The sequence below is a fragment of the Gavia stellata genome, chromosome 19, assembly GCF_030936135.1.
Source record: "Gavia stellata isolate bGavSte3 chromosome 19, bGavSte3.hap2, whole genome shotgun sequence".
Lineage (NCBI taxonomy): Eukaryota > Metazoa > Chordata > Aves > Gaviiformes > Gaviidae > Gavia > Gavia stellata.
In genome coordinates, this window is record NC_082612.1 from 1,203,519 (window position 1) to 1,275,607 (window position 72,089).

The 72,089-nt window shown below is 40.7% G+C and overlaps 1 protein-coding gene across 2 annotated transcripts; it reads right to left on the reverse strand.

The window, feature by feature from the left end:
* Nucleotides 1-6,556: 6,556 nt before the first annotated feature.
* Nucleotides 6,557-56,152, reverse strand: LOC104264846 (methylenetetrahydrofolate dehydrogenase (NADP+ dependent) 2 like). 2 transcript variants are annotated; one of them, XM_059826762.1, is made up of 11 exons: nucleotides 56,004-56,152; nucleotides 47,240-47,424; nucleotides 45,770-45,892; nucleotides 40,535-40,687; nucleotides 39,649-39,756; nucleotides 33,877-33,969; nucleotides 26,695-26,820; nucleotides 13,862-13,951; nucleotides 8,083-8,203; nucleotides 7,160-7,312; nucleotides 6,557-6,848 (listed from the first exon to the last, which is right to left on the reverse strand). In XM_059826762.1, exons 1-11 carry the CDS (start codon nucleotides 56,150-56,152, stop codon nucleotides 6,794-6,796), a joined length of 1,356 nt encoding a protein of 451 aa, XP_059682745.1. In that variant the 3' UTR covers nucleotides 6,557-6,793. The 2 variants fall into 2 exon arrangements, with proteins under 2 accessions (XP_059682745.1, XP_059682746.1); XM_059826763.1 differs by lacking the exons at nucleotides 13,862-13,951; nucleotides 26,695-26,820.
* Nucleotides 56,153-72,089: the final 15,937 nt, after the last annotated feature.

Genomic DNA, 72,089 nt, shown 5'->3' on the forward strand with positions numbered 1-72,089 from the left:
TTAGATGCTAAGAGTTTCTAAAAATCACCAACACACATAAGGCCACTTGGGGGACCTCCTTGTGTTTCTCTTCCTGGACAGCATCCCTCCAATAAACACACATGAACATGTGATGCTGTAGCCTTGAAAAGAGGGGAAAAGGCACAAAACTATTAGCCAAATACTGCATGTTCTGGCTATGTGGCATGGCCTGTAACTCAAGGTTCCCCCTCGGTGTCCCTGCCTGCCACTGACTCATCTCAGCCTGCTTCACCCACCCAATGGGTGGCTGCTGGGCTGCCTGGCTCGCAAAGCAAGGATGCGCCAAAGTGCCCAGGCCCTCCCTGTTACATAAAGCTGTCACAGCTACCTGTGAGGCCGATCTGTTGCCCCGCAACCTTTAAATTCTGAATTAGTATCTATTAAGACAGCTTCCTGGAACAGTGCTCATATTCAAATCTGCTGCTGGGCTCTGTCAAACGGCCGGCAGAAGTCAATAAAATGCAGTTCATCATGGGATTTGCCATAACAATGGGACACAAACAGACTTAGTCTTACGTATAGAAATGATGTCAAACAAATTAGCTTTGCCCAAGTTAGTCAGACGCTCTTGCGAAGCACGGCCCTGTCCTCTCATGTCTCAACCCTGGTTGTGCTATTTGTCAGATGGAGCTATGGAGAGGCATCTTTTCACATCAGTCTTGAACATGGAAGACAGAGGAAGGGTTCTTGCATTCCGTGCCCACCACCCCCCCCCCCAAACAAAAAAAACCCAAATAACAATCCTAAAAAAGCAAAGAGCATAACATGTTTCATGGAGTTACAAAGTTCTAACACTCCTGTCCCTGGATCTTAACTGGCTCCTTGCCTTGGGAAGCTGAAGGTGATGGCAGATCAACTTGCAAACAGCAACAGCTACTCCAATGACTGGGCTCCTGGGAGCAATTCAGGTCTGAGACAGCAGGTACGGGCACTCAGCTCTGGGCTCACAGACGTACCCTGCCTAGGAAGCTTTCCCACATTGGCCACCTCAGGCTGGCTCTCCATCAGCCTGTCTCTAATCCGCCAACGGCAATGCCAACGTGCTGCATTTTGGTCAGACATGACTAGGAAACACAGCTTGACATTTGAGTAACATGCATTCCAAGTACCGCAAACTGTATTTTTGCTTATTAAAGGACACAATACTGTTAAAAAGAAACGTCACTAGGTAATCTTTAGAAGGCAAGTTGTTTGCCAACACTCACCAGATAAATTCAACATGAAGTTTTCATTTAAAATTAGTGTTTAAGTGACTCGATGTTAGACATGGAATCAAAACCTCGCATTTGGATACCTCTGACCTTTTTATGAGTTGGAAAACTGTTCCCAGAGCTACAGCTCAGTTTTACAGGTGGCCTTATTTCCACAATAAGGCAACCCCTCCCCAAACCATCAGATGGAAAACTCCCCCAAAACAGCTATGCAAGACACACCTCAACTCTCAAGTTCAGCTCATCTTGAACTGCTCCAGAAAATGAGCATTTAAAAGCTTTTACCCTAATTTGTCTGTGCTGCTCACTGGTACCTTTGGGCCACCAAAGTGACACCTTGAAATGCAAGCAATAACCAGTGCATTTTTCCCATTCCTCGTTTTTCATGCTTCTTTTTCTAGGGCCTGGATCCAGCTGCCCCGCTGCCATGAAGTTGTTTGGTTCCATGCCCGGAGCTACTGAAACAAGCAGGGCTATTGAAGACTCTACCTATGATGGCTGGAGTTGACTGAATACAGCCTTCAGATTATTTGTCTGCATCATGCAAATTGTCTTATTTCAAACACTTATGTTTTGTCACGATATTTCTCTGAAGAGCTCCAAAAGTTAAAACACAAACAAACAAAAAAATCACACTCATGTCATACAAGATATAGAGTTGAAATGAATAATCAAAAATATACTCTTGCTGTTTGCCATCAAACTTTCATTTTACCAAGACTGACCTCTCTCTTTCCCCTCTCTCAATACTGCTAGTGTGTTATTGATCTACTAGAGAACCATTTCTTAAAAGAACTGCAAGGAGCAGAAGAATGATCTATCAGCTACAGCATTATGAGCAGGTTTGAAAAGTTTGATGTCTCTCCTTCACGTGACTTTCATCCCTTGCTGTCACAGTTCTTCACAGCACATCATCCCCAAAGCACTGCCTTGCTCCATAGGGATGCTCTCAAGACAAATCCATTAAGGACTGCAAGCCTCACGGGTCATGGGAGCTATTCTGAACTTAATTATTAAATCTAGTATTTTGCTCAGTTAGCTTTCTCTCTGTGAGAGGCTTTTCCAACTACAGTGTATTTCACAGACCAGAAATTAAATAAAACACATAATGGGTGTAAAGAATGACAAAGCTATAAAATTTTGCTGAGAGCCATATGATTTTTTGGGGTTTTTTTTTTGTTTGTTTTGTTTTTGTTTGGGTTTTTTTGCATGAAGTCCAGAGTCACTAGCAACTAACCAGTTTCACAGCTAGTTCTTAAGACACAACCCAGTACTTACACTCAGACCATACACTAGTTAGTCTTGTGCTAGCCACATGAGCACAAATTAGTTTTTTACTTTTAATATGCACTAGAAGAAGTTTGGTTGCCATAGTAAGTGGGAAGGACCAGAAACCCTGCTGTGTTATTATGTAAAACATACTCTTGGTTACTGGGAATAAGAGAAAATCTTCTCTAAAGGAAAACTGTCTCCTACCTACCTACCTGCCACCAGACCTCTAAGACCTTCTTCAGGAGCCTCTGGCACTGTCTGCAGTAGCTGGCTGGCTACTGGACTAGACGGGCCAGCAGTGTGGCTGCTCCTGTGCCCCTGCAGCTCAGATTGCTGAATCAGCCCTGTGCAATCACGGTCACTGCTGTTAATCAACAGTGCACCCTATCAGGCAGGCAGGACAAGGACACTCCGTACTCCGAACATTAGCCATCAACACACTTCCTTACACTTCTTTCCAAGATTAAAAGCAGTATTTTGAAAGGACAGTAATCTTTTGTACAGACTTGCATGTCGCCATTTTAAATAGACCTTGCTGGGATCAGGTAAACTGCAGGCCACCCACACACTTCAATAGAAAATGGGTGTTGAATTCAGGGGAGGTATTCAAGTCACAGCCAAGCATTAGCAACAAAGTACACCTGCGTGGCGACTGCAGATGCCAGTGAAGCAGGTAGAGGGCTTCGTGGCTTAAAGGCAACTATGCTTGAGAGATGCGCTGCAGAAAAAGCCCGTGTGGTTCCACCAGCCAGGATCATACACAGGGCAAGTGCTCTGTCCTTCAGAAAGGCAGGTCACAGTCTTCAACATCTCTCTCTTGGCCCTGCTCAGCTGGTGCCCCAACAAAGGTGATGCAGGACTACCTAAAAGCCACACAAACACAGGGTCTCCTCTTGAAATGACAGTTTTTGGCACGTGCAGCTAATAGGAAGCAGAAGCTTACGACTCTGTTAATTAGGCCATTACAGAAGGAATCTGAGCCTAATAAATGAGCCAGGAAAGATGATCCTGATCCTTTGACGGGCCAGTTCTGCAGGAAATTCAGCACCGTAAGCAGCCCACACTAGCCCAGTAGCATCTGTCACTTATCAAGGCAGGGCTCAGCACGGCTGACTCCACGAAGCAATCTGAGGCAACGCAGACTTCCTCAGCGGGTCACTGCATCAAACAGCAGAGTGATTCATTCATGCAGCGATGCCTCAGACACGGCTTGGGCCTGATGAAATCCCTTAAAACTGCAATGACAACTCTCTCCTCCCACACGGGCTACAGCCTGTAAACACTGCAGACTGATGGAGAAAGCTGTCATCTGTGATGGTGCCACCAGCCTTGGATGTCTAAGAAGCTGGTAGCCTGCTTCGAGGTTGTGCTTCAGCACGAAGGGCGTACGACACCCAGGTGGTGAGGAACCCATTTCTGGAAGCCTCGATAACCACTTGGAAAAAGAAAACTGAAATAGAGCAAAGACCTCCTTTTACTTCCTCCTTCCCATCCTCATCTTTCCATTGTATTCTCAATCTGCCCTTACACAAAGTCTCATTTTGCATGGCACAGACTCATCTGGTGTTTCACTCTGGAGCTTTTCTTCCACTAGCAGAAAAATCTCGGCAAACTTTCTCTGGCAGCCCTTCCAAAGCTGCCTTGGACCAGAAAGCAACTAGAAAAAACTATTTCACTATTTAGTCTCCTGCTAAATTGCGGCCTTGAAATAAACCTTTCTTCCCAGTTATGTTTAACCAAACATTAGAAAAAGGAAGTCAGTGTGTTTTTTCTATAGGTACAGAGTGTCTCACTGAAATGAGTAAATACTTTTGAAGAAGCACTTGCATATCCTGCGAGGCACCTGCCTGGCCACTGGTATGCAAAGGGAGTCAAAAAACTCAGTAAAAGAACATGCAAATGGTTAAAACCAAACAAAATCCTTCTCTCCTGACAGCTTTCTTTGAACAAGTGAAAGTCCCGCTGTTCAAACTCCTGCCCTTAGAAGTGCTTTAACAACTGCACGTACACCCTGAGCTAGTTGTGTTACTGCGCGTGTCTGCCTCAAGACACAGCCTCTGTGACGCAGAAGGGTTGGTCCTCTAGAAGTGAATGCAACACTCGCAATGGGCATGCAGGAAGGGACAACTCACTGCTGAGAACAAGATTCACTCAAATGACAAAAGCTTTGAGGCTTTTCATCCTTTGGCCTATCTAGCTCTAAAATTTTCACCAAGATCGATGAGAAAGATCTCTCATCTGTGTTTTCCTGATGACGTACGTGTTTCTAATAGGTATTTCCATTCAGTCTGTCCAGTGTGTGTGAGGGGTAAAAGGGTGTTTTTTGTGTGTCTGTGTACGGATGCACAGATTGTAACTCACATCTAATTCCACTCTCACTACATAAATGTGACACAGAAAATGTTAGGGCAACTACCGAAAGCTGAGTTGAAAAATCACGAAGCTGTCTCTCAGTAGATACTAAGAAAAGGTCAGAAGAACGAAAAGTAGCAAACAATACAGTAATCTGAAGATATTAACTTGAGATGAAGAAAACAAAATGGCTGAGGCTTGGAAGATAGCTCAGTGCCTCTTACAAAACACTCATGTCAATGCGTAGAGGAAAGGACTGGTGCCTGTCTCCATACAGCTCCTCACCAACAATCCTTTCTGTGTACGCACACGTCGCTTGCTCCAGTCTGTTGCGCGGGGACTCCAACCAAAGAGTGTGTGACGTGCTTTTTTATTTATTGGTAACAAATGGAGAGCCAACATGACTCAGCTACTGACCAGGATCCCCCTGTGTGAGAAGCCCACTGAACTTCAGAGCACTCAAGTGCCAAATGTACATTTGCCCTTTCAAAACCCAGTCTTTCATACACATTTCATCATTATCATTGTAGTCTCACAAATACACAGGGTTTTTTCAACAAATGACATGCATCCTGTTGTGAAAATTAACTCACATGACAAAGAAATCAAGATTTCCAACAGGGCACCTAAATTTAGGAGCCTATATCATCCCATAAAATCGCAAAGAACCTAACTGCCTTTTTCTCGTAGATGACTAAGCATAGCAGATGCGTCTACAACGTGCAACAGTTGAAATGAAAATCTCTTAGAGCCATCTCCAGTCTCATCAGCACTGGCAAACACTCCGTCAGTGAGAAGTCACAGTTAGCGCCACCATCTTCGGAACCAATTTTCTTCCCTCTTCCTTGAACAAAATCTTTTTACTTCTGCGATTCTTCGTAGACAACATGAAGAAAACAAGCATCTGATATGTAATCTGTTTGTCCAGAGTGGAACAAAATCCCTACGCTGATTTCTTATTTGAGTGGTCACATGGTGCACATAATGTGAGAACGGAAGAAAGAGAGTCTGTTTCCAGAGCAAAGCTATACTGAAGTTCCATAACAAAATTCCAGCTTCTCTAGCAACTGAAGTCTGGTGCTGAAATCACAGTGCAGCAAGGTAATGTTCTGCCTGAAGTTCCATGAATTTGATGAGCTGCTATATAAAGTTAGGGAAGAGTAGAGTTCTTTGTCATGAGCACACTCAATAATCCATTTTGAGAAAGATGTCCAACTTCTTTGCTTATGAAAATAGTAAAAACTTGCCATGTCCAGAGGCGTCATGATTTAGTTTTCCGGGAATTGCTTACTCTCTATTCCTAAGTTTAAGTAACCTTTTGAGAACCATCCATTTTCCTCAGTCCAAAGCATTTTATGATTTTGTCCTTTACGGCAACAGAATCCTATACTTTGCTTAGCACACTGAAGATAACTGCTGTGTTGGAAGAGGGCTGTTTATGCACACACACAGGCAGCACACACTGAAATCAGAACCCAAACGGTTTCTTGTCAGCACATGATGTTCAGACTACAACTCCATTGTGAGACAGGTTGTGCTTTTCCTCCAGAGGAGAAAAAAGAAAAGAAAAGAAAAAAAAAAAGACAGAAAAGACCAGAGCAGAACACTGTATTAGGGCTTGAAATGACTGAAAACAGCTAAAATCAACCAGTCCTCCCGTCAGCAAATACCAACCACAGGAGAGCGTTGAGAGGGCCGCAAGTATCCTTAGCTGTTCGCATCTGCTCATCTAGCAACCAAAAAGAGGAAGTCTTTCTTCAAAAGTGAATGGAGCCCATCAGTTCTGCAGGAGTTCCTTTTATGTACTTGCGCTGTCATTCCCTTTATTTCATCTCATCAGCGAGTCTGGGGTACCTGCCAGATGGCGCGGGGTGGCCTTCCCAGCAGAACTTCCTCTCGTTTACAGGCAAATTGGTAAGTGTCCCAACGCCAGATCTTCACAACGCTGTCTCACCCATGCAGACTTTGTAAGGTGATTTCAACTTCCTGCATCTAGAATGGACAACATTATGTGATTTTAATTAGACAAATCTAAAACCACAGCAGTCTGAACAGAACCTAAATCTAATTGCTTAACTCATTTAGGCAGTGCCAATGAAACCCATGTTTTGGACAATCACACCATTTGACCTGACTGGCACACTGAAAAGCAGAAGTATAGAGTGTCAGCTCCTTTAAGATCACACTGCAGATCAATAACAGGCAAGAACACGCTCCCAGTGCCCTCAAAGCTCTGTACACTGTTTCTTCCTGCCCACTGTAATTCAGATGAATGTAATCAGAAAGTTACATATCTCCCGTACCTCTTTCTTACGTAGCAGTAGATGATAGCAAGTATCCCACTTGTCAGTATTCCTACACCAATTCCCACAGCAATGTAGCGTTCGTAAGAATTATGTGCATATGAATTTAGTGTTAAATGTTCACACCTCTCTCCATTATAACCTGCAAGGCACCTACAAAATAAATATACACCATGCAAAAGTTATTCAGAATGTTTTATGCTTTGTATTTCAGAAACACGTTAGTTTTCATCAGTTTTTAACAATTTAGAACAAGTCTAAACGAGGACGGGCTGAATGTGGTGCTCAGTCAGAACCTCTTCACTCCACCAAGACTACCAGTTGCCCCAGTCTATCTAGTTTAAAGCTAGCTCAAGTACTGCAGTCACAGCAGCAAATGCAGTCTAAACATACCCTCATCACGGAGGGTGTGGACAGACAGCACTGTGCTCTGCTGATCCTTAGCTGCTATAATGTCTCCAAAGGCCAAAGCTGCCCAGTATGGACCCTACAAAATTTTAAGGACACCGTAGTCCTCATGGGTGTGTAAGCCGTTGTGGAATAACGGAGTTGCAGCTGACATCTTGGAAGATCCTGCCCCCTTCATTGTGCCCGCTGTGAAAATCTGCTTAATCCTCTACTACTTACTCTAGCACAAGTTGTGATTTGAGATGCCTTCATGGCAGTGACCCACAAAGCTGTGAATTTTCCCTCTCCCTTCCTTTCTATTACACTAGCACAGCACTACTGCCTCGTTAAGAGTCCTGAGCCACCATAGCACTCAAGCCTGCGCCAAACTTAAAGCCTGCAAATACTTGACTGGCACTTGAAAGCTGCGCTCTGCTGAAAACTAGTCACATTACACTAGCAACACGTAGCAGACAAAGAAACAATGCTACTGTTGTTATTTTCTAAGAAGGATACTTATAAGCAGTATTCTTTACTTGCATATGGGTTTCCTCAATTCGCTGTGGAAAGCACAGAGCCCATTGATACAATAGCTGTGGTGTTCTTCAAGACAGGTCTGCATAAGCTTCAAGAGCTTTGGCTGCTCTGTGTAGTCTACTGTGAAATGGGAAAAAGTCATGTTATATTTAGGGGGAAAAAAAAATCATTTGAATGTATTTTCACAACTCAAGTTGAACAGACATTGCCTGCAGAAGACCCTTAATAGACAGATTTACTGTGATATGTCTTGTAAGCAGATTCAAACACCACTAAGCGGAACAAGCTTCTAAGGCATTCCAGCATCGCTTTAGAAAAAGAACAAACCCTAAATAAATTATTTGCTCTTGAGAAGAATGTATAGAAATGATTACTGGAGATTCATCCAGGGTAACATCAGCACTATCCAACCTGCAATCCAATCAGAAAAACCATCCCAGGAATATCAGGGGTTTAGGATGCAATGAGAGGATTGAATTATTCTCAGTATGCTTCCCAGTCTGAATTCCAATTAATTAATTCCTGTTTTCTTTTCCCCATCACAAGACAAACTGTTGCATTTCTAACGCTCCTGCCTGCCAGCTCTGCAACTAAGCGAGAGTGATGAATGGTGGGATTGCTCTCTCCACCAATTCTCCATGGACTAATGTTTGCAGAGTGTCCAATTATACTTTTAAGCACCCAAGACCACCCGGATGGTCTTCCCGTGCAAAAGCATGATTTGTGACTATTAAGTTTCCGAACTTGCACAAAATTATATGCATCCAGGTCAGCAAGCATGCTTCTGCTTTCAAAGCACAGAAAATGACTACCTTATTCCCAACCATGGCCGCTCAAATAGGTATAAAGGAGAAGTGAAAACTTATCTTGGGGATCTTATATCAATGTTACATCTCGATAGAAGAGTGCCTGAGCCCAGGAGCGAGGCACCCTGCTGCGTAGAAGGAGTGCAGAGGCCGGCATGAATCTGTAACACGGGAACAAGGGTGCGGCAAGTGAAGAGAAAGCTCAAAAGCTTCACCATCAAAGCAAGTATCTGTTTGAACTGGTCTCTCTACCCAGTTACAGGGATCGCTGGTGGGGTGGGGTGTCCAAGCAATGTCTTACTATTTCAGGGGACTGTTTTAGTGATGGCTGAAGGTGATTTCCTAACCAAGCCTATGTCAACACCAGCTTTCAGGTATGACCACCAGACAAATAACATCATGCAGGAAGGTGACAAGGTCTGCTCCGAGTGACTAAACAATGGTACAGCAAGCAGAAACCTTTCTTCCTGACTAAGTGCTGAATCAAGGCCTGGAGATATTACACTGATGGAACCATTGTCATAGACGTAAGCCGCTAGCCATCCTGCGGGCAACTCAAGATCCCACAACACATTTTTCAGGAGTAGCACCACCAACCCCCTAAATTCCCAATCAAATTCCACTTTGAGTCATTTAATGGCAGGAATCCCCCCCATGCACTCAACTAAGCAATTTTTTTCTTCATCCTTTTTGCAGCTTCATCACAGAGATGACAAGCAATGGTAAACAGCTGCTCTACTCTACACCCGCACGTTAGAGCGATTCATAACCTCAGTTGTGAATCATGTGGTTTGGACACCTAAGAGGCATGATACTACCACCACTGTTACTCAGATCAAACAACAGTACTTTGAAAATAGTGCCCTTTAAAACCTGACAGAGTAACCAGACTTCCAGCTTGTCAAGAGACAGAGAGTACAAGTTAACAATTCAAGTCTGCTTGAAAAAACAACGTGTTGGTTTACAACACTTTCTCAGGTAAAGCTAGAGGTGGAAAAAACATGTCTTGCTTTAAAATGAACTTCTTTGGGCTGAGAAAAGGTCATCTTTTCCATTCTTGTAGGGAAAAAAAGAATAAATCACAAGTTTCTTTTCATACTGTCGAAATGGCAGACTAAAGGTAGAAACACAATGCTAGAAACTATAAACCAAATCCACATGCACGGCCTAGCAATCAAGTGACAATACATACACACCGAAGGATGTGCAGAGACCGAAGCATTATCTCTGTTGCGCACTATGATGTGGCAGGGGAGTACCTGAAGTGGCTCACAGACCAGATTTGCGTGCGGCATCACCTAGCAGTGAGCGCCATGCTACCACAGCTAGGTTATCCCCATATACTGAAACCAGAGTGGGATTTCTGCTATAGAAGGCCCTGTATAGGGCAGACACACCCATAGCATTGAACCACATATTCTGCAGGGGAAGAAGTTGGCGCTGGCTACACACAAGCTGTAGCATCAAGCTCTGGCTCTTTTCTGGCTGGCTCTTGGAATGCTGCCGACAAGCTCCAGGGACAGGCTTGTTGGCTGAGAGCACAGGACCAGGCCGTGGAGGGACAGATTTAAGGAAGAGAAGAAGAACTTAAGAAAGGACAGATTTCAGGATGAAAAGACAGATTTTATGACAAGAGATGGGTGATACTATTTTCTGCACAGGAGGACTATACAATGCTCACTGCTGGGGAAAGCACAAGGGAAAACAAAGCACGTGGTAAACAGCTGCAGGGCTCAGCGTGCCAAGGAGATGCAGGAGACCTGCCAAAGTCCGTCCTCACTTAGGCCTAACGTACCTGCAGACCAGCAGCCAAAGCTCTGCAGGGAAGACTTTCATAAAATAGGCAACAGCACATGGACACTTCCCCTGTGCCCCTCCTCAAACACTTGAGCACCAACTGTTTTGAATCACCATTTCAGCACAAAGAGGGCTGAACAGTGCACTACGAAACCGCTAAATGTTACCAATCAACAGGACCCTTTAATGAATGTTTCCTGTCGCCCAAAGTACTACTCTTCTACCAGGCCCTGAGAAGATGTCTGCACAGGTTTAATATCTCACTTGTATCCCTGCCATACGGCAGGGAAAAAATTCCCAAAACCCAAAAACCGAGGAAGGTACAAATCCACATGCCAGAGACCTGAAATCCCCAGCCACCTCTACTCAAGCTTCCACCAGATGGATTCACGCATCCAGAACATCTCTCCTCATGTACCGCACTGCTGCCGAGAGGTGGCAGCCTTCCATCTACCAACCTCTGGAAGAAACCCGCTTCATGCAGGTTTGCGAAACCTCTTCCCCTGAGTGCTGTGAAAGTTAGTACTGTCATTAGAAACAAAGGTCACCCTAGAGTAGAAGCCTGCCTAGAAAGCGTTTGAGACAGACATCTTGGTGCGCAGGCGACAAACAAACAATACGTTCCTCCCTTGTTGTCAGGAGCAAGCGCTTTGTCCATTGTGGCTTGGAAGATCAGATGTTACATGTATACAGAGAAGTTCTAAGTACTAATTATTTTGACATTGCAAAAGTACAAATTACCTCTGAAAGAATGATGAGTCTTGAAAACAAAAAGAACGATTTTCTAACCCATCCCAGAGCATTATGCTAATTCATATCATATTATCCACCTAGATACTAAATAAGCTGTTGAATAAACACATCCATGTGCCCTTTCATGTCACGTGAGGAAAGAAAAGCATGCTGCGTAAGCACTTGACAGTTGCCTGCAACTGAGTCATTCAAACAGATACACTTGGCAAGATCTGACATGAAATCAAAACTACAGGTACTTGGAAGCCTGGGCATGCCAAAACTGACAGACCGGCAACAAAAAGAGTCAGCCACTAAGACCACGACAGCTCAGCCTTCAAGTATGGTGCGTCGGGGAGGAATGGGAGAGTCAGAAAGGGGAGGGACGGAAGGGGTCAGCCCCAGGTTCAGGGCCTCCCTTACAGGCGGCACAGAAGCAGCAGCCCATGGCAATGAAGTGATCTCATTTTTTCCCCCGTAAAACCAAGCCCTTCCATACTCCTAGCTGCCCATTTTTCTACGAAGGCTCCCCTTCAGCCCAAACAACATCAGAAGTTCTTTATCCCTGCTGTGTCAGCTACCAGCCAAGCATCCTCTCCATGACCGTTCCCCCTGCTGGCTGATCACCGAGCCTAACGTTTCCTAGCCCCAGCACTGGTGACAAGTAAAGCCTGTGTAACATAAAATAAGGAAGTAGGACATGATTTTATAAACAGAAGGCAAATGGATTGAGCAGAAATTAATGTTTTCCACAAACTGCACCTCAGTCCCCAGAGGACTTTTGCAACCCCACAAGAAACTGCCAGTTCCTCCAGTGATACTTAACCAGGAATTAAATTCTCTTACGATCCCGTATTACTGAACCTTGGTTATAAACCTTACTATCAACTTAACTTGCACAGGAACAGGAGCTACCAGAAAACTTCAAAGAGATACAGCCAGTTTCTTTGGTGATACTTTAAGCATTTGTTTCCAGTCTTCTTTCCAGAAATGCCGTTTTCTAACTTTTCAGTGGCTTTGCAAAAGGTCCACCAAAATACTCTTTTAACTACCTGTGTAAATGCGTGCTTGTATGTTTGCGAATTTACTTGTACCTTTGAGGGGAACACACTCTCAACTAAAAGCGCTGGCTTCTAGTTGACTTGCACAACCACAGCTAACATAGAGGTACATGGGACAATTACAGACATGGCTGTGTCCCTGTAAATAAGCCCCTTATTTGTTATAACATGACCCATCACTCCTGCTTTCTAGAAATAATACAAACAGGGTACTTAATGTGTCACAAAATATTTCTACTTCATTATACTCCTGTTTGCTGTATGCAGCTCTGGAAGAATCACATCACAGGCAAATCCACTAAACCAGACCGCAGGGCTGCACTGATAAGTCCAACTAGTGCAGTCAAATATCAACATCATCTTGACTTCACATACATATGTGTGTACATATATATAAAAATACAAATATTTTACATACATATCTATGAAAACCACATATATAGTATATGTACGGATGAATGTATATGTAACACTGCACTACTATGACAAATTAGACAAAAAAAAAATCAGTTTGACTTGTGATGAGAAAAACAAAAAGGTTATGGATCTACTAAAAAAAGCTTCTAAGACATCCTGTGATGACTTACCATTAACATAAGATGATTTGTATGCATGTTTGTGTTCTTTTTAAAGTACAAAGACATTAATAAGTATCACAGTTAAAACCCTTTCCTCCTTTACTGACCTGCCAAAACCTCAGTTCCAGATTGCACAGTTCTCCAAAAGTAATGACATCACTAGCACCTGAAGTAACATCAAGAATGCAGCTTGCAGGATAAACACAGCGCTCTGGTGTCAGATGTTGGCAAGTAAATAGCTTGAGTTCACATTTCAGTCAGAAAAGAAAAAGAAAGAGAAGAGAGAGCTAGCACTCTGAAGAGGGCTGTGTAAGCTGCGATAGCCGAAAGCAAAACTGCAACAAAGAAAGAAACTACTGAGTAACAGTAATGAGAGGCATCACTTGAAGTTATGCTTGCTGCATTCTCACTTGTGTGCATAAAGATTCACAACTGAAGATAGCTAGAAACCAAGCACTAGTTAAAAGTAACAGAAATGGCCATCGAAAACACAGATCATCTATCCCAATTATCCTTAAAATATCTTCTTCAAATTATAACTGACTTAGAATAAATGATCCTTCAGTTGGTCATTGCTGAGCCTACCCCAGCTGAGTGGCAGCTATTACTTCAGAGAGGTTTTTAAGTCTCCATGAAGCAAGCAGCTCGTCTCACAAATTGAACACACAAAATGCAGCAGTGTCCAAGTGACAGGAGCATTACAGCAGCTATCATCATAACAGCTTTTGTTGTTGTGGTTTTGTTTTTTTCTTTTTTCTTAAGTGACAGATTAATAGAGACAAACAGAACAAAAAAAAGAGATACCTTCAGCGTTGTTTTTTGTCCAATTATTCCATAAGTCTGTGCTGAGGGATGAAACAGTAATAGCTGACTCTTCGCTCAGTGCCCCCATTGCTGTGTAATGCAAATAGATGCTTACTGTAACAGAAAAACTCAGTATATCTATTCAAGGTTCATTTCATCCAGAAAACATGCACGCACTTAATACAATTCTGATACAATGCAGCAACATAGTAACATTTCATTTAAAACATTCTTGCCTCAAACTTCCTTTTGCCACAGCATAATTATGATTGTGGGGAAACAAACTATTGTTTGCGAATTTCCAAAATACATATCCATTCTGTTCTCCATTCTATTATCTTCTGCAATTTACGACACAGATACCTGTAATATACCACAATGTGACACCTATTTACCAGTCTAAGTAGCTTCTTTTCAAAGAGTCTAAATTATACCCTACCAGTTAAAATTGCATCCAGATTTAAAATTGCTGAAGTAATTCTGCTTCGCAATGTCTTTGCATGCTTCCCACCCCTACCGCTTATGTCAGAAAGAGCAAACTATTGTTCAACAAAGCCTTGTATCTTACGACACTGAAAAGTCTCCTCCAAACCTACCTTTCAGCAAAATATAGATTAGCATTCCAAATGCCATGGCAAGCAGCTGCTTTAACACCTCCTCAACGCTTCTTTCCAGATGGCTCACTTGCTCTGCTTATCTGTGCTCCCGTGTTTTCTCTTGCACTTATATGCCATGAAGCGTCATCTGCTGTTCTCACCAATCATAAAAAGGTGCATCTGGCAACAACCTCAACCCCCGGGGCAACCACACATTTATTTAGGAAACTGCTATTATCTAGCAATGGGATCAGGTTTTCTTTTGAAACCCTGGTTTCCTATTACCTGTGGGCATAATTGTGCATGCAAAGATACAGTTTTAAAGAGAGACCTGGTATCTGCCAGAGCACATCAACAAAATACAGCAAAACAGAGGTGAGCAAAATGAAAAACGACATGTTGTGAAAAACGTGATCTTTCTTTCCCTTAGCAATGCAGGTCTTGCGTTACTTCCAGTAGGACAGTCAGCATTCAGGATGCTGCTCTGGAGTTCAGGGTCCAGGGACCAGCCCCCGCTTTGCTTGTGTTCCTTTCTTGGTCCCTGTACCTAAGTTCCCTGCCATCCAGAAGAGGAACTGCGAAACAAGCTAGTGTCGAGATTAGGAAGCGATCAGACACAAAGATAATGGATGATGTTCTCCATCAGTGCCTGCCAGCAAGAGGCCTTTGATCACAGGTCCGGCAATCTCAAGGGGCATGCTAATCACTTTTCATTCAGCCTTCCCCTGTGCACAACACTCTGAAACAAGGCAGGCCACCAGCCCCGCACAAGGCCTGGGATTGCTGGCCGGAGCTACGCGTGGTTGTGCAGGCAGAAGTCAAAAGCTGGCAAAGCAGAGGCGCCCAGAAAACACAGACTGAAAGAGCAGGTAAGCTGTTGCCTCCTCTATTCGGCGATCCCTTCGTTACTCCTGCCACTATACTGCCATAAAGGCCCATCTCTACCTTTTCAAGGAAGGGGGTATGCATAATGAGAGCAATCATACTTTTTACATAAAGTGTTTGTAGGTCTCCGAGACATACCTGTCATGCACATTTCTTATAGTAAACCACTCTCCACAGCCCCAAATGCTGTCCAGCTTCCTTGGTCACAGGCAGCTTGGAACAAGTAGGACTGGTCTTTCTGAAGGGTACTTACGTAGACAAACATACTAGAGCGGATCATCAGAAAAGTCCAGTTCAATACCATACACACAGATCAACAACCTGACTCTCACCGAAGGAGAGCTACACACATCACCCCTGCAACAACTTTCGCTTTCTCAACTGTGAGTTCCAAGCAACAAAAACATTTCACTATTTTTCTATTTTAAAACCAAAAAATCTTCTGATAAATGCTCTAATAACTCCGGTCAGCTCAAGCTCTCCCTCTATGCTGCACTCTCCTCAGTCATCTGTTGGATTAAATCTAACCACTTCACATGTTAAGGGAAAAACACAAGCTAGTTATGCACATTTTAATTATGCGTTCTCCTGCTCATGCACTGCATTCCAGGAGGCTTTTCCCTTCCTTTGCTATCCTGAATTGCTGCATGCCTGCACACTGAGTGCAGGCTTGTGCACTCCTTGTGCACTCCCTGGATCGATGGAGGAGTGTTTATGCCTACCTGGACAACCTCTGCTATCAGTCCCGAGCAGGGCTAAGTCTCATGAGCTTGGCTTTCAACACACATCTACACAATGAGAGCTTAATCCAGCTTGAATCCGAGAGGTGGCTTTGTCATTAGGCAATACAGCTGGGCGCGGTAGGCCTGTGAGAAGGGTTCAGTGGATAAGGCCATGCCTCTGTCTGCCACAGGGCGTTCACACTTGGACTGGACTTGACCAGGTCTGGCACACGAGCATGCTTTCTGTGTTGGTTAATAGGCCCTTCCCTCTGGATGCTCCTTCTGGATGTTCTCCCAGTGGAGAATACTCTCACAGATGTGTCTGCCAGCTCTGAAAATAGCATGCCGCCGAGTGAAACCTCGGTCTCACTGGCTTTTGTGTAATGCTAACCCATCCACCATAGGTGAAAAGAGAAAAAGCTTAAGATGCACAACAGTTTGTAGGACATGAAAGAGTCAGACTCACTCAAGTGACGTAAGCGAAACACCATAAATTGTTATTCCGCCAAAAAAAATAATGCAGAGATGATTATAGTTAAATCAGAGGGAAAAAAACCCCAGGAAACTAGATCAGCAACGTAAACAGATGAAAAAAAGTAATGACTGAACATGCAAAAGACCTCCATTTGCTCCACTCTTAACACACTGACCAAAAAAAAAAGAAAACAACAAAACCATCCCCAAAACTATATTATAATTTTTCACCAAAACTAACATAAAAGTGAACAAGTTTTATTTCATCTTAGGCAATGATGGGTTGATCTGTCTAAGTATTAACTCCATAGGCACCTTGATCCTCCTAACGTTTACGCAACCACTTAAATTTCAACAGACAAGCAAGTGTCTGCACTACTGGCAGTATGTATTTAATAATGATTCTGTAAATGCTGCATTAAACAAAACTCTCAGAAAGCCCCTCACAAGAACCATCAGCACAGAAGTGATGCTCCATCTTGTTTCTTTTATTACAGTAAGGGCATTTTTTTGTTTAACGGCAGTAGCATTTAGCCACAATTTTCTTTTTCTTCCCCTTTCAAGTTATCTATAGTCTACTGGCAAACACCAAAGGCTCTTGATGAAAATAAGTCATCCCAACTGAGATAAAAATACGAAGTCCAAACTGGCTCCCACTGACTTCAGTAGGAATTGGGGTAGGCTCTTCGCATCAATACTGCACAAACTAAGTTCAACCGGCATATTAGCAGTAACTCCACTCCAACTTTTACATTGCATGAGACTATTCTAGATCTGTCTTGGAACTAAAATTTTTGGCAACAGAAACATACTGATCTTATTATCCCATATAGTCTTGTCTAAGCAGCAAAACATTGTAGCCAAGGATTCACAGGGCTGAGCCTTACATCATGGACTAAAAGAAACCCCCTTCATGCACATTCAGAAAATAAGAGAATAATTAAATGGCTTAAAATTCCAACACAAATATTTCATCAGGGATAAAATTCTGGTTTTTTCTTCCTCTTTTCCACCCCCACCCCCCCTTATACATCATGTATATACATAGTAGTTTTAACTACATTCTACCTAATTAAATTCCGATCCAGCCCAGTCATCTACTCAGGTTTTTTTGTGGGATGAGGGTATTACGCACCAAAACATTTTTTCAAACAAATCCAGACATGGAAAGAAAATAATTCTGGCCTCAATTCTAGCTACTCTCAACTCTAGCTACTTATTCATGCATACCTCTTTCATATGTTTAAGGTCAGAATTTCACCAGCATTCAAGTTTACTTGACTATTTTAAAAAACGTACTGAACATTTGCATTCATGTCAACATTACTGCTGGGCAGCTGAAACAAAACTTGGAGTCTTTCACTCTTTTCAGATTCAAGATTTCTGCTGCTGTCTCTAAACATTTTTAAAAAAATATTTCAAGACTTTGAACTACACCCAGAGTGCTTCATGACCTCAGAACCCAAACCATATTTTTTAAAAGCTGTCTAGCATGTTGAAACTTAGTTTTTATACTGTTCGATCAAAACCAAGAGTCCCAATTGCTTAAAAGATCTTGGTAATTGCACCCCATCCCCAGATACACAGGTATATTTAAAATTCATGCTTCGTTCTTCATCTTCACGCACATAATTGACCACCAAGAACACATCTGCATAGGCTGCATTCTCCAATTCATTTTTGCTCACAAGTCAGTAGGACGTAACTTAAAGTATTTTAACGTTTTGTAAACCATCAGGTTTAGCTTATTATACATGAAAAAATAAATACAATGTAGAAATAAATATCTTTGTAGTAAAAAATAAATGTTTTGTGTATCAATAAATAGAACAACTCGGATTCTTCTTCCAAGGTAGCCCGCTTGCTCTAGTAAATGATCTTTTTAGCAACTATGAGTGTGTTCTTCAGAAGCATTGCAACAGTCATAGGTCCTACCCCTCCTGGCACTGGAGTGATAAAGCCAGCCTTCTTCTTCACTTCTAAGAGAAAAGAGAAAAAGGTATTGACTAAGAATGTTTCCAAAAACTTTTTTTTTTCCCCTTCAATTGCCCACACATGCCTAATGGGTTATGAGCATAAAGGACTGTGACTTGGCAAGTACTGGAGAACATGGGAAAAGTCAAGGCAGAGGTCTTATTGCGGCCGTGGTAGTGACAGAATACAGTCAGGACTGGGGCTGCAAGGTAGTTTTTTTTCATCTGAATATTATTACCCGGGGGCTAGTTGTGGGGCATGGTTTCACAACCTGTTTGAACTGATCTACCTGCAGCAGGCTGCCCTTTCCTCATGGGAGAAAAACACACGCAGCCCGTGGTCAGACACATGGAAAGTTAATCCTGCCAAATTTTTGGCAAGGGGCAGTTTTTGACTGTTTGACCTGGCTGACCAGCTGGTCCAGCAGAAAGAGCACAAGGGCAGGATGACCCCAGGAGGGCAGCACGAACTTGCATCATCCCCATCTGCCAACTGCGATACTGCACCTTCAGTACCCAGGAGAGCTATGGGAGCTGGGGATCTCATTCTGTAGGTGAAGAGATGACCCCCCCCAAACTGTGTGGATTCCTGAGGAGCTGCATGCAAGGCAGGAGTCGAGTCTGCTCTATCAAAATTAACAGCAGAGCACCAGCAGCATTTACGTCACCTATTCAGCCTCTTTCCCCCACTCCGGCTTGCACCTTTTAACAAAGGCATTCAACCATCACAAGAGGGAACTTAAAACCACAGAGGGAGAAAGTACAGTTTCCTGGTTGATTTGTTTTTCTGCTTCACAATATGGACAAAGAACAAAACTGAGAGTTGCTTTCAAGGAAAAATAGATTCTAGTGGCAAAATTGCCATTCCAACTTCAGCCATGAACACTCAGCTCCTCCAGAGAAGACTTTTCTTTTTTTTAACCAGTGTTACTAGGGTGCCTATATTGAACTAGGATCCGGAGGTGCAGATCTTCCCAAAGTCTCAGACAGAAAGGAAGCTCTTACAGCTGAATTAGCTCCAACCACGAACCGCATCAGACTATCCAAAGATGGTACACACCTTGAATGCTTGTGTTAAAAGGTAAATACATATGGATTTTCTTTTTTTTAAGCATTTAGGTTAACACCCGTGAAGATAACCTCTTTGTACCAGGAATTAACGTAACGTAGCAATAAATCCTGACCTGATATTCTTATCTACTGTGCAAAATGCAATCAACTGGAATTGCAGGTTACTTGCAAACGAATTATATGCAACTGGCTGGGAATTCATTGCATGACAAACTGTAATGAGCAGTTATTTGCTAATAATGATTAGTCCAAATGGCATATTAGTAACCTGATTACTACAGAGTTTTGTTTTTTTTTTCCTCAAGTGCCACCATGAGAGGTTTTTTGTGTGTTAGTTGGGGTTTTTTTTTTTTGCTTGCTTAGCAATAATTTCTTGGAAACTCACACCCCACTTTTAAAAGCGTTGTTTTTAAAAAGGCACACACACATACACAGGAGAAAACTGAGCAAGCATAACTTGGGCATAACACATACATTTCCACTAAAGTCACTATAGAGCAGAATCTGTACCTGGCGATGAGATCAATGGATGAAAAACTAGGTACCTTGATTTTGGAACAAACAAGATCACTTGCTTCTGCTTTAACTGTATTCATCTTAAATGCATGTGGTGCTTCACTGTTGAGAATATATTACAAGAGAATTTGAAAAGCTGAATATTGGGTTTTTTGGACAGAATATTTATTAGATTTTTAAGGGGGGGGGGCACCACGGTAAATGAAATAAAAGCCAATTGTCTGAAATCCCTTAGGCAGGGACCCAACAAGAGCATTCGCAAAAGTTAACGGCAAATATTTCACTGAACTGAAGAACTTAAGATTAAGACTCACTGAGGACAGTTGGTAATTAAAACCGGGAGTGACTCAGTTGACTGGTACCACCAGATGTACTGTTAAAATATTTGGAAAGGTAAACAAATTTCAATGTGGTTTTTTTGACATGTAAATTGTAACAAATGAATTAAGATCTCATATGACTTAATATTTTCAAACACAAATAATTTGTCTTTTTAATAGTTATACCATTTTGAACTACCTACCATTTGAGATTGGTCTTTACGGTTAATACAGTTACTATGAATTCCCAGATTAATGTCATAATTATTGAAATGTACCCACATGTGAAGTAAACAAAGTAATTAACACAGAAAATATTTTAGGCATTTTAAATTGAAGTAAGTTTGTTTCCATGGCAATGTTACATACCTCTTTTTGAGGTATTATTGAAACTAATCCTATCTTACTTACGAAGAAGTACAATCCACAACCGGACCATGCCTTACCTAAAGAAAGCCTTCTAGTGAGTATCATGTACAACATTCATTGCCTCTAGTGTTAGTAAGTGTACTCCACAGTGAACACACAGTACACTGTTCTCACAAGTTGTTGAGGAATTTCTCTTCCCATACTCTATCATTATGGCAATCTCTGTGGGTCAGTGTGGCAGAAGACATATTTTGTATCAGTTAGCATAAAACCACCCAGATAGCTTATTCACAAAAGCTGATCCAAATTTTTAAATGCACAACAGGTGTGGGTGAAACTACCATCTGATAAGTTTCCGCGTGTAAGAGTAAATACAGATATGGTGAATGCAATTTCCAAGATGAATGCCTATGACCAAAGGGGGAAAAATAACCTGGCCCTCAAAATTGTAAATAGATTTTCCTTTCCTCATGAAGTGTAGTAGGCCAAAGCACAGTTCCAAGACAGCACATCAATGTGACCGATCTCATGTCGGCAATAAGGTGCTGCACTGTCAGCTCCTTCAGAAGGTCTTGTTTCTGCTTCTCAGCAATAGTGTAACTTTGTCCCTAGCTTTAACTCTGCTTTCTCAAGATGCATGCTGTTCTCCCAGGCATTTCTCTGCCGATCTGGAAAATACTGGTATGCAAATTAGGTACCTATGGGGGAAGAGCTGCTATTTTGCAGCTTCTGTAGAACCTTAAAATCTTCCTTTGATTCTTCAGAAGAAATGAAATGTAGATTGTTTCCTTGAAAAACAGGATCCACTGCTTTGGAAACAGCCCTTCATCCCTAGGTTCCTTTAAAGCTAAGGACATCAGACACCTAATAGGGTTAATCACACAAACCAAGGGCAAGTCTCAACCTGAAGGCAGTTCTGGGTCTTGTGCATCTGCATTAAGTGATGCAGAGTAATTCCTGCCTAAGTGCTGTTTCCACACAGCTTTATTAGTCCCTGTAAAGCTACTCTGGATCACTGCATCCCTGCAGCACTGCATAAGTGCTAATCACGTGCGCAGCAATCACAGTAGATATCCCATGTTCTGCTCTACACATTCTGGGATTCTTCTCACTACGCACTGTGGGATGCCAACCAGCGAGCATCTACCCCATTTCTCATAGATCCTCCTTTTTGATGTTATCCCTGTTTCTCTTACTGAAGCTATTTTAACAGCAATATAAAGGAAACCCAAGGAATTATGGCCCAGTACTGTAATTCTAATGGTGCGTACATATTTCGTCCTCCAGTACCCTCTAAACCCAAGCAACAGAGGCATCTTGGGCAGAACAGCTTCTTGGCATTCAGCTAATTAGCACAGACAGGTAGATGGGACATCACTATAGCCTTGGGATAATAAGCAGTGGCAGCAGAAATGCAAGATATCAAACATTACTTATTAGAGCCCTGCACGACATACTCTTCCGCGGAGGAGTACCTAGACAAGGCCATCCAGCAGCTTACTGGCACCAGTTAACAATCAGTCAGTCTGGCCTTCTGGCGGTCACAGCCTAATGCTAACCTTCTTATTTATTTCTTGCACTAGTGGAGCATAACAGCAGGCAATGCTTCCCCTGATATTTGCAGAGCAGCAATATGGTGACAAGATTACACAGACTGGACTTTTATTAATTGCAAAATGAATGGCAGGTCTTCAAAATCAACTAAGAAATTAACTAACAGAAGTTACAGCAAAAGCAGCTGGAATATCCACATTCTGTTTTCACAACCACTGTTTGGAAAAGCTGCACAGAGAAATAATTTGGAAAGGATTCAATCATCTGAAGAGAAGCCTACAGCCTGGAAGGTAACACAACAAACGCAAAGCGGCAGCAAACAACTGTTAGAAGCAACTGCTGTCACAAAGCCTGGGTTTCATGCAAACTGTAGCCAAGATACAACTGCAGGACCACCATTTCCACTAAGAAATGGGATTTGAAGTATATTGTCATAAATCTCTTAAACTACATGAACAAGTTTCAATAAACTTGTCAACTTGCCCAATTACTTTGTAGTCGTTAGTCCTGTAGCTGATGAGGACAGGATACATTTTCCCTGTTTTTTATTCAGCTGACCCTTTCTTTTTGGTACACTTGGTCTATCCAGAAGCGCTATGTCAATCTGGTCCATTCTCTACCTTAATAGTATCCAACATACCATTTCACTGGTTTCCCTCCATTCACTATGTAGAATTACCCCTCAGTCAAAGGAAATTCGTAATATATGCTCATCAACCTTCACCATATCGATTATTTGTTGAGGCACTCTTTTCTGCTATTCAGTACTGGGAACCCCTCCCTGCTCCTGGTGGCACCCATTTTGCAGAATCTCTTTTACATTGCCTAGCTGTGCAAAACATAGGAGTTGCGAGAACAATTCTCATTTATAAAGCCCTCCACTGATACTGCAACTATACCAGCTACGAACGTCTTACGTAAAGGATTTTTTTTTCTATATAGGCACCCAATAAAGACTCAAAAATCGGCATTACTATCTGCTTGTCAAAAATATGGGAAGAATCATAAAGAAATACAGGCAGCACTTAAAGCAAATCCCACTCGAGTTCTGTACACTTTGGTTTCACGGGCATTTCCAGTTCCAGTTTCAAAGCTTAGCTACTACATTGCCATATTACCACCCTGCTCTACCAGTCACTCCTGGAAACGGTGCTCCACCCAAAAAGGCCGTTCCAGTTAAATGCTCTAAGTTGTTGCTTTATTTCATGTTCCTGGTCCTTGTAGCCCTCCTCCCCCCTTAGCATTATTGCTGTGGCAACAAAAGCCCTATAAAACAGGGCCAAGCACACCCACACATTCATTACCCTGTTCATAGAAACATGTCTCCCTTTCTGTGACTGAAACTTGCTGCCTGAAACTAAGTAAAATGGCGCTGCCAATAATGTAAGGATGCCACCACTTATCCTTCTCCCTGTCACTTCACCCTCCCTCTCGTGGCTCCCAGAAGCTACAAAACATCCCCCCCCTGGACCCTATGTTTTGGCAAATTCTTTACATAAATAGGGGTACGCTGAATGGGCTGTGCTGGTTATATACGGAGAAATGCACATGCAGTTTACGATATCCTAGCAATATCAGGCTAGGTACCTCAGTATTTTGCAGTTGACTTGCACGTGCACAGTGTTTTCCTGTCTTGTTCTTTTAGATACCTTGGAACAGCGCAGTAAACTATTCTGGACAGAAAAAAATCCCTTTTATGATGTGGACACAGTTTGGAGTGTCAAAACATATGGGGATGGGGAAAATGACAAATACTGTTTAGAGACATTCCGTAATACAGCCTGGGGTTTTTGCCCAAAATAGATGGTTAAGCCTGACAAGCACAGAGGCACCCCAATGCCATCAGTACCCAGCCAACCGTTACAAAAGCTGTAATAGTGATTTAAAAATTTCACATTATCAGACTTGTAGGTAAGTGAGTAGGTAAGTGAACTAAACAATCTTCTTGCTCCTCCTCATCTACTGGATGAGTGTGCTCCTTGGCTCGTACACATGTACACCAGCATATGCCAGGGGTCACTCCTCAGCCCACTGCGGGAAGCGCTGTCAAGGGCAAGGTCTCTGGCTGTGGGTGACTGCATGCAACTCTGTTGCCTACAGCAGAAGCGGACATGACTCAAACAAATGCAGATTTTAGAACACGTTTCAAAACTTCAAAACTCATTTTTTGAGCAGCTATCAAATTCTCTTGGCCTGTGGCAGGAATTTTCTCCTCCAGGCATTTCTTACATTGAATTTAATAATGAACAACATAAAAAAAAATTTCAAATGGCATCCTTTTGTTATTAAAGAAATAAACTTCAGCATCTAACCTACCCCTAGAGATCAAAGGATGGCATCCAAGTATTGCTAGGATATGACAACTGAATCAGAACAGTTTCTACCCATCTAATAAACGTAATTTCCACTATGGGAGATTTTCAGCCAGATGACCTGGTGAAGTAAACCATTTCTATCTATTTCTTATAAATCGAATTTAACCTCTGATTGCCCAGTTAAATCTCTGCTCTCCCTATGGCAACATTTTTCCTACTTAGAGAAGTGGATGATGAGACAATAGATATTGGTGGGCTAGATGATGTTAAACAGGTGCTTTATGTCGTGCCAGCCATTTATGTACCTGGCCTTGAGCTGCAAAAATCATTTTCACTTAGGTTTAAATATAAAATCAGTCAAGTGATCAAATGGAGGAAAAGGATAAAAATTATTTGCTACGTGAATGCACTAGCTTGTTCCATTTCCTAACCGCCAAACCAAATACTTGGAAAGGGTGATTTACTTTTTAGTATTTAGAGCTGTATATACTGGGATGGGGTTTTTTTGTTGTTAAAGATTTAGTGAAACTTTCACCGATACCAATGAACCAACAACAATCTCCCTTTGGCAATGCACACTGAAATGCTACTTGCAACTTTAGTGGCATAATCCAAGTTGAAGTTCCTCCCTCTTTTTTGGATCTTCCCACCCCCCAGGTAAAATCCTGAGAACAACCCACAGCAGACATGACGAGACATATACAGTGCATTGCTGAAACTCTGAATCACGGTCTTGCCATTGAATCTACACCTGTATTACATTCAGAAGGTCTTGCATTTAAACAAAAACAAAAAAAGGATACAATTTTATGTTTCTCAGAGTATAGTTTTTTTTCCTCCCATACCTAAAGCAAACAAAAAAATCCTCAAAATTCTCTGTACTTAGTTCAGTTCTGAAAACAGAAAATATAACCTTTTACTTGCGACAGTACAGGCAGGATAACAAAACAGAAAAAAAAAAAAATTCAAGTTGTACTCTAAAAGTATTTTTCTACTGGAGCTCTATTGTACACACACAGTTATACAGTTCCAAATGCATGCTGAGACAATTGCTTAGCTGCACTCGTGCAGGTAATTTCACTGACTTCAACAGACAGGTATCATATATGATGAGTAAAAGCAGCATGAACTACAGGAGTGATATAATTACAAATACATACAGCTAGCCAGAAACATTTTGAATATAATTAAGCTTTGAGACATTATGCCAGCCAAGATGTTAACAACCGTGAAAAAAACCTGTGGGTGATTTTCATACTTATCAAAATAAGGAACTGTTGAGAACCATTAATAATGTGGGTAAATGCTGTCTAAGCTTCCCACACTCAACTCTGCCAATAAGCTTTAATTTTGAACTTCAACAATCCTGCTATTCCAGTCTGGAGCTCCTCCAGAGCAGAGATATTTAATCAAGGTACATTGTGAACTAGCTCTGCAACACATTAAACATAAAAAGATCAATATGTAACACCAATTTTTATCTGTTAGGCTTGCCTGGACCAAGATTTTTAACAGCTTAAGATGAACCCACATTAAAACTTAGCATAAAAGATACTTCTAAAGCAGAAGTTAACATTTTCACATACAAGTGTAGAGCGAGAGTGTAAAAGGAGGCTTGAGAAGCTGTGGTATAATAATATTTGCTATTAACAGTGGAAGACGCTATACTTCTGAAAGAGCAGAAACTGTTTTTATTGCTTACTCTTGAAATACTTCACAGACTCACAAAGGATACAAGAAACCTGGAGACAAGCATCTTCTGCCACCACACTGCCATAAGACCACATCTGCACCTCTTAAAGGTTGCTGATATGTGTAATCAAGAGTAACGCTTCCTCTCTTAAATAATGTAACTTTTCTTAAGAGCATATATATGAACATATACTTTGTTTTCTTCTTTAACTAAATAAATTAGAAAAAAATCCTGCAAGTGTTGTGTCATTTGAGACACCTGCTATTCCAAGTATTTATCATGAATGAATCCCACAAACTTCAATATACTTATCCAACAGGTTCGTATAAAGACTGTTTCACTGACCTTCAAAGTCCACATCCCCAACTAATTTGGTCTTTCCTGTAAGAGGATCGTGGATATGGTTGATGCCTACGTCAATCAGAGCTGCACCTTCTTTGACCATATCAGTTGTAATCAACTTTGGGATACCTAGAATCACCGAGATATATTTGATTAACATGGCCAGGCAGTCTTAGGTCATCAGTTTCAAATTATATCAAGGGGTGTGCATGCACATGTATGCATGCACAAAAAAAAGAAGATAATTCTTTCACTTCAATTTTTCTTGATACATCACACACAGAAAACAATTATTCCTCGGTTTCACACAGTTTGTAATTGCGAGACAAAAAGGTGATATTTGTTCATTTTGATCAAATTTTTTCAGCTAAACCTGCGGTCACCAACATAGACAACATGTTCTCAATGAAGGACTTGCTGGTTTGTGGCAATAAGTCCCTTCCATAGCATTTCCAAACAAAAGCTGGACGATCAAGATGCTCTGCGAGCCACAAGAAACCGTTAGTATTGTCAAAGGTCTGCTGATCCAGAAGCGTTATCAACCGCTGAAGCAATCCGTCTATGTTACCTCCACAGCACTTTCGTTAATCTTTGCTTTTTTAATATCTGTATTGGATTTGTGTTACTCTTGACTTCTCTGATTTCTCGTATACTTTACTTGTTAGCTGGACGACATTTCAAGCAGTTACTTATATAATGAACATGAACTACACGAAATACCACTGCCACAAAAAAAAAGCTGGCATGGTGAGAGAGAGAATCTGATCTATCCTGTCATGTTATCTTTGATTCCTGTCATTTATAAGCAACAGATAGACACCAAGAAAAAATAAAATGGCCAGCTCAGGTTTACCCATAATAAACAGCATCTGCTCAATCTGTAGGAGAGAAGCAACTGTCTTTCAAGTAAAACTTTGTTCACCTGATCTTCTCATAAGCGAGCAAGAACAACATACTGGATGGAAAACCAGTTGGGTAACTGTACCCAGGTAAGAGGTTCCGATGGTACTTTATTAAAATGAAAGCGTGTGCGGAGGGAGTACCAGAAGGGCCAGGTGTTTGTTTATAATGTCACTAGCGCGACGGTAGAGAACACTTATTATTTAGTAGTGGCACAAGCTGCAGATGACACAAAGCTGGAAAGAACTTTAAACAGATTAGCTTACATTTCAAGCACCACTGGAAAAAGTGAGCAAAGCATCAAACATCATTTAACATTCAACAGGGAGGAAGACACCACATTTACATACAAATAATTACCCCTCACAATGGCAAGACAGCAAACAACTGGTTAGACAGTAATTATTCAGAAAAACAATTTGGGATTAGATCAACTGAACACAAACCAACACAATCATGCTACTGCAAGACACACACAGAAGCCCTAATCTCTTCAACATATGACATCAGCTGGGATACCATATTGTTGCTGTAGGTGCTAGACTTCTGTGCTGGTTTTGGCTGGCATAGAGTTAATTTTCTTCCGGGTAGCTAATATGAGGCTGTGTTTTGGATTTGTGCTGAAAACAGTGTTGATAACAGAGGGATGTTGTCACTGCTGAGCAGTGCTTGCACAGAGCTGAGGCCTCTTCTGCTCCTCACCCCACCCCAGCAGCGAGCGGGCTGGGGGTGCACAAGGAGCTGGGAGGGGACACAGCCGGGACAGCTGACCCCACTGAGCAAAGGGATATCCCAGACCGTATGATGGCATGCTCAGCATATAAAGCCGGGGTAAGAAGGAGGAAGGCGGGGTAAGTTTGGAGGGATGGCGTTTGTCTTCCCAAGTAACAGTTACGTGGGATGGAGCCCTGCTTTCCTGGAGATGGGAACACCCGCCTGCCCATGGGGAGTAGCGAATGAACTCCTTGTTTTGCTTTCCTTGTGTGCGCGGCTTTTGCTTTACCTATTAAACTGCCTTTATCTCAACGCACAAGTTGCCTCACTTTTACTCTTCCAATTCTCTCCCCCATCCCACCGTGGGGGGAGTGAGTGAGCGGCTGTGTGGGCCTTAGCTGCCATCTGGGATTAAACCATGACAACTTCTCTGATCTGTCTGTTCACATCTCTATAAAACACCAAGAACAATAAGGATTATGAGGAAACTTGGCAAAGAATTAACCTTTTAGATCTCATGACAACCTTCAAGGACAGTAAAAACTTTTGGCACAAGAAGAGGAAATACCCTTTTTTTCCATGTCCATGATCAATGTGACACAAAATAATAGACTTAAGTTTGTTTCCCTTGCTGCACTGTCCAGAACTTTTTAACCACAAGAACAGAGGAACATTGAAGCAATAAGGAGGTCCCTATCACTGGAGATCTGAAAAAGCAGATTGAACTAGCATGTACAAAACATAACTTTTGGTGCACTAGTATGGACTAGATGGGCTTTCAGAAGACCATTCTCACCCTGCTTTTCTACCATTTCCACACAGACATACCAAAGGGGAACCGGGAAGACCTCCTACATTCAAGTGTTATGGATGTGCAGAAGACAGAGCTCTGTCTCTTGTAATCCTTAGATAATGAAGCCATTGACACTTGGCAAACACATTTACCAGTATTTGTTCAAGGGTGGAGGATGGCAGTCAGACTGAATCTAGGACAGCTGAGGCTTTTCTACGTTAGTTTCTACTACTACAGAAAAGAGAGAAAAAAAAACAAACCAAGATTGGTGCAATGGGGTTGGTTTTGGTTCAAGAAACACACTTGACTAATAAGCAATTTTAACCGTGTTACTGATAATGCCAGTGCGTGACACTGACCTTTCACAGGGGAACTTCTACAAAACATCACTTCCTGCTATTTATAGCAAATTGGGAGACCTCCCTACTTGACCAAAGAGGGCCTCGCCTCAGCACTACACACCATCATCTCGCAGGGGGCTACATCTGTGTAGTGTCCTGGGGTACGATTTTTTTGCTATTAAGAAACTCCAGCTGAAACAGAGTGCTCGAACAAGCCGCCTCAGCTCTTTCATATGCACCGTATTTCTTCAGCACATTTACATGTAAAGCATCTTGATATTCATCACAAAGATGTTCAACAGTCAGGACCCAGAAAACCTAAAAGGTCACTTCAGGTTCCAGATAAAGAGCTGAGTCAATGGCTATATATTTCCAGTCAGCACAGTTGAGCTACTTATATACATACACAGCAAGAGACACCAAAACAGTTATTTAGGTATTGAAACGACTTAAGTACAAAAACGAAAAATGAATCACACACAAAATTTGATCTGGGTCCTACCAAAGGGGGTGACAAAACACCATTTTCTAAGGCAGTAATCCTATACAGTAAATGTCTTCCACTTCGTAAAGATCACTGCCGCATAGGATTTCAAACTGCAGGTAGCACCACACATTTACTTTGAGGAGATAAATCTCATCTAGGTTCCCCAATGTGCTGAAGCTAAAGGTAAAACTTCTATGGCATGCCAACAGCTCCACTTGATGCACAGGAAAGACCTCCCTTTCAAGAACAGGAGTTCAGTAGGATCCCTCTTTGCAGAGAGCAATTTTAATTACAGGAAAGGCTATCTTAGAACAAACGTACTAGCACTGCTTTACAAACGGCAGCATCACATGTGACCAGACACCTGAGAGTTTACACCTGGACAGTCACAACAAACGAACCATCTCCTGCAATGTTAAGGCAAAGCAGTATTTGAGACCAAAGTCACTGCGTGCTATCAGAGAGCCAAGAATATCAAGTCCTTACACATCATCTGCATTAGCTTATCATACCTTAATTGCAACAGCAGCAATCTTTTATCTGTATTCACTTTAAATGCCCTCCTAAATTTCTTTCCTACCGTGCAACCTCCAACTCTGAGTGACGGGAAATTCCAACTTTAAAATTACAATTCACCTTGCTTCTTGAGCAATTCCATCAGTTCTATGTTCTGTTTATCCTAGCAATATACTATCTCCAAAGGGGGGAGTCTAAACTCCCCTCTCCCCAAAGCAGCTTTCTCTCAAGCGGTGAGAAGAAAAAAAGGAAAAGAAAACAAATCCATATGGTTTGAGACTGTAGTTTTACTGGAGGCAAGCGCTGGTATACAAGGGCTTTAGCTTCATTTAAAGTGCTGGATCACAGCCAGTTAGTCATTTAGGTACAGGCAATTCAAGAACCTTCTTTGCTCTCCATTTCTCACTCCCCCATAGGACACAAGCTTGAAACTCTACTTCTAATGTTGAGCAAGCCAAGACCTCAAATTCTTTCCTATGCCACTTGATAACATCTGGCTGTGTCTACTTCATCACACTCTTATGCAATCAATTGCAAGCCGGCTGGTAATTGGATAATACCTCAGCCTTATGGGGGTAAATGATCTGTGTGTGATAGGGATGGAAGCATATTAACGGAAGCTGCACAGTTACACCCTTTGTAAAATGGTTTGATAATAGGCCAAATACTTAATAGCAACAAATAAACTAGCCCCCAAACCAAATGAGCAGATCTATTTACTTAAGCCTACTTTACATACCAAGTAGGAAGAGATAAGCATTACAGCAGCTATTCCTAAAATGCACTGACTGAAGAATGTGGGAAAATCTTTCATTGGTAATTTTTGTAGAAAATGATGAATCACATTTTAAACAAAAGAGAAAACAAAGCCCCTGCCTAATGCCATCTTAGGTACAAGGACTGTAAAATAGCCAACTCCTAAGAATGCTACCAGCCACTATCTGAATAAAAGGGTCTGACAAATCAGCAATTGCTATACAAAAGGACCACAGATCACGTCCCGAGGGATGGCACAAGTTGTCCCAAAAGAATTTCATTTGGCACCCCCGTTCCTTCTCCTCTTTACCCCCTGTCCAAATCTAGCAGGCAGATGAGTCTTCTCTCTCAAGGCAGACTGGAAAGCCAAGACAGCAGAAGCAGCAGGTTGAGTAGTCCAAGACTGCCTACTGCTGCCATCACTGCCCTGGAAGTACTGGGGTGGCTATACGAGCACCACAAGTAAAGCTACGCTTAATCTTCCACTACAGGTCTGGGCCAATGGCAAAAAAAACCCCAAAAAACAGGCTCCGTGGGATGTCTGTATAGGCAGGGATAGCGGGCAAAGATAGGAAAGGCTACAGTGGGATGCAAAGTGCCAGGTGTGCCTAGGAGGAAGCATTACGCTTTGGCTAGAAATGTAAAAGCTGCACGGGATTGGAAGAGTTTAGGAAGCTCTACCTGGAAGCAGAGACACGGATTTTAGGGAGGAGCAGGCTGGACAAGAACAGCATTGCTGGAACTTATGATGCAAGGAGTTGGGAGGGAACAAGAGGGAAGGAATAAGCTGCATCAATAGTTACAAGCGAAGTAAGCAGGAAAACTGGGGTCCCAAGGCTGGGTGTGTATGAGAGACAACATATGAAGATGGGTATTCTCAAACTCAAGAGTAAAAACAGAAGCACCCAATTTGAAGCAGTACGAAAGCCATGAAGGCAAGTGAACAGAAAACTCCTCAGAGATAGAGTACCACATCAGAATGAACAGACTCACTCCAAGAAGTCAACAAACCAGGAGCCAGAATGCAGATGGCTCTTCAAGTGTTACATGGGAAGAGGAGAATGAGAATAGGAATCTTGCTCTTATATGCAGACACACACAAAAAGCTGTTCTCCATTTGCACATCTTGCACAGTGGCTTACAACAGCAGCTGTTTCTACCTGGAAGGGTACAAGTTACCTTTTTTGCAACACTCAGTAAACAGGTCGCACATTTCTGGGGAATGCGTGATCCCCAAGGTACAATGTGCACAGTTCTCAAGTAACAAGAGGAACCTTGGAGGGATTGCACCTTTCTAAAGTGTACTCTTCCCCAGAGGATCCACTGGGGCAGGGCTGCATACTGTTTGCACAATCTAGCCCTAGGTTTTTTCATCATTCCAAGTATATCTCATGTTGTGTAATGAGTGTTGTATCATGCTCCTGTTACAAACAACACGAGGAAAATAATGTGAAGAACACAGCTGAATTGCTACTGAACCGTTTAACCGCACGCATAACTGATGACAAAACTATGTTCAGCATAAAAATCAGAACTGATGATTAAATTCAAAGCAGTGAATTTGGATGAAAAGTTACTAGCTTATTTCCAGTTAGCACACTCATTCTGTTTCGTTCAGAGTGTGTGAATTCTGGTCAGGCCCACAGTTGAGTAATCACATGTGGGACAACTGAGCTGTTTCTTGTTCCTGACCTGGCATGAGAAAGAGATAGTGCAGTTAAGCCCTGAAGCAAAGGACATCCCACTTGAACAGGAAGTGATGAGCTTTAGACAGGTACCTCTCTGTCTTCACTTAGAAAATAAGTAAGCAAGACTGTGGTCTTGAGGATGAAGAAGAGGAAGGAAGGTAGGAGAAAAGAGGAAAAACAATCCTCTAGTAGTCCTCCAAAATGGTACGAGAGGAGAAGGATATCCTGAGTTGGGAGAAGACACAGAATTTTACAAGTTTTTAGTAAGTTGGATTGTTTGGTCTTGTTTTTTAAAAAATTAATTTATAGTTCTATTTACAATACCCGTAAAGAAAAAACAGACGCTGCTCAGAAGCCGAGTTCTGCTTTGTTCTAGACTCTATGTTGCTTTAAGAATATAGACACTGATCTTTCAGACCCCTTCCTCGAAGCAATCACCATTCTCTTCCTCTTTACACGATAATTGTAGAAGGAAAAAAAAATAAATTCAGCCATTAATAACATATGTTACCAACACTACTGGTTAATTTGGCAAGGTTGCTCTTAATTCTAACAGCAAGGGAACGATACCATTGTTTTATGAATGCAGCCTCCAGCTGATTTAAAGAAATGCTCCTGTCAAAATTTAAATGACTCATGATTTTTGCACTGCACAGAGAATGTTTTAATTTACATAATTATACCTGTATAAACTATGCACTGACTAGTTCCCAATCTTGAGTTCACTCTGAAGTCTCCCTAAGGGAAAGGTGTCACATGTGACGAGAAACAGTTTATGAGTCTGCAAATGTGAAGGACAAGAACAAAGAGCCAAATCACTTGCCCTTCTTATAACAAGAAATCCAACTTACCGCAACAGCCTCAGCAAACTTGAGCACCAATTATTTGGTGAAACGTGAAATAGCTAGTAGTGCCACCAACACAGACACCGAAGTCTACTTTTTAGGTTTTAAACATTGTGATTGGAGTATTAACAACAACTAGTATTACCTGCAGCTACTATTACAATGTCAGCGAGTTGTGTATGGATCTTAAGTTGCTCTTTTGGTGTGTATCTGTGAGTAATGGTCACTGTAGCATCACCTGAAATGTAAGAGATTATCAATTAATTGTCACATATAAAATGCCTGTATTGCGTTTACTTTCATGCGCAAATGACTTACTTTGGTACATTAACAGCAGCACAGATGATCATCAGATTTGTCTTGGGATGCATCATTTATTTCAGCATAGGCAGAACGCTCAAACCACTTGCTGTTCCCACATATGAGAAAACGTTTATTCTTAAAAATTCTCACAGGATGAACTGAGTTATACACTGTGGACTAACTTATTCCTTAATCAGCTTCATTATGTTTAGTGGAATTACACAGGGCAAAACCAGCATGCAATCCAGTGTCTACCTTATTAAGCACAATTTGTATAGTGTTCTGTAAGACTCGGTCCTTTGTCACAAACTAAAGCTTCAAGTACAAGATCACCATGTTTGGATCTCTGTCCTCAACCATGTTTGTCATTCGTCTGTCCTGAAGCTCCCTAGATGCTTCCCTTGACATTCTGTTATACAGACAGGAAGGAAGACCACAGTTTTCGCTGTATCTGTGACCTAACTTCGTAATAGCGCTTCCCTCGAGTCAAAGTTTAGGCTTTGGCCCATGTTTTTGACAGATTTTCGGTGTTCAAGGAATAACTGGCAAGTCAAGTTCGGTGAAGGGGCACTATTTCTTACCAATATTCCCTCTCTCAGGAATTAACATGGGTGATAATCTGGCCAACAACAGGAGACAACCACCAAGGCTTTTCTCTCTGTAGGGCCTGATTGTGTATGGAATGAGTCCGGTAGCTATGGCAAGGACACTCCTGGGCCAAGGGTCTTCGCTTAGAAACCCTGCTGACCAATAATTGCACGCAAGGGTCGGACAGCAAAACCCCTCTCTTGACTGGAAGGCTACTAGATTTCATCAAGGAGAAGCATTCCTAAACGTACATGCGGAACACAATCAACAACAGCATCAGTATTTACAAAATTCCAATTGAATGGATCTGAGAAGGTTTATCACCATAATCACTTAAGGAATCAGTACATCCAATGCATATATTTTTCCACACACTCAAAGCGTTCCAAGTCATCATTTTACGTAGCTCAAGCACAACAACAGGAAAAGACTGGACAAAAAGGTGCTCAGATTTTTGCAGCTGTCCTACCATCTCTTGTATCTCCTGATAAACCAAAAACAGCTGAAGCTTTACTTCACACCAGGGTAGGAAGTGTTTGAAGTTATTACAAATAGAAGCACATATCCTTTTGGGCAAACTCAAAAGATCTGGGGCCTGCTCCTGCATGTATCCACATTTCTTGACAAGAAACTACAGATAAATTCTCCTAGTAAGACATGAAAAACCCTGTGCTGTTTGATGGGGATCCTAAGGAGAGACCACAAATTGTCGTGGGGATAGGGACTGAAGTCTCATACTACATCCAACAGCAAGCGTGGTGATCCCTCAAGGATTGCCCAAGAAAACAGCAACGATAACAGCTATCAAAGGAGACTCCTCCCAACACTCTCCGTGTCAACTATTTGTACCACACAGTGTTCAGGTGTTACATCCCCTCATCTCCACCTTCCACTCATCATAGACTCCTAAGCCACATTATTAACCATTGAACTAAAAGTTTTTGCCATCTCAGACATTACCACCACATCTGCTTCCCCTGGAATGCGTCTGACTGATCTAATCTGTGCCTCTCATCTCATTAACTCTCTTCCTCAAGCATCTCATCTTCAACCTGTCTGCACTCTGACTTCTCTGCTCTTTCCCTTCATCTTTGATCCTTCTTCAGTCTCTATAGTGCATATCGTCTCCTCAAAGAGAAGCAGATCAAGACATTTTCAGATAATGAGAACAGAAAAGTACAGATGTGCATAAGCAATTCCATGAAATAAGGGGAATTGCCAGAAGGTAGAAGTCTCTCCCCAACTTTCTGTAACTTCCCATGAATTTAAGCGCATTGAGAGCTTGGACAACTAGTTGTCTTAAAAACATGTCCCCAATAACCTTTCTTGCGATAGCAACATCCCAGCCAGTACATAAGCCTGCATGTCAAGATTCCTTCAGCCTTCTTCCTTGAATACGTTTGGGATCATGAAATGACAGCTCATACAGACAAAACAATTTTAAACAGGACCAAAGTATTAAGGATTGATACTCCTCATTTTGCTCATCTAAAGCAGCATGTCTCCAGCTGCTGATTTGTTTTATGTAAGCCACACACATACTCTTTTGAGTGAGCAAAATGCAGGCTGTATAGATGGTCGGGGTTTTCCTTCTTTGGAGGCCACAAATCACTTCGCCCCCTGCAGAAGAACCATGCTTATTATTCGATGTGACACACTCTCCTTTTCTTGGCTAATGCTCTATCAATCACACTAAAACTTAGGGATTCTCTGAAGGGCCATCCTTCACACATGAAAGCCCAATACACTTATCACTGGATTCTGGAAAGAAAAGGCTTGAATAAAATAGAGGAGTCTTCTAATACCTATCTTAAGCAAAAGAAGAAGGATGTCTTGCCCAAAATCACAATCATTACTCCCAAAAATATATACATAATGAGACTCTTTTGACTCCTTATCCTGTACTCACCGAAGAGGCTAAGAAAAACCAATGGATGAAATCCAAAGTTACAAATTTTCACACGTTCCAAGAAATAAAAATCAGTGCTATCTTCCCATCAAGATTTTAGTGAGGAATGTGCCTGTAGTCAGCTCCTGAAACCAAGTAATTGGTCTTACTACAAAAAAAGAGAAAAAAGAAGGGGGGGGGGGGAAATCCCTACTTTCAGAATAGCCGTCCAGAAGCTTACAGACACCTCAGCAAGAGTAGGTTTTCCATTTATTTGTGATCATGCCAAAACAGAAAATAAACCACCATTTTTACACTGCTAATTCTGCTGAAACAAGACAGATATATTTAGCAATTAACATTCCACATGATACTGCTGAGTCAATTCACTAGCTTATAAAATAGAGATAGTCTCTTGACCTGTCTACACAAAATACAATTTGTTTTGTAAGGGTTCAGAGAGTTTTCCGATCTGATCAGATATTGCCACCTGTAGGACATGATGGTTTCTACATAGAAAACATCACAGATGAAGACAGACCCCAGATATTCAGTTTTGTTCATAATCTGTAAAAAAACTAAAACCTACAACAAAAACAAAGAAAAAAAAAATAGTATCACACACACACCCCTTGCATCACTTCTCATTAAAAATTATTTAATCAAGTGAGCCCAATTGCTGATAAAACCCTATCCTGACTGATAACCTGAGAAAGTTCTTTTTTAGCACTTAACTGTCTTAGGTATTGTCTGGTCTCCATCCCCCTGGATAACAAAAAAAAAAAAGGGGGGGGGGGCGGGGCGGGGAAAAGCTTCCACTTCATTTGAATTAACAGGTTAAAATTGTTCTAAACACATGCTTAAGAAGAAAGCCTGCCTTTGTTTGGTAAAAAATAAAATTATAAACTCCGACATGTAATTTTTAACTCCAAACCACACTTGCTCTAGAAACTTAACACACTTGCTAAAGCTACCTCACCTTGTATCCTGACAGATGTCTCTGATCATAAAGCACAAAGTTTGCTCTGCTATTAGCCGCTAAGAAAATTGGTGGAAAGGATTATTCCGTTTAAGCTATTATTTTTATTACGTTGACATTTCCAATCTTCACTTTAGTTCCATCTCCTTGAGCTCATTATACTTTAGCTTTATGCATTTTCTTTCTCTGTTTATCTCAGCTTTGTCTCTGCTGTCTTCAGTTTCTTCTCTGTCACAATATATCCAGAAATTCTGATAGCCATTGAGGTAAAGCTGAAACCACAGCCTAGCCTGCCTTCCCTTCCACAGGCCGTTCAGGCTGGCCTCTAGTTGCTCAGTGCAGAAGCAGAGAAGAAAGCTAACTGCAGAAGGCCAACCCAATCTTCAAGGACAGCCCGATCTGTAAGTCAGGAATGAAAACTATACCAGACTGCCCCAACTACGAAAGTATTTATTGCCATATACACGACAAATACACACTTAATGCTAATTCATTGTGAAAGAAGTACAAATGTTCCTTTGTTTTCTTATTGCCAGCTGCTTTATATTCTATACTACCACCTGGCAGGTTGGAAACCAAGAAAAACTACCTTAAAAATAAATCCATTACTTCAGAATAAGCAAAGGTAACTTCAATGAGTTAACTCTTTCTACATCTAGATTCCAGTGTCATTGTTGGTAAGGGAACATGCGAACGTTCTTCTGTCCCCCACATAGAATACGTGACATACATAGCATCAGTGACAATGCCAGTAAATAAGGCTGCCAGTGAAGTAACGTGTAACAAGTCAGAAATCAGAACGTAGGCAGATGACTGTGAAGCACAAAGGTCATTCATAGGCGAAATTCATGGACCAGCCCCCCAAAACAAGTCGTACTACAAGGCACTCAAATAAGAACTACAAACCCAGGATACAAGTGAACAAAACTGAACCACGGATCCAACTAACTCAGAAGCTGAAAGCTACAAACCAGCATTTAGTTACAGCTAAAAAACATCCATGCAACTACTATGGGTTTTGTAGTAAGTTGCTGAAAGAACCATGGGTCACTAGAGTCTCCTCATTTCCAACTGAGAAACATGCAAGTAATTTGCAACATAACTCTGTGTTGTATAAAGCCTATTTCAAACACTGAACCGCACTCCCAATATTTGCAGCAAATGGCAAAAATGCTACTAATTTTCATGGGAATGGGGATGAGACCAGAAATACGCACTGATGGTAATTACATTTCAAACACTGAGAGAAGTTTCAAATAGCAACTCTCCCACAGAGGCTGAATGGAAAAAACAACTCTATGATTATTAAGAAGCTTTTAGTGTTTTATTATATTAATAACAGATTTCACTCCACTCCTATTAAATATGCCTGGGATTAAACATTCATGGTTTAGCTCATATGCGCACACCACCTTGGCGGTTTCTAACATCAAAATGAAGTTGTAAAAGGACAGTATTCTATTTAAATTATATTTGTTTTTCTTTCTACAGCACAGTTATAGCAGCGCATGCATGCTTCTGTAATTAGAATTACTTAAAAGTATTTCCATTACAACCCCCAATTTCGAGGGGGACATAAACTGCACTGCAGAAAAATCCCCCAGGCCAACTTGTAATATCATAGACCTCACACTGAAAGGTTACTTTGTTGGTCATTTGAATATTTTCATAACCACCACCTAACTAACATAACACAACACAGGAATCATGGCGCGCATATATATATTTATATACATATGTGTGTGCGCGCATGTGTGTGTACATGTGTGTGCGTGTGCATGAGAAGCTTGAAATTAATTTTACCTAAGCATGAGGATAAGGCATATAGCTATATTACTTTGTATAAACATCACATGAACCTCGGTAGCTCTCTAAAGCCTCATGGTCAGGTATTCTCCTCAACACACAGTGCTAGCCATGTTTAAACAGTAGCTGTTTCAAATGGAGGACAAAATGATGACATCACGCCAGAAAAAGTCGAGTCCAGAAACTGCTCTCCTGAGAACATGTCAGGAAATATATTTTCAAATTTATTTCCTTGTACAATATTTGCAACCAGAGCAAGAGACAAAAGCTTTCTCTTTTTATCTGAACCCCTGGTCAGTTTTATTTTAATGATTTCACAAATGGAAACATTAAAACAACATTCATAGACTTACCTCCAGGCCTTTCATGAGCTCCATCAGTATGTAAAAGCATTGAAATAGGCATTCCAACATTCTTAGATCTTCCAACTACAACCACATTTTTTCCAAATGTTTGTATTCCTTATAGAAAAAAAAACCAACAAAACACAAAAAGAAAAAAAAACCTATCAAAAACCTGTATTCCACTATTTTCATATACCTAAACCCTTCTTCTCACTCGTCAAGATATAATTATTTGCTGTCGTGGACTGCTGCCATCAACATAACTTGAAAATCCACACGGCTGAACTTGATGGATGAATCCACAAAACAGCTTTCAGCTTTCACCTTAGAGAAACAAAACGGGCAACTCATTCAGGTTATCTGAATCACCCTTTGGAGGGACTTTATGTCTCTCCTCTGACCACAAAAGGGAAACGGAAGCTCTTATGTTACCAATAAGAACATGTATATTATACTTATAAAATGACAACTATTGAATACATAGGCATTCTTTTCCCCTTCTAGTAGTGAATTATACGTTCCTATTTTTGTTCTTGTTTCTTCCTCTTCCCCCACAAGCACTTATGCATTCAAATCTTCTATTTGATAAATAATCAGGAGGTCAGCAATTAACACAAAGTTCCTTGCAACACTATAAAATGCAGAAAATAAGTTACCAAAGTGTTTCACCAAGTATTCTACGCGGACTACTGTCTACATTTAATTAATAGTTATGCTACTGGCAAAAGATCTCATCTATTTGGCACGTCCTTATTATTTAGATTAATCCTCTCAATGTTTGTTCTTCAATCAGCCCAATACATTTAGATAACCTACACCTTTTAACTCACACCTGACTTTATCCTTCATCCATCTTCCCAGATAAAAAGAGTTTCAGTACAGTTCAGTTTCTTACCTGTACGTTTTATCATTTCCCACACAGCAGCAGCAGTGGCAGGTATTATAGAAGGCTGATCAAGACACAGACGTCCAATATTCATAATATGAAATCCATCCACATCCTTTTCAGGTGCGATAGTGTTACAAACCGTCCGTTCATCTATGTGATCTAGGAAACACATTGCTTTCAAATTACAGTTCTTTCTCTTGTCAGGTGTCATCAATAATAATCTGGATCATTACGCAGAGAAACACTCAAGTTTGGTCTAGCTAAGGTAATTATTATTATTCCTTATGAATAAACTATGCTTCCCCTCTAAAGGCAGCAGTTACAACTTCACATTTTAAAGTCACCTATGGAAAACTCAATGGTTCAGTTTGTGACGCTGCTAATACAACAGATTGAGTCAAAATATGAGAGGCTGATACTCACCTGAGAACCATGACTTAGTAACTATAAAAATAAACATTTAAGCAAGACACTTCAGAGTCACTTCTGCATTCTGGAAGTATGGTCAAAAAAAAAAATCATAGGAGAAAAGTTATTGCGCATGTTACCTGTCTTTAAGATCACAGAGGATACACTACCTAAGTTTTAAACAAATGTACAGAAACCCTAAGCTGAAATAACTTTGCAGATCTAGCTGTCATTTTCCATTTTACAACAATACAACTGTTTTTAGTAATGTGCTAATCAGTAGGACCAAGACATATCCTACTTCACTGGAAAACTGAGAATGCATGAAATTGTTTGATATTGATGAGCTCAAAACACTAAGTATGGCTTAAATGACGATACCTGCACATAATTTGTTGTTCATATCTATTCACAATGATCATTTTTTCATATGCAATATTGATATGGGATAGGTCTGCAACTGCTTAAAATTTATACTGCATAAACACTGGTACGGAATATGAAAAAAAGTATGCATTAGCCAGTCCTACCTCTGCAAAGTTAGAAACCCAAGTATAGAGCTTGCATACATAAAGACACTCCAGAGGAACAGCTCTGCAAAAGGCGCCCGTACAGACCCAGAAAGCAAACTTTGTTTAATAAATGTATTTATCCAGTGGTACCTCAGTCACAATTTTAGATTCAAAGAATCAGAATTGTTTGGGTTAGAGGGGACCTTTAAAGGTCATCTAGTCCAACCGCCCTGCAGTGAGCAGGGACATTTTAGGCTATTGCTTCGTTGTTTAATAACATCCCAAACTGCTTCCAGGATTACACTTTCATCTTTACTTCCATCTCAGAATGATTATTTTTTACATCTTTTATATAACGATACAACGCCCATTCTAGGCTAGATCCCTAACAGAACTCTGCGATTGTGAGGCGATATATCCCAATGTCCAATTCAGGGAGCTAGCTAATTAAAAGATATCATGCATGTTGTAAAACTTAAAATGTGGTAATCTCGTGTTAAAAGATTTCCAATTAAAAAAACCCCTAGAGTTTAACCAGACTGTTATGATTTACAATTTAGTTCTCCATTTTCTGATGGGAGGAAGTTTCCTTCTGAATCCTAATGAAAAAGGTCTGTGGAAATTAAGATGTTAAGTACATCGATGAAACAGTCTCCTAGAAGTCAAACTAGCCTAATCCAGATTGAAGGCAACCATAACCTGGTTTTTATGTCAACTTGGGGAATGAAAAAAAAAAAGAACAAAGAAATTTGGAGTAACCTATCAAACAGTTTTTGCAAAAGAAAACTTGTTAACTTTAGGCAAGTTAGTTGTTCATCAAACAAAAACTCGGCAGCCATGCTTCTCCTTGCACCTGGGACAGGACAGAACACTGCTCTAACAAACACCTCCTCATTGCTGTCTGTCTTCAGCTTCCCAGAAACAGACAGATAATAGATACATTCATGTGAAAGGGAAAGGAATCATGCTTTACATGGATTTTTTTTTTTTTTTCCTACCCAAACCTGAATTGCAGAATTTCAGAAAAGGGCATATGGTACTGGGAAGAAATGCAGCTGCACAGCTGGGAACAAGTAGGCTGACATGGGCCTGAGCAGAAAGGATGTGGACACCTTCCCTTCCTCATCAGAGACAGTTCTAAAAAAATATCCCCAAACAAACAAACAAACCCTATTCAAACTGTATAGGCAGTTACCACTTCACTTAATGAGCAGATTTTATTTGCCTCACAAAATGTAGTTTCCTGGTTTGTTTCCACTTGACTGCAGATGGATTCATTTATTTCCAGAGGAACAAAATCATTTAAGTATGTTACTGTCAGTCTCACAGAACATGCTTAGCCTCCTCTCAACCGATATTCATACAGACTTGCTTGTTGTCATTCCAAGCTACTCTCCACGCCAAGCTCCTCTCTGTACTCACCCTTTCACTTGTTAACCAAACTTGCAAGACAACACCGGGCATCACTTGCCTAGCCACTCGGACATGCACACAGAGAAACACCTATTTACACAATAAACAACATGTGCCTCTAATGTTGACATGCGAAAAATAAAGACTGGTTTTCAAAAGGGAAGATTGATGAAAATAAAAACATAGCACAGAAGGGATTCAAAAACATACCATATGGATCAAGAAACACAGACATGGAGCAAGGAGGAAGCTGTTCAGCAGCTGCAATGAGCTCCCTGGAAATAATTTTGAGACTCTATACTGAGACACTGCTATGATTTTAACAGTCAGTTGCACCAAAGCAGGCAGGACTTAGGCTGGCACAGTCTTTCAAAACAGAGGGACATCACATTTGTACTCATTTGTCTCATACTTCTTTACTGACTACAACTAAGAAAACTGAGTTTTTCCGTATTCTATCTCAAATAAATAACATTTCATAGCCATCTTCCAGGCAATTTAAGAAAGATACAGGAAACTATCCACAAAACCATTACCACATCAGAAGTAATGCACTCAAAAGGTGCACGGAAAGGAGGTTTTCCTCAGGCAAAGATGACAATCCTCAAAGTTAAGTTGCTCCAGCTCACAAAAGCTAAAGAGAACAAAGCTATTTTCTGCTTCTATTTTTATCCCCATGTTGATCAAAAGCCACACCCGTGGGTGGTTTACTGCAAAAACCCAAAACCTCACACAACCACCTCAACTCTGGAATAAGCACCCTCCACTGATAAAAGTTTTCACAGTTTCTAGGCTTTGTCTCCTTCCATTACAATGCAAATCAAAGGAGTTTTGGAAAATGAGCTATCTTAGCTTTCCGCCCTTCCATTTCTGAAGTTCCTTTGGGACAAAAAAAAAAAAAAAAAAAAAAAAATCTGGTGTCTATTATGGAAAGAACTTCCTTAACATTTTCAGGTCATGATAACTCACATATTTAACTTTACCACACAGCCAATGCAATATTGAAAAAGTTCTGCTATGGATTAAATTACTTTAAGGTTTTTACTGACACTGGCAACAGCCAGGCCTCGAACTAGCAGGTTTCCTATGTTAGAGGAAGGCTAATTAGTCTTCATGTAGTTACTGCGACAGACATACCATAGCTCTTCAGAGCTATCTTCAACCAACTACTGTAGGACTTAAACATTTAAGCGTACTAGCATCAGACATTTGAACTGACAAAATTAGAATCAACTTCAGGGTTTTTTTCTTTTTAGATGTTAAACAGTTTTAAATTCACTACATTTCAAGACTTAAGGCTGTTGTTGAACTATGTATTGATGAAGGCAGACAGCTGAAGAGCAGCGTGTAAGGACCCAATATCCTCCTCACAAAAAAAATGCATTTCTGCAAGCAGTACCTAACAATTTTACCGAGTACCCACGCAAGTAAGACAAGTGGCACATAACACCTCCCATTTCTGGAGAACACAACAGTGGATTGGGAGTCCAGTGGATGAGTCCGTTTCCTTTGCTACATGCTTCAGACAGAAAAGTTACCATCCTTAGGCTGTCAGTGCTCCATCTTTTGCATGAGTTCTTACTACGGAAATGAAAATTTGTTACATTACCTGTTTTCCCTAAGCTGTTCTTAGTGGGAGACATGTTTGTTTAAAGTAAACCGACCACATTCCATCAGCTCCCAGAGTTCCTTACTTGGTGTCTAAGAGCTCAGTCTCCTTACGCTATACTTCCACCTTGCGGCCAACTTATTTCAACAAGCGGACAATTTCAGTTAGCTTTCATATAATAGGAAGCGCAAAAGTTCCTAATCAACAACACTGACATTCATTACAAACAAAGCATCTCTTCCTCTGTAACGCTCAGCACCTGCCCCCAATTTTGCTGGTTTGTACATATGAAATAAAGGCAGCAAGCGCTGTCTGGAAGTGAAGACAAAGACTAGGAATAAGAGTGGAAGTTAAGAGCTTACCTAGAAACAAAGCTTCAACTTCACCATCAGAGACACTTATAAACAGTAACCCGTGGTCCCAGCTAGCGCTAGAAATCACGGCTATACTGGCCAAAAAAACAGCTCCTGCCCTTCAGAGCATACAGTATAAACGTATGATAAAAGACAACACTTGGAAACACAGAGAGGGGAAACCCAACGTGCCAGTCAATTTGTCGCAATGACTCTAGTAATTTAGGTACCTCTCCATTAGGAAGCATACAGTGGTTTAACTAATTTGACTTCAGTAGATTCAGATGAAAACTTGAAGTTTTATCACTGCCAAAATACCATTTTGCCAGCTGCTGCCAAGTGGTATTTTAATGGCATTCTATTACAAATTAGGAGAAGGGAAATAAAAACCAAGAATATAGTAGAGGCTTTTAGGATCTTAGCACAAAGCTCACCTGGAACATTAGGGACAGCACAGAAAACAGGAACAAATGTTTAAGGCAAAACCTAGAATCACTGTGAGAAAGGCCACAGTATCATCTGCTAGACAGCATAACTTGGCGTGATACAGGGGATGAAAATACAGCAAAGGTCTTGGAGTTCAAGGCAAAGCAGTGCAACATGTTAAAAAACAAAACCCAACCAAACCAAAAGAGATATAAACTGGATAAAGTGTGTGTGTGCAAGGAAATTCCTTGAAATAGCATTCTGACTGAACTTTAAAATAAGGCAAGGTTGACAATACGAAATGATTCTCATGATTTTATTTGCTTTTTTTGTTTTGTTTAAAATGAACTGCAGGCTAGTATCCAACAAAAAAATGTAACATCCCAACTAATCTTTTATTATGCATGTCCTCTTTCAAGAGCTTCTTATGTCACCAAGATACACTTGCAACTCCAAATGGTCAAACTCTTTCCTCTTACATTGACTGTATATTAGGAATGGGACAAAACATGTCACCTACCTGGTAGAGGGAGCTGAACTAATAAACCACTAACTGTTGAATCCTTGTTGAGTTTTACCGTCATATCTAAGAGTTCTTCCTGAGAAATGTCTTTTGGTCGCAGTATGATCTCAGTAGAAATGCCTGATAAAAAAACAAAAACCAAAGACACATTAGTATCAAGAAATTTATCTACAAACAGCTTAGTCATTTTGTCTAAAAATCTGTCCGACACTTAACAACTGTCTTAAATAACCATGGAGAACTTGCTAAAAATTCTGCTTTCGCTGTCTGGTCTTCAATGATGTATTTCTAGATGTCAAGTACAATCTTACAAGGAAACATACAGAAAAAAAAATAAATCTATAGCTGGACACAGTAGCTCCGAAATTAAACAACAGTTTAGAAATATTTGGAAAAATAAAGCATGTAACTTTTCTGCAAGTGTGCTCTTCACAATTAGAACTCAAACTGAACAGATAAAGCTACACTAGCATCACTGGCATTTTATCTGATAGCTTTTCTACTTCTGTGGGACAAAACTCATTACTAGAAAGAAAATTTTTCAAGTTTCTTCACAAGACTGCAGTTCCACTGATAGCAACAACATTGAAGTTCCCCGTTCAGGCTATGATACTCTTTCATTTGGAGATGAGATGTTGTAGTGACTGGGCTTTATCCCAGATAATGAGTCATTTAGCTTTACTGTTTGATTTCATTATGTCTGAACTGTTGCCCTTTGTGTTCAGAGCTGTGAAGCCTTGGTTTTGGATTGGCTTGCCTGGCTCTACCATGGACCTAAAACATTCAACAGGAGAGATATTCCTTGAGATACAGCACAGATATTCCGTGAGATACAGCAGACGCATATGAAGATTGACATTACGAAGAAACTACTGACAGTATAAAGAAAAAGGCTGTTCTCAATATCTTCCTGTCAAAATGGTTACTTAATCACTGTTCCCATCAATTCTGGGGTAGTAGGGTTTGCTACCGCAGTTCGAAGTGGCCTGAAAAATCCACATATAAAAGTAGTAATCTGACGGGTACTGAGGAGGCAAGCTTTTACGCAAATACTTCACATTCAAAAATAATCAAAGTGTCTTGCAGAAACAACTAAAAACTGGCTAATTTCTCTATGATTATCTTTATTGACCAAGCCTCTCAAAGCTAGTTAAGACATTTAACTGTCACAAAACTTCCCCAGTGTTTTCCTTCAGTTTCCGCTTTCTAATGGTAAGGGTGCAAACTGTTGCCTAACAACAGTTTAAGATACAGAATTGAACTTAGGGCTAACTTTCATGTTCCATTAAAACTACTTTCCTCACATGTCAATGCAACTTCTTTTCTTAAGGTTTATCAGAGAAGATGAGGAAGAAAACAGTGCAAAATTAAATTAAGATACAAAGGGAGTGCCACCTTCTTCTTTTTATTTTTAAATAACAGTATCTTGTGCTTAGCAAAGGATCATTTGTATTAGGTAACACATACCAACAGCTGCAGCTGCTTTTATCTTGTTTCTGACATAGATATGACTAGCTGGATTGTCTCCTACTAATATGACAGTGAGATGAGGTCTCTTGTTTCCACAGGATATCCACGATTCTACATCCCTTTGAACTTCTTTCAGAACTTGTTTAGCAAGCTTTGTCCCTGAGATAATGGTTGCTTCATCACTATAAAGACAAAAAGATACACAATATTTAGGTCTAAAATTTCATAGACAAGACACTTCCAAGTGTGTGATCTACTGTGTTAAATACTTGCAAATGCTTTGATCAGTTGATTTGCTAGTATTTCAAGTATTATTGGAAAAACACTAATGCACTACAAATCCACCCAGGGAAAGAAGTGTTTCCCCACTTTCTTATTTGAAGAGCAGCAATGTGCCACCAGTGCACACAGAAGAGGAGCTCACCTGCCACACCCCACCTTCCCAAGACACGTAGCCAGCCAGGTTTAATGTATCTATCAACTTCTCCATTTGGGAACAGAACATGAGAACATTCTTACACCCTTAAGTTTTCTGTTTTATTCCCAAATTTCCTTCAAAAATCTATTTGCGATGGGATTATTCACACTATTCTTTTGCTCAAGCCTAGATGATACTATTTCTCAGCTTTCTTAGGACTTAACTCATACAAGCCAGTGGTGATTAACTCAGGAGCTTCTGTCATGCCCTCCCTACTTTTGTCCTTTCAATTCCCTGTCCTTCCAGTAACCTCCCTCTGCCCTTCAACCAGCACCACAGCAAACAAACATCCTCCTTGGGTGAAAGGCCCACCAACCATTGCCCTGCGCACGTAGAAAAGCAGACGAAAACTGAAAAAGTCTTGTGCCTTAACCTGTCCCAGAATGCCTCAGCCACACTGTTCCCCTCTATCGTTGCTGTGATCATCATCACCCCAACCAAGGATGTGGAAACCTCCTCACAGACCCCACCAATCCGCAACAAGTAAGAAACCTCCAGCATGTATAACTATCAGATGCTAAGATGCTAATTCCTTTTGTATCAAACAAGCAGCCTTTAAATACTAACTTCATTGCTTGGTCGTGGTGGTGCTTAGAGGAAAGAAAGCAGGAGGAGAGAGAAAGCTACAGAGCAGGAAATTGTATCACTGATCTGGTTTAAAACATGGCATTCTATCAGATTCAAACCCATAACTTTAACCAGCCAGAGTATGTTGCATTTGACTTATTTCAGAAATTTGTGCAGTTTCAATAATTCTTAGTAAATTTTCATGACCGAAGAAGCTAAATGTACAAGAGTGTGGAATAAGGAAGGTAGAGGGGGAACAGGAGCGGTGACAATGACACCACACAGGACAGGACAACCGAAAGACCACCCAAAATCACAGACTATCTATGGTCTTACAGAAAGAAATCATCCAAACTTAACTTCTATATCTGACTGATATATGAAGAAATCCAGTCTACGCTTTAGGTTACTGAAGAAAGGTTCTATGCGGACTCTACTACTTAGGGAAGAGCAAAATACCAGAAAATACATTTTCTGGATTGGAAATAATAGTATCCAACTCTCTGACTTGTACTACTGCTCAACCCCTTCAAATAAATGAAGAACTTGTAAGCAGCAACTTGACAAACCCCAAACTTTATTTTAAAATAAAGTTTATTTCAAATGGTGTACAAGGTAAACCTTAACAGCACTCCTGAGGCACCGCAGAATGGAATGCAAGTCAAATCCCTTACTTAAACTTACAAGCCCTATTCTTGTCCTTGAAGGACACTTTGGTGACAATAATATTAAGACTTACCCTTTGGCAAAGCTCTGAGTGTCTTTTACCAACTTCCCATGCTCACCTCACCAGCTAAATGCTCCAAAATCAAGTGCATCTTGACTGAACAGAGCTTCCTTAAGTCCTATTTCATTCACATCTTCCAAGTGTCAGCTTTATCTTACCTTGGTTGTTCTCACAGTCTCTGGAGACTTCTCCATCTTCCTGCCTGTCTGCTCACTGTGAGTAAGCATAGGTTCTCCTCACCTTGTACATGTCCATGGGACATATTCCACCACAGTTCAAGCTTTTATCTACACTACCTTCTTCACTAATTGAACCTCTCATCTTCTCAAAGAAACTCCAAGAATCCGACCATGATACACACATAGTTAAAAGTCGTTTTGGCACAATCATCTGTTATTATAACAAAAAAGTAAACACTATTCTATCTGTAAAAATGCAGTAAAATAACACCAACTCCCCAGAAGCAGAACTACCAAGACAGACACAAAGTTAAAGTTACTAGTGGACAAGTTCACTCCTCTCCTAATGAGCACAACTGTGCGGCACTGTAAGAAAAACCACGCTCCTGGTTCATCAGCTCCTAACCAAAGACCGTCGACTGATTACTTGATCTTACTTACTAGAAAGTAAGCCTGAGCAGGAGAGGGTTTCCCCTCTGCAAACATCCTTCACTTCTTTATTTGAGATGAAGAGCTTGACATTTATACACACAGATTGTAACCCCTGCTTTGAATTGAATAAATCAGTTCAACATGACTACCATTTGTAACTGACATAGTTTAGCAAGGACTCCAGATGAGTTATGACAACATCAACAAGGTATCATTATAACTTTAAAAAAAAAAAAAGAAAGAAAAAAATTACAGTCCCTAGTATTAAAAAAACAACCCAACCAAACACACTCTACTGAGAACAATTTATCTGACTGTTTCTCAAGAAAGCAAAGTAATAGAAACATACTTAGCACACAAAGCATGAATGCCTTGTTTCCTTCATTTTTACACCAGCCTTAGCTACTTCCCAAACACAAGTTTCTGTACCGTTTAACTTACATATATGTAAAGAAAAATAATTAAGACAACAGATGTGGTTTTATTCTTTTCTTGTATGGCCTGCTCTGTACGTGCTCAATTTCATAGATGTCTCGCTCTCATCTTCATTATTGATGTTTTAGCTATACATGCCTTTGGCACAAGACACATCTTTCCATGTACTCATTATGCCAAATAAATAATTAATGCTCACCTCTGTAGCAATGCCATATACATTCAAGAAAACAAGGACTTAACAATATTTTGGTGCCAAAAAATATTTTCAATCCATATGAATGTCTATCGCCTTTCATGCTATTTTTACTCCAAATGTGTTGCCAAAGGATAAGCAAACAATTTTAAGTGCCTGCCTCTTGCTTAAAATCTAGCTACAGACTCATTAAGTTTTCAAGATCTGTCCTCACTTAAATCTGACCATTCTCACCCCATCACGTTCAATCTTCTCAGTCATCCAAGGATCAAAACCAAAGCAAATGAACAGATAAACAGTGCTCAAAATGCAAATCCATACACACACACAAATACAGGAGAAAAAAAACCCCTCACACACACACATACGTTATAAGATAGGACAAAACACATGTAATATATCCTAGCCACGAGGTGCTACAATAAGCTTCTTCAACACCTGGATCTTTCTGAAGACAACAAACACTAAGTTCTACAAGCCATAGCGAAAGTCAATTGTAAAAGACAAAAACCTGCCTGAAAACAGAAATGTGTCAAGTTAAGACTAGTCTGAAAAAATAAAACCCTGGGGCAGCCCAACTATAGAAGATCAAAATGATTCCAGGTTAGTTCACATATGCAGAAGAAAACAAGTACAGTTATACCTTAGCAATAAGTTATGGGATGGCCCTACTTTAAAAGGGCTACCCTCTTCTGGCATTCCAACGGCTAAATGGATACTTTGAGGAAGTTAAGAAAGGTATCAATGCAAAGAGTAGTTCTATTTTTCATGTTCCTAACTTAAAGGTGCTGGGAAGGGAGATGGTAAATAGCATATCCATTTATGGCAAATGTTTTTCAAAGTGACCTCAGCTCTCAAAGAGACTCTCAATGAAGACAAAGTACAGGGAAAAGAAATCTTTAGATAAAACTTTCAGCCTTTGCTTTGGAGACTGACCCCGACCCACAGAGCAACCGAAATTACCAAATAATCGGAAAATGAAGTGTGAAAGGTCAGCTTCATACATCTTACAGAATTACAGATAAAGAGCCTGTCAAGTTAGAGATGCACTGTTCTCTCTTAAGGAAGGAAAGAACAGCAAATCATGGCACTTTCTTTTTTTTCCTCTAAATTTTACATTTGTTTAAAGCAAGAAAGCTTCCCCCCCATCATCTGCTCATACCTGATGATCATACGCCTGTCTTGAGACACATGGGCTCAACCACCCATAGTTTACCGATACCAGTACAACGTCACTAATGCAAACCTTTTTTGGAACACAGCTAACATTTTTTATAATGGTTCAGAAACCACACGTCCCAGTTGTCACGAGTCCCAAGCTGTTAAGAGCACTTCACGTATCCACTAGGTTAACTCTGCATTGAGAAATGCCATCACTGTAACCAAGCTGTAAATATGGCTACTGCAAGAACCACCACTTACATAAGAAACGTTGAACATTTCAACCTGTTTCCTAGCAGAAGTTTTCAAATGGATTTGAAAGCTTATGTCACTTTCATATATGGCAAATAGTTTTGCCCCAAATGGGCCAGCACCTAAATTTTAACAAGTCCAAGGCCAAAACCAAGGGTGAAACAAACATTACATTACTTAGAATATAAAGATTATTATGTTCTTCTTTTACACAGTTAGATATTACATAATTAGCAGCTATTCATGCATTACCATTCTGGTCTACTTTATTAAATAAATAATAAAAAAAAAGAACACAAATACTTTGTGTTTACACTTAACCATACACATTTCAGTTACACAAATTGAAACCTCAACATTTCAATAGACGGTACGAGCAATGACTATCCAGAAACGTTCTAAAATTAATTATTTCAGTCTTGGTGATGATTTATCTCAGCTGGTCATCATTACAGCAAGACCACATACTGTTCTTCCTATGAAAGATTTTAATAAAATAAATTTAATCACCATAATTAATTACTTCACTCTTACACCTAGTGTTTGGCTACTTGGACTTTTGTTGCTTGAACTTTGCTTGACACACAAAATAAGCCAAGTATGTAATGGCATTTTACCTCTATTTTCTAGGAAGACAGCAGTATTTATTCTTTCTCTTGATCATTGTTAGTTCTAGTGGGTTTACAATTTCATCTAGACTTTTAAGACAAGGGTACAAATTCAGTATATCATGGAAACATGCATTACCTATTGTGTAAGAGAAGTGTGGTTTTAGTTCCAAAGAAAAACCTCCTTGGGAAGAAGAAAAAAAAAAGCCCTAGCAGATTAAAAAATGTTTGATTAGGTATTAAGAGAATAAAAGCTTGACATCCTTCCACAATAATCTTTTTCTTTCCCTAGCTATCCTGAACATCCAGAACATTTCCACACTCTCTGCAAATACATATGCTTGAAGTTTTAATGTATAGCTGTACACAAACGCGTTTAACACTGATGTTTAATATATGCTGAGTTAGTTTGCCATCATGAAAGTAGTTCAAAGTCATTTGCAAAAACAATAAAGCATTCTGGTTTTCTGTTAAAATTGGACTGGTTTTCAAAGTCCTGCAAGTCTGATCGGATGGGTTTTCTTCTGTACTGTCTTCTGGGGGATGAACAAGTCTGCACCTAGAACAACATTCAGGAAAAAAAAAAAAAAAAAAAAAACCCACAGCACACTTTATGAATGGTCTAACACCAGTTGTGCACTCTGTCTCTACTAGAAGAAACTACACAAGTGGAGTAAAATAACGTATGATTAATGTTTTGTTATATTAATAAGATGCATATTTGTCTGCTTATCAGCATACTCAAACATGAGAAATATTTAACAATTCAACACATGGGGAAAACATCTAAAAGCAAGCAGACACCATATTTATTGAGACCTTTGTTTAAACCTTGTAGACACAAAATTATAAATAAATATGATTTTAAATCATAAATATGATCTTAAATAAGATCATATTTGGAAACAGACAGCTGCCGCCAGCACTTTGGGGAAAAAACTAACTGTCTAACACGTTTTAATGGCTCCCGAACAAAAAACCAGTCTTCTTGCTACTACCTACAAAGTTACTCAAAGAAACTTGTTTAAATGCCAGTGGCTAAAAAGTAGAAACCATTCCTGGGTTTAGATGCGAATACTAAAAAGGAACCAAATCAGGTGGCAATGCACTGTCATTTACCATTCCAAGCAGAGAAGTTTCTAGTTCCCCTCCGTCCAAGATTATTTTCTGTCCTTCACAACTCCAGAAACTACCTTCCCAAAAGTTAAGGAAACAGGTGCACTAACATCACGTTTTACGTGAAGTAGCTCATTTATTTTTATGAAGTGTATTTCATCAAGAACCTACTTTCTGCTACATAGTCACCATCTATTCATACCACGTTTTTCACGTCTCTGGATTTACTTAACAACCATTAAAGCTTTGAGCGTTTCTCCAGATGTGATACATAAGGTGCTGAGAGTTTATCAGGGAAAGATGAAGCAGCAGCATAGATGTACACACCTGCTGCACAAAATATACCTGAATTCAGCTCACCTTCCAATTCTAGCAACCTCCTGAGCAACCAGTTTATGTAAAAAAGGTCACCTTGAAAACATCCGTGACTTCGTGAATTCAACTGTCATTTGTCTTCTAAGCATCAACTAGTATTTTCATATGCAAAATAAGTATCAGGAAGAATACTTGACTACAATTCAGTAAATGCCGTCACATTTGTAATTTGGACCTTCAGAACTCTAGTCTCAACAAAACCACCCGGTTATAAAATTAACTCTCAAGGGAGGAAAAAAAAAAATAAAAAGGACAAACTTTAAATATAGCGCTACGGAGAAACTTCCAATACTTCGCCATTTTCCTTAGTTGCACTGTAATGCTCTTCAAAATATTTTATTTACTTGTTAAAAAGACTGCATATACAACTCCCTTAGGTAAAGACAATTTTTCACAACTGTCAAATATAAAAATAGCAAATATTATAATACGTGGATGCTCCTTAGATAGTTTAAGTCCTTGGATGGAAACATGCAAGAACTACACAAAAAAGTAAAGCATCAGCTGTACAGGAAGGTTACACTGCAGCAAGCTATTCAAGACATTGGAATTAAGAAGTGAATTATTATTTTAAATTTTATCCACATGAAAAACTTAACGAGGTGTAATGACAGATTTAATATGTGTTACGACGCCATCCTGTCCCACTATCATCCTACCCACTCATGGATGCTCTTGCCCTGAACCCTGTGTGAGTTGACAACAGAACAATTCTTGTACTGAATCTCTCTTGTCAGTGCATCCAGCGACTTGCAGGACGTGACAGAAACAAAGACGTCAGCTGCTATTTTAGATCAACCTATACACTAAAAGCCCCAAACCATACGGGGCATCACAATGCTGTCTTGTCAGTCCCGTACGTACCACATGAAAACCTCTGTAAAACCACTATTACAGGAGCATCTACTTTTTGCAGATCTGGAAAAAACAGTTACTAGCAGCAAAGAACACAAGTAGGCATGCACTGTTCCAGAAATACAGCTATTTGTGCCAAAACCGTCAGAATCAAATCCTCTCTCATACAGGATACGCAGATTATCTAAGAGGTCAGATGCCTATTTCAATTGTCACACTATGGCTTACTAATCTTTTCGTGCTTGAGAACACAAAGCAAAGGCAATGCTTTCAGTGTAGGCTACTTGTGACCTGCTGAACCAAGCAAACTTTCAGGTCAGTATTTAAGACAACTCCAGTATAAACGAGAAGGCCGACAAGCAAGACCTCGGCTGAAACCCACCCCTCCACAGCCAGACCAGGGCTTGTAGTGTCCATGCCGCAACACCAACATGAGGGGCTCAGCCCAGCCAGGACATTAAATGAAACACAGGGCGTAAGGATGTCAGGAGACCGGTCCTCACCGTGTGAGCGTGCGTCCTGCTCGCCCTTGGGATCCAGGCTTTCAGCAAACACCGGCAGACCCCTGCCCGCTGCAGTGCTATATGAGACACAGCATGACTATATGGTTTTTATTTATTTCTTGATTTATGTTATTTTTAATTTTAAATTTGTGTATTTTTTTTCCAAGAACAAAGGAACACCACAGTATCACACCACCTGCCTTGCTCAGGACAGCGAGATGTAATGGGATGGGCTGTCACCATCACACGTCCCTTCACACAGGCAGTAATATTCTTTAGAAGAAATTAGAATACTTGCCTACAAGCCACCAGCGAAAATAACCACAGATGCCAAAAAATTAATATAGATAGTAATTCTATGTAACTCAGCTGAGAGGCTCCTTAAGGTACCAGGAGCAAACAGAGGTTCAACAGCCCGACTCCCCTCAGGGAGGAGACGGGAAGGCCACATCGCAAGGGCTCCCCCGCTTCAGCGCACCGTTTGAACCCCCGCCGGCGCACAACGCCAGGGCCGCGGCCCACCCGGTACCTCAGCCCGCTGGCACGGACCCCGCGGAGCCCCGTTTTCCTGGGGCGAACGGCAACTCAGCGGGGGTCCAGGGGCAGCCACCCCGGGGGCGACCGACGAGGGAGACGAGCCCCCCGGGAGCGGGCGCCGGGCCGCGCTCTGCCCTGCCCTGCCCTGCCCCGCCCTCCCCTCAGGCGCTTGGCGCCCGCTCTGCCCGCCGCGCGCTCGCGGGCTTCCAGCGCGACCGTTAAACGGCTGCGGCGCGCGCGGCGGCCGCCCGGCCCGCCGTTCCCCAGAACGCTCCCCGCCGCACCGGGAGGAGAAGGAGAAGGGAGCGAGGACGAAAACCCCCCGAGCGGTGCGGCGTACCTGGCGGCGCTGCGAGGGGAGCTGCTGGTGCTGGAGGCGGCCCGCGGCGCCGGGCGCGAGAGGGCTCGCCATCTCCTCAGCGGCGCCAAGCGCGGGCGCAGCAGGGAGGCGGAGGAGGAGGAGAAGGAGAAGGCGATCGCCGCCGCCATGTCGGCCCCGACGGACGGAAGCGCCGCCGCAACCAAGCGACGGCGGGGAGGAGCCAGGGCAAGTAGCGGGCCCGCGGCCGCGGCGGGGCGGGGCGGGGCGCGTTACTGAGGGCGGGGCGGAGCTGCCGTGAGAGGAGCGGCGGCCCTGAGGGGCGAGGCGGACACGCCGCCCGGCAAAATTGAAAGGGCGGCGGCGGCGGCGGCGGCGGCTCCCGGGGAGGCAGAGCCGTGTCAGGCCGTCGCCCGTGTGCTGGCCCGGGGCTGGCAGACCCTGCGGGTTGGTGTGCTGAGAGGGCGAGCGGCACAGCCCCTGCCCGCCTCTCGCGGCCGAGCCGCCCTGCCGTCCTTCGGGGGGTGGTGGCGGGCACCTCTGCAGATGGTGGGGCGAAAGGCGGCCTTCGTTTGCCTCGTACCAACTTCTGTTCCCGCCAAAACGTGGTACGGGCAAAGGCGACACCGAGTCAGAGCGACGCAGAGGAGCATCCATGTCCTTCGTCACTCCCAGCTGCACCCTCCTGTTCTCCCAGGGGAGTCTCTGGACTTCCTTGCCACACACACACTAGCGCTTTCTGCCATGTTTTATGGCAGATCTTTCACTAAAAAGTATGGAAAAATTCCTGTGTGCGGAGGGGAAGAAGAAAACAAGCTGACATCTGAAATAGCATATACAAAGCATGCCAAAATAATAACATCAACCTTACCTGCAATACAAATGCTACTCTATCCTACACAGCTTCTAAAGAACTGAAGATTATGAATCTAAACTGAATATTTAAGCTCATTTCCATAAAATCTAGCCATTTTGGGGATGCTATTTTTTTTAGAACTGTCATATGTATGGTTCCATAAAAACAGAGAGGGTCAAATACGGATAGACTGACACTTTATGTGGTGGTGGGACGAGGAATTGCAAGTAATCCTGAAAAAGGGAGCAGGTTACTTGAAGGAGCTGTGTATATATATATATTACAAAGAATAGGCAAGATATTAGAAGAAAGAAAAGCTGAAGAGGATAACAAACACGACAGGGAAATGAAAAAAAAAATCAGTAGTCCTAAAAATTGGTGTTACAGAGAAGAGAATTCCATCAAAAGTTTATTTTTGTCTAGGATGAAAAAATGTTGTCCACTCATTTTTTTTATGCAAGGTTTGTACACTTGACTACAAAACTTTCAATTGCTGTTGTTAAAATTTTCCACAAACAGAACGTCCAACACATATTTTTTCTACCAAATTATTACACTAGAAAAAAGCAGCTGTATTATAAATGCTTTTGATAAAATTTGCTGTGCAAATTGTGACTGAAGAATTGCTTTACTTCAAAAGTACATCAGTTGCAAAGTGTTTGACAAATGTAGGCGAGCATATTCTTACAGTCAGTGATGCTGAACACAACCAAAAAAAAACCAAAAAGAAAAACAATCTACCCATTATCTTTTATGCGAGGTCACCTTTTGTATCAGTTGGATTCCTACTATTCATATGGACCCCTATGGACAAATAACAATAGGTTTTCAGTAATACGAGGATGAAACCTTTTTTCTTGACCTGACTTAACTGTTCAGGTTTTAGATCCCGTTCGAGTTTGGAACTTTGATATCACAACTTTAAAAGAAAAAGCGAAACACCACAACATTTAAAGTTAACTTTCACACCAATCAAATTGCACCGTACTGGCAACCTCAGGTTTGACCTGGAAGCTATGTGTAGTAATGCACACATAAAAAAATGCTACCAATATCAGTCATTCACACCAAAATAATATACTGCCTTTTTGTATCATTCCTGAAAAAAAAAAATCTGAAAGCTCACCACTGCTACAATAACAGTATTTATAATTAAGAGTTTGCAGAGCATAGCCTACAAAAAGTGACCACATTACTATTGCTCAAGGTCTGCTGAATACATTACATAGAAAATCTTACAAAAATACTACAATAATAAATAACAGTATGCATATGACCTACAAAAATGCACTGATGAAATTGGTACAAGGGATAAAACTGAAAATATGCAATTTTGTTTGTATAACAGTTAAAGCAGAGTTAGGCATCGACAGCTGTTAAGAAGGTGGGTATTCTTAACAGGTTGTTTCAGAGTCTCTTATACTTGGAGTATTTTTGTGTGCATATGATAAAGGACTATAGTTACAAAATACTGTCTTGGGCATTAACAATCCCGTCAACTTAAGTTAACTCTTAATAAATATTTGTGTGTGAAAAGGAAGTCAAACATGGTTGTTTGGTAAGAAGTATTGTTCTCTCATCTTGTGAATACCTGTATCAGGAAATGTTGCTTTACAAAAAATGTTGTGAGTAATTTCTTTTTATATCCTGGTAGAATATTATGTCTTTCTGTCCACTTCTCCGCTTTTTTCTTCTCTGTTTCGCCTTCCAGCTGCTGGAAGGTGTGCATTCGTATGAGACAAAGAGGTTGAGAAGAAAGATGAACCACCTCATATTTTTGCAGTCTTAGTTTAAGGAAAAAATGACTTTTAGTTTAGGAAAAAAAATAGTTTGAGAAAAATCTACTTTAAGAAAAAAAATTGTTATCCTTGGGAAGCTTTGTGTTTTAAGAAAATTTATTTGCTGGCCTTTTTTTACTTTCTAGCAGTCCTACCCCCACCTGCAGCCCCTATTTTTAAAAGACACCATGGGATGAACGTAGTATTCAAGACAAACATGTTACTGTATTTTAAGAAACCCTGCTCAAGATCCCGTGATCCGGCACTCTCAGCACTTGCCGCACAGTCTGCTTTTTACAGCTAACTGTGTATAAGACCTGGGCCCCGACAGCAGAATACCGGGAATTTTTGGAATGTGAGCAAAAGTGAGAGTCGCAGCTATTGCTGGGGCTGGAAGAGATACTCAAGGATAAAGATGTGTTACCGATTTATGTAACAGATACATATTTTGCACCTTGGTACAACATCACTCGACTTCTGTTCAGCAGTGCTGGTTCACAAGGGTGAAAAGAAGGCAGTAGAGAACATTGCTTGAAGCAGGAAGGGTTTTCCTTCATCGGTACGTTCTGGATGGTGTCTGTGTGTGTTACTATGCGCCGTGACTGTCTTAAAGTGCGCATCAATAATCCGGACTGTGCCTTCACCTTGTGTTTATACAGAAAGTCTGTGGCTATATTAGGATAATTATACAGGCTGATGTTTGCCTTCCCTGGTTTGCGATGCCGTACAGGAAGGTACCCACGAGGAGGCACTCATCCCCCACGTTACTCCGGCTTGCGCTGCACCCTCCGGCCACCGTCTTCATAAATGCACTGCTTCGGGATCCAAAGTTCGGTTTGAATGTCGTGGCGGTCTTTAGTCGTGGCCTTAACTACATCTGTTGCTATGTCGTCATCATTCTGAAACGTAAAATAAGAGCCTTCAGTCACTTCACTTGTTTTAATATCTTATTTTCCCTTAGGACCTGCTACCAGATGATGGTGGCAGGAAAATGGAGACCAACAGGAGCACAAGTTCTGTTCACCGTAGCTGTCAGCTGAAATAGAAAACCTGTATTAAATTGTTCTGTAGGAAATGAAAGAGAACTAGATTCAAGACAGAAATTCATATTTAGAATCTTGAAGAGAAATATAGACATCAAAGCACAGGCAATCTTTTAAAAACTCTTTTCCTATGCTTTTCATGCAACTATTAGTCCTCAGGCTGCTAGTCAACACTGTATGTTTAAAAAAATCTTGGCTCAAATACACAGTTTTAAGGCACGAACTGAAGAAATAAATACCCAGCCAAGTCTGTTTTAATGAGAGTTTTTAGTCTTAGTTATTTTGGCATCCCTTTCTACAGATGTCAAGCAGTAAATTAATGCTTTCAGACTGCTAAAGTTTATGGATAGATTAATTTTTGATTAATAACTAGCATTTATTGTCTGGCACGGTCGGACTCTGAAATGTCTTCTTAAGCGAGCACAGTACTGGAAGCATTGGTGCAAGTTGGGTAGCTTGTGTCATTCAGTAACAGTGCATTGTATTTCTACAGAGGTCCTAAAAATTGAACGTGGGTTTTTCTTGGCTTTCTCTAGCATGATTAAAATAAATTAAGGTTTTCCTTTTCTCTGCACCCTGTCTCACTATTGCAGTCTAAAGAACCTTAGAGTGGAAACAATAGAAAGTGACTTTTTATGTGAAAAAGGAAAATTCTAGCATTTGGTGTGGGATTGAATTTGGAGCAAAGGTTCTGGTATTATTTTTAAAAAGTAAATAAAATAGTGATCATTAACCACAGTGATAAACATTTATAAAGCCTTTCACCAATATTATTAGATCCTTTAAATTAATGTTTTCGTGGAGAAACAAGGAAATTATTTTTATTTTATTTTAAGTGAAACAACAGTTTGTGTTACTACAAAATCATTGGTAGACAGTAATAACTGTTACTATTATTAGTAGTAGCAGCTATTCCTAAATAGTAACAAGCTCCAAAATCTGTAATGTATTTGTGTAACTATGTAGTATTTTGACTTTTTCACTGTTTTTCATTATGAGTCAGACAAATCAAGTGGTCTATTTGAATTGCGAGGAATGTAAAATGTGCTGTAAGTTTAAGCAGATTCTACTCAAACTGCGTCATTTCCCAGTCAAGTTTAGATCAGTTAAATTTGTAACAGTCAGGTATATTTGCTCTGCCACGACTCTTTTTGAATACTGTGACTCGTTATAGAACTCTGCACGAGTGAAAATGATGTATCTAGTTGGTGCTTGAGCTCTTTGCTATGAGTACAACAGTAGGGAACATGGATTTTCAGCCTTGGGAAATGTCTCTTAAGCTTGATTGACATATCTTCATTACATTTATATTCTTTAGGTTATTCTGAAATAATCATTAAGAATTATAAACATTGCCAAGACACTTTGCATGTAGTTTAACCACACATTACAAATTATGTCTGATAAAGGGATCATCATGTGGATCTTACGTTAAAGCTTATTCTATTAAAAAAAGAAAACCATGAATGAAAATTATTTTTCTGATAACATACATCAGCAGAACACACAACCTGCATTTTATGTTGCTTTTACTTTGGTATGCAGATACAATTAGCACTGCTACCGAAGTCAACGGAATATGTCTTTATGAGTTTAAAACAAAGTAAATCCACATTGAAGTTCCCAGCAAACCCATACGAGTTATCTTCATTTTTGTCGCTTGCCAAACTGTTCTTCAGCTGTCTTTGGTTTTGATAGGTCTACTCACTAGATGACTAAAATTTTTGGTAAAACACTTATTTGTAGACAATCCCAGAAAGTAACTTCTCTCCAGTACATTCACATAACTAAAAACCCCTGGAAATTATAAAAAGTCAGGTCACAATTTTCAATATGGTTTTCACGTTAAAAATTCAGAAAAGCTTGTGGCATTTCCTTTATTGAAAACATGTGTATTGTCCCAAAGCTTCCTGAAAATTATATAGACTCCAAAATAGCTGTCATCTGCATATTACAGTTGCTATTCCCTTATATATCTTCAGAATTTCACCGTCCTTCTTTGCGGGCAATTAGAGACATATCAGCAGCAATGTGCCACTGGTGCAAAGTTCCCATCTCTTCATATCTGGTTTCATTTTTTTACAGCACGAAGTTTCTGTCCAATAGAGAGATGAAATTCTCTACCTTTACATTGCTGACTTTTTGTTCTGTGTTTTTTCTTTCAGGCAAGGACAGACGGTTCCTAACCAAGTTTCGCTTCTGGGGGCTGAAGAGGTGTTTCCCTCTGAGCGAACGATGGAATGCTGGCATTTATGGCTGAGGTGAGCAGCTGATTGAACATTATGAGCAAGGTTGTAAGAGGCTGAAAATCACCTGGGGAAAAGCTACAAATACCATGGTGGGCTGGGGTTGGGGAAAGACAGAGGTAGATTTGCGTGAGGTTGCTCTGAGCACTCTTCTTTTTGGAAGACACCTTTATGGGCTGATGAGGGTTGGTAAATTGGTATCCAGGGTCTAAGGGATTTGGGTGTGTCACTGTTGGAGAGCCTGTGTGCTGGCAGCCATCTAGGACCAGCAGGAGTATTACAGAAAAAACGCTTAAATCAATCTCTGAAAATGTGTAGTTGATCTTGGGATTTGTCTCTTGGAGAGAAGGGCATGGGAGAAAACTTACAAAGACATGTTTCAAAATGTTCTAGCTTGTCTTAGTGTAGAAAGAAGAAGGGTCCGTTTTACAAAATGGTGTAGTAGTAAAATTCTAGTTTAATACCCTTATGATGAGAAGTGCAGTGTTCCTGGAAAGCAGAAGATGCTGGTCTATATGAAAGTGCAAGTAAAAGTTAGAAAAATCTGGTATGTTATATGAACATGGTTTGACAAAGAATAAATAGGCCTTTTAAAAGCACACCCATGTTCAATGCATTTCTCTGGACCTGAGTTTGTTTCTTTTCCCTGTAGTTTTTAAAAACTTCATTAACATGATTATATTTTCCTTGCTGTGCAAACTGGACACTTTGCGACTTTAATTTGGATTTAATTATAGACAGAATTTAAAGGTAATATTGAACGAGGAAGAAAGGACTAGCAAGCTTGTTGAAGAATTGCTAGGGTGTGTATTATATTTATTGTTTGGATATTACAGAAACAGTGTTATTCTGGAAACTGACAGGAAATCAACACTTTATTGAAAGGTCACTAATATAATAAAAGTTATAGAAGTATGTATGCAAGACATCCTAAAAATAGATACTGGAGATATCAACAATCCATTGAAGAGAAGCATCAAATGTAGGTACCAAGTATAGCACCTTAACTGAGATTACATATCTAATGTGGGTATCAGAAGTGAAGCTGTGCTGATAGCAGGTAAGAGTACGAAGGAAATTCTGGGCTGAGGTGAAAAGTCAGATTTATGCTGACACGCAAGTCAGGAGTGGTAAGGACAGATTTATCCTTAGGATAAATCTCTTAATTTAGTAGGTGAGCTTTATTTATGATATCAGAAGTTTCACGCAGAAAACCTGTATGCTATTTCTTTTTTGTGCAAAGCCATTTCTGCACAGGGCATAAGAACCTGCTTTTTATTTAGCCTGAGTGTGGAAACCCCTTGGAATACAGCGCCTTCACTGACAGTGTGCTCAGCTACTTTGTTCATATAGTACTGGCAGGAAAAAAATCCCAAACTCAGTAATAGTTGTTGCTAGCTTGGCAAGTGAGTTTCTGAGTGCACTCTTTCTGTGCTGACGAGGATAGTGAACCCATATCCATGGAGCAAGACGCTTGGCTGTGTCTTTGCTGAAGTAGGTGTTCCTCTATTTTTAATGTGAAACAGAGTATACTTTTCAAGAAATTTTCCTGGCTTCCCACAGAGGTCATTGCAAACAACTGACATGCTCTTCAGATGGTAATAGTCATCATCTTTGAGTACCTTTGTAGAGTAAGCAGTTTCTAATTTCTTCATGAAAGCATTCTGCTTCCAAGTCTGCAGCTATGGAGAACAAAGCAATTTCCTAGCCATTCCTCTAAATATCTTATAAATGATTTCAGTTTATCAAGTTTATTACAATACGGCACAAAGGCTATTATGCTAATCACTCAAAGCTGGAACTTTACATGGAAACGCTCTTTCCAGTTCCACTTTTTATGCCAAGAAAAATAGTTGCAAGGGTTAAATCCAGTTTTAAGTTGCAACAATAGGCTTAATGTGACTGTGTACATTTGACTGCCTATAGGCATTTTTCTGAAGCTCTTAGGGTACAGTCAAGCTTAACTTTCTTCATGCTTAGTATTTTAAGAATTTCAAAGAACTGATGACAAAAAGTCGTAAGTCCCATAAGGACGTTAAAAAGATGAGAGGCTTTTGATGTGTCTTGTTTTACTAGCATTTCTTGTTGGGCAATATACTTCCATGCTGAAAATTGGGTGGGAGGCAAAAATCCAGAGTTGCACAAGCAGATATTTCCATTGCTGTCTTAGTAGATTAACTTGCATCTGAAGAGAAACATATGACACAGAACAGGAGGGAAGGATAGTAGCAGTCTTCAATGATCCACAATTTTCAAAAATAGCATATAAAATAGGCATATGTTCCAGGAAGTAAATTAAGTCTTTTGGCTCTTGAGGGAAACTGCTTGTTGTCAGTCTTTTAGTCCCAGTCTTTGGTGTGCAACGGGCAGTGAAAGCGAAAATTCTGCCTTGGAGACTCGGGATTTTGCAAGTATCTGCTGCTCTGGTCAAGTGAAGCCGGATGTAGCTCTCTCTGGAATCCATGCTATTCCCAAGACAAACATGTTGCAACAGGAAAATGTGCTGATGGTGGTTTCTGATAGACACCATCCCCTGGAGGAAAACTATTATGTGTGCAGATGCACTGAAGTCTGTTGAATGGTGGCCGGTGCAGGCAGGACTTTCTCAAGGTTGTGGAGAGGCAGCGCTAATTTCAGGTCACCTGTAAATGGCAGGAAGGGAATGGTGGGGAGGAAAGGGAAGAACATGTTTCATACTATCTATCCATGGGTGTGTTTTGCCACTGCCAAGGTGGGGGACGGAGGTTGCTTACCTACAGCAATTCCCTAGTGCTGGTGAAGGAGACGGTTTTTCATATACCTTAGTTTGCTGTGTCCTGGTTCATCAAATGCAGAGTGCTTTGTTGTTGCAATGCAGTAAGACACCACTATCCATGTGGGTTTTTTCCACAAGAAGGATGAGGAAGGTAAGCGATAAGTTCAACTTCTAATAGTAGTAGACTGCAGAGCGAAGCACACGTGAGTTTCCTACGAACAGCCACTCTGGATGAGACTGAAGATCCATCTAGCCCAGCTTCCTGTCCTGGACAGTAGCCAAAGACTTGCTTCTAGGAAAGAAGACAAGAACAGACTGGGCACGTGGCAGTAGTTTCCCAGAATTGCTCCTGTACTGCCAATGATTTGTGTTTCATGGACTGCCTGAGCTAGGCAACAGTCTTGGGATTTTTTGCCATATGTCTGCACCTTATCCATAGGAGAGTCTTCTAAGCTCCTAATATTTACACCATCCTCTGCTATGACTTAGCTACAAGTTATGTGATTAACCACCTTCCTTTGGTTTGCAGCCTGTTCGCTGCAGTCAGGCAGCTGACTCTGTGCAATCCTGAGGCATTAACACACAAGAGATTAAATGTGGTATAGTGGCTTTTCAGTATAAATATCTTCATGTAGCATTGCTCTAAATAGCACGCACTTCCTTCTCAATTCTCTTAGGAGCGTCACAGTGCTCTCCCAGGAGAGCTTTCTTTGTCACTCCAACCTCAAGTGCTGGATTTTGGGCCTTTCTGCCCCTCACGCGATAAACCAAGAGGACATTCATTCCTCTGGCATGCCCTGTGGCACCCCTATCATAGTAAATCCATGTGGAAAAATTTATTTGTATTACACCCCAAATACTTTCAAGCAAACCACTCAAGGGCAAACCAAATGAGAAATGAGTAAATAGCAGGATACACAAAGAGTAGGAGCATCTCTTTTATTTCGTAATTGTTTCTGTATTGTTGTATTTGTCATAACCACATAACATGTCAGGATTAAGTGGATGTAGTAACGATGCAACTGGCACTGAGCAGCTAGAGTAATAGGGCCTGTTCTGTTTTGTGATGCCTGCTTAACCTAGGGTGTGTGCACTTGGTGTGACAGCTACATCTACTGAACGTTTTGTGCGTGAATCGATCCACTTTGTAGCAGACAAATAGGACAGAATAAGGAACTGACCCTGTAAACAACATAAAAAAGTCCTCTCATTATGTTTCTGTGCAATAATGTTCAAATATTAATATGCTGAGGAAGCGGGTGCTTCCTTTTTACTGCTGAAGTGTTTTCATCTAGTGCGGATGCTGTGAGAGGGGTAGGCCTAAGCAGCTCTTTGTCTGTATATCCTCTCATGCCAGTGTCAGTCAGATGTGCTGCATTTGGATTGAGGAAAGGCTTATTTTGAATGAACTGTGAGGTAGTTCTTCTAGCTGTTCAGCATGAGGAACTTTCCTTAATGCTCATCCAGTCCTGATTTCATCTCTGAAGTAGGTTCAAAATGCAGAGGGCCTGTTAAATTTTAAAGAGGGTTTGTCACTTCAGCCAAGGTTGAAATGACATGCCTGAATATTAGCTCTCACGTGATTCTTATGACTTTGGAAAGAACTGATAGATACTCAGCTCTTTGGAAAACATTTGTGTTATTCATAGGACTCAATTTTGTACTCAGGGGCTGTACCTCTCTCCTCACCTCAGTGTTGTAGGTGCAGGTGGAGCAGAAAGGGTAATAAAGCTGTGGTTCTGAATATATACTGTCATGGTTTTAGTTTAAATGATGATTTCCTGATCAGTGGCAGACTGTAATCTGACAATGTTATTATCAGATGCCGTTTACTAGACAGCTGATGTTGAAATATTGACTATGCTATTGACTTACCTACTGCCCGTGTATGAAGAAAGATTTGTGAGATGATGCATAAAACTCATGCCATGATACTTTGTTGCTGCTACAAACTTAGAAAGTATGAATGTCAAGGATAAAGATGGTTGTTGAGGCAGAAGTTAGGAACATAAGTTATGTTAGCATGTTCTGTTTTCTAAGTTTGTGAGAGTGTGAGGTGGAGAATACAATTTTGGAATTTTATTTTTTTTTTAATTACAAGGGATGTTGACAAATTATTTGACTGTATTTGGATGTAAGCAGTTATTTGAATCTTTTATTTTGCTGTCTGTGGTTACTGGCTTGTGTGGGTGGGAATAATCCATTAAACACAGCAGGGAATTTGCTGTGGAGATTGGCTGAACTCCTTAAAGACTGCTCCTGCCATACAGGGAAAGAGTTATCTGTACTACTAAGGTCAACCATGTGATTTGGTGCCATTTGTGGGCTTAAATATAAAGTGCTGGGGTTTTCAGAATTGAGGCCCAACAGCACTAAGAAATATGAAGTGTAATGGTAAATTTGGAGCAAGGTTGTATGTTGGGACAGATTAACTAAATTTGGTGGCATTCATATTCATAAAGGTTAATAAGTTTGCATTAAAAAATAATGAGCGGGCACATTTACATGAGTGCGTTCTCTGTGTGGTTTAAAAATATTACTTATGGAGACAACTGTTTATAACATAAGCCATTTATTTTAAATACCTTCTGAGAATGAATTAGAAACATTCTGAAATTACTGACCTAATTTACACAGTCTGGCCACAGTAGGTATTTCCAAAAAACGCAGGTATCGATCACACCTAAACATTGCTCAGCTCCAGCCAGCTATGCTATAACTGGGTGCACTTTTCTTAATATTCTAGAACTTGTTTGTTTCATTATCCATGACTTTGACCCTGATCATCTGTGTTCTTTGTTCAGTGCATGTATATGATGCAGCTTTAAACCATTAACATGCAGCAGCAAACATGGACTTATTTAGAATAGCTACCCTATCGGCTAGTTAGGTAAGATTTCACCATTCAATTTTATTTCTTATTTCCTGACAGATTGCACAAAAAACATGTTCAGGTCACACTGATTGAGCTAATAAAGAATATCAGTTACAGTTGACCTCCGTCCCTAGAAACTCACGAAGATGGCTCCAGCCGTGTCATTGCTCGGGGGGCTTAGCTGGCATATCCGTATTAGCTAGGGGGAATAACAGCATTGCCGTGTCTGTTCTAATTTGTACCTCAGCCTTCCAACCTGTGCCAATCTTCTGGATCTCAAGGAGCAGCTGAGAATGGCATTGCCCGATAGCTGTGCCAGCAGAAGGTACGGTAGCTCTTTTAATCTACTTCAGGTTACACTAGCGGTATTATTTTAAATCACCTTCTTCAGCCTTGCCAACTTTTTGGTAGTGGTGCAGCTTTCAATAATGGGCTGTCAAAGCTACTTGCAAAATCCTTTCGATTTCCTCTTGAGAAGGCAAGTGCAGACACAACTGCACCACAAGGCAGTTCTAGCAGCATCATTATGGGGGCATAAGCCCTAACCTGCAGACAAGCTTTTAACTAGAGGGTGTCCAGTAAGCGAGGTAGATGTGCTGGCAGAAAAAAAATGCTCCTTGCGAGTCTCCATTCTTCTCTGTGGCTTCTCGCAGTGCAGCTTTCCAGGGTAGCCTTCTAATGGGATGTAAGCAGTGCAGTGTTGGCACTGTCATGCTCCAGTGAACCCCTTCATCAAAGGTGCAACTTGCCCTGACAACACAGTGTTCCTTGTCTTAGACAGTTCCCGGTATGAAATAAGCTGTCTTGGGAGCAAGAATGCTTTTAAAAAAGCCTGCTTTCACATTACAATTTGAGTTACATAGCTGTGTTCATAAATGACTTAACCTTTTTTTACCATTCTGAATATAAATAAAATTCAGTGTTTGCTGATACGGAAGAAAAGTCTTTTCCCCTTCCTTACACTGTTAAAACCTTAAGATTTTTTGTGCTACTCTTTTATATATTTTTTAGCAGTATGAAAGAAATCAATCTGAATTGCAGCAGCTTCAGCTGACCTGAACGTCAGGCAAAGGGGGTTTAGGCAGCTTTAAAGATAAGAATAATATGGGTATGATGTATTCTGCTCTATATGAACTTAGCCAGAAAGGAAATATATTCTTAGTGTCTGAAACCATGAGATATTTACAACATGATTTTTTTTTCTTCTGAATTTGAAGCGTATGTGCTGTGTCAATACAGCAGTCTTGTGCCTCGTATGTCATCAAGTCTTGTTGCTGGCCCTGTCTTTAGTGCATGTGGTGCCCTGGTTCCCTCTGGGAGGGAATAAAAAAATTGGTTTAATTTCTTGTTTGTACTTGAGTTCTAAAAATACATTTACAGGTTTTTAATTTTCCTGTAGGTGCTCAGGCACTATTTTTCTAAGCTGTTAGCCATTATGTAGAATTTTAATGAATCTGGCCCTCTTTGAATTGATACACTCCAGGAGGATTATAGGAAGCTTCAGACAGCAGCACCCTCAAATGCTGAGCCAACCTAAGATTTTCACGGTGCAGTTAGTAAATCTCCTTAAGTTCCAAAAAGATGCTAAACTTTAATGTCCACATCTAATAGCACTATAAAAACATTAATTTTTTGACAGTGACACTTTGCTTGTCTGAACAGGGAAACGTGAAGCCAAACTAGAACGGTATAACTAATATGAATAATTGTATTGGTGTTACAATAGATGTGAACACTGGCCTTTTCTTACTTGCAGAGTGGTAAGAATGAATGGAACAAGTCATTCGTATTTCAGAATAAGTGCCCTTGGCAAGTTTTACCACCAAATGCTACTCATATCTTAAATTCATAAGCTATGAACTCTCTTAGCCAGGTAGATTCTTCTGGCTTCCAGTCTGACTTAGACATTTACATGCTTACATAATTTCTGAAAATGGCATTTACTCTGTGCCAAATGTTTGAGGATATTTGGAACCTTTTACCTCAAATCACAATTATTTTTCATCTTCATTCCCTGATCCATTTCCTCGCTAGGTTGCTTTTTTTCTAAGTAGGTTTTTACAATGTGTCAGCTCTGATATTGTTAATTTCAATCATCTTTCTCGTTTTTCATCTAACCACAGCATTACCGGGGGATATATGTGTGGGGGGTTACTTGTACTTTTGGATAAAACAACTCATCTGTCATTGAAAAGATGTAACTAAAACTTTCCGTACATAAAAATCTTCCAGAATGAGCACGGGGACAATTTAATCTCAAAAATAATTTGTCCAAGAGCACTCCCACAGAAAAGTAGAATTTAAGCAGAGATGACAGTCAAGCCTGATCATAATGTTCTACCCAGTTCCTGCCCAGTAGTGAGTTTAAGGCATATAATGCCTTCCTACTATTGCAATATACTATTATTCATGTGCCATGGAAGGAAAATGTTGCTAATAGTTAAGAGATGATGACTAGTAAATAGGGTGTGTCTTTGGAAAAACCCTGTAATGAAGAATTTCTATTGCATAGAAGTAGAGAGAACTGCTATTTTCCATAGTTCAGTAAGCTATTCATAGTAAATACTAATGAGTTCATCCACAGGGCAAGTGCTTAGATATATGGCAGTCATGAGGCAAAAGCATCTGCAGGCTACGTTCACCTGTAGTATAATTCTGTTGGCTGCAATGGAGCAACTTCTAGGTTGAACTTTTCTGTTTAATACCAGTGTTAAGTATGAAGTTTGAAACTATTTTCTAATGATGCCGTTGTAACTTTTCACACCTCGTAGCTGAGATATGTAATATGTCAGGTGGGACGGCACAGAAAGTCATTGGAAAAGTAGACAAATAATTCAGATCATGGGAAAAATCCCATGCGATTTAAGGAATCTGAAATTGCAATCTTTGCCGAAGCACACTTACTGAAGAAGAGCTCTAGGGAAGTCTTTCTTGTTAGCACCAGACACCCACCCTTTAACTACCCAACTTTCCTTCACAGGGTTTGAAAACAGGCTAATCATGTAGAAAAGATTGTTCAAACAGCAAAGACCCATTGCTATTTTGTACAGAAAAGAGTACTAAGGTACAGTTCTGGCGCAAAACAAAAAGGGCAAGACTTTGCTATAGGGCAACCCAGATGCAATCCTTCTGCTAGAAAAGCTTGTGTGTCAAACAGAGTAAGAATAAAAATAAATGAGAACAGAAGTTTGGTAGAAATGTGTATTGTGTTGTGTGCTTTATTGTATTTCTCAATAAGAACTGTTTTTACCATTCCTCCCTGCTGGATGATAAGAAAAAATGCAATGGAAGAGTTTTCTCTTCCATTTAGGCTGAACGAATTGGTAAAGAGCATATGTCTGCTCTATATGTAATATAATCATATTACCATGATGTTCTATTTTGTTGACGAGAAGATTTTTGTGTCTGTAGGAGAGATTCCTAAATGTGGTAATTTGCTGATTTAAAGAACTGGGACAACAATCCTGCAACAGAAGGGAGGAGACCTTGGTCACAGTTCTGGGATACATATGACTTCAGCTTCCCCATCGTTAAGCCGGGGGTGGTAATAGGTCATTACCTCCTGTAGAGCGGAGACTCAGTTCCTCACTGAAGAAGGCTCTAAAGTTAAGAAAAGTATTTTTTTGCTCTCATACATCCATGTGGAACTCCGTCATTGTACTAATGTGACAGAGTGACATGTGGCCTGCTGTACACAGTGGTTTGAGAGTATTGTTCTTCAAGTGCATCCTGAGCTTTCTGTCAAAAAAATACAAAACTCTACTGGACAGTTAAATAAACTAGGTATTTTCACTATATAAGGAAATATAAAAGTGGCATGATGAAGACTCTGTGGTCCCTATGTGTATTTCTCCCACATAAAGTAGTCGGTCTAATAAAGGTATTATCATTACGAATAAGTCTAATAAAAGTATTATCATTACCAAGAAATCTTGTCTTGCTGACCAATGGACATTTGCTCCCTTGGCTTAGAATGAAGCACTGGACAGAAGTGGCCATTTCAAACCCCAAGTGCTGGTATTCAAAATATCAAAACGGCTAAAAAAAATTTACATTTCTTTTCTAATTTTGACTCTATATATGACTGAAGAATTACATGCATATTCACTATTTTAATTTAATACTGAAAGCAGGCTATTTTTATTTCGTTTGCCCCAAGCCTCACAGGTGAGTTTTTATTAATATACTGTTTTCCTTGCAGAGAATCAGTATATCCCACAGAATTTCCTACATCTAGCATCAGAATGGCACGTTTCCTTCTGACATATGATGACACAGCTAGTAACTTAGAGTGTCAAAACTAATGCTGTAATGAGTCAGGCCAGCGCAGACAGGAGCAGGAAGATTCCACACCCTCTAAGGAATCTTTACTATTTCATTATTTTCCAGATTTCCTTTTTGCTTCCTCATCCTTCTTTCTCTTCCTTTTAGTCTGGACTTGTCCAGCTGCTTTCCCCTTTGGATCAGTTCTTCTCATTAATCTCCTCTTCAGCTGTTCTAAGAAACTGTTCACATCAGTTCTTTCTGTGGAACCTGTATTATCTGAGCTGGGAA

Excerpts from the sequence above, each read along its gene's own strand:
- LOC104264846 (XM_059826762.1), bottom strand. The coding sequence starts at position 56,152 with ATGGCGGCGGCGATCGCCTTCTCCTTCTCCTCCTCCTCCGCCTCCCTG. Across the intron at positions 33,970-39,648 it reads AGCTCATGAAAGGCCTGGAG|GTGATGCTACAGTGACCATT; the intron begins GTAAGTCTATGA and ends CTTACATTTCAG. Across the intron at positions 13,952-26,694 it reads TGGGGATGTGGACTTTGAAG|CAATGGGGGCACTGAGCGAA; the intron begins GTCAGTGAAACA and ends TGCATTACACAG.